Consider the following 72,089-nt stretch of genomic DNA (forward strand, 5'->3'; position numbering starts at 1 on the left):
AGTGAACAATTCAGTGGCATTTAGTACATCCACAATGTTGTGCAACCAACCCCCCATCTAGTTCCAAAACATTTCATCATCCCAAAAGGAAACCCTATATCCATTAAGCAGTTGCTCCCCATTCTCCTTCCCCCCAGCCCTGGCAACCACCAATTTATGTTCTGTCTCTAGGGATTTACCTATTCTGGATATTTTATGTAAATGGAATCATACAATGTGTGATCTTTTGTGTCTGGATTCTTTCATTTCATATAATGTTTTCAAGGTACATCCACGTTGTAGCATGAATCAGTTCTTAATTCCTTTGTATGGCTGAATAATGTTCCATTGTATATATGTGCCACAATTTTTTTATCCATTCATTCATTTATGGACACTTGGGTGTACTATAGTCTGAATGTTTGTGTCCCACCCAAAATTCATATGCTGAAATCCTAATGCCCAATATAATGGTGTTAGTAGGTCGTACCTTTAGAAGGTGCTTAAGTCATGAGGATGGAACAGTCATGAGTGGGATTAATGCCTTATAAAAGAGGCTCCAGTAGGGGCCAGCCCAGTGGCATAGTGGTTAAATTCACGCGTTCCACTTTGGTGGCCCGGGGTTTGCAGGTTCAGATCCCAGGTGCGGACTGATGCACCGCTCATCAAGCCATGCTGTGGCGGCGTCCCACATATAAAGCAGAAGAAGATGGGCACGGATGTTAGCTCAGGGCCAATCTTCCAAAGAGGAAGATTGGTAACAGATATTAGTTCAAGGCTAATCTTCCTCACCAAAAGAAAAAAAAGAGGCTCCAGTGAGATCCCTTGCTCCTTTCACCATATGACGACACAGGGAGAAGGCGCTGGCTATGAGCCGGGAAATGGGCCCTTGCCAAAACACGACCATGCTGGTGCCTTGATCTTGGACTTCCCAGCCTCCAGAACTGTGAGGAATAAATTTCTATTGTTTATTAGCTACCCAGTGTGTGGTGTTTTGTTATAGCAGCCTGAGTGGACTGAGGTTGCTTCCCCTCTTGGCCATTGTGAACAGTGCTGCTGTGAACATGCATGTACATGTACGTAAACCTTCTCTCGCTGAGTGAAACCAGTACGTTCTGGAGCACCACAGAGGGCTTCCACCTCTCAGCATGGTTGTTGACCTGCTGGGCACCTCCACCAGTGCCCTTGATGGCACCAAGGTTGTGTGGTTCTCATTTCATGTTTTTTGTTTGATTCTTTTATTTTTTTTTATTTTATTTTTTTAAATTTTTTGTTTATTGCAGTAACATTGGTTTATAACATTGTAAAAATTTCAGGTGTACATCATTGTACTTCTATTTCTGCATAGATTACATCATGTTCACCACCCAAATACTAATTACAACCCATCACCACACACATGTACCGAATTATCCCTTTCACCCTCCTCCCTCCCCCCTTCCCCTCTGGTAACCACCAATCCAATCTCTGTCCCTATGTGTTTGTTTATTGTTGTTGTTATCTACTACTTAATGAAGGAAATCATATACGGTATTTGACCTTCTCCCTCTGACTTACTTCACTTTGCATTATACCCTCAATGTCCATCCACGTTGTCACAAATGGCTGGATTTCATCGTTTCTTATGGCTGAGTAGTATTCCATTGTGTATATATACCACATCTTCTTTATCCATTCGTCCCTTGGTGGGCACTTAGGTTGCTTCCAAGTCTTGGCTATTGTGAATAACGCTGCAATGAACACAATTGGGAGAAGATATTTGCAAACCATACATCTGATAAGGGCTTAATCTCCAAAATATATAAAGAACTCATGCATCTCAACAACAACAAAACTACCAACCCAATTAAAAAATGGGCAAAAGACCTGAACAGACATTTCTCCAAAGAAAATATACAGATGGCCAACAGACACATGAAAAGATGTTCAAAATCACTAACTATCAGGGAAATGCAAATCAAAACTACAATGAGATATCACCTCACGCCCGTCAGAATGGCTATAATTAACAAGACAGGAAACAACATGTGTTGGAGAGGATGTGGAGAGAAGGGAACTCTCACACACTGCTGGTGGGAGTGCAAACTGGTGCAGCCACTATGGAAAACAGTATGGAGATTCCTCAAAAAATCAAGGATAGAACTACCATATGATCCAGCTATTCCACTGTTGGGTATTTATCCAAAGAACTTGAAAACACCAATTTGCAAAGGTACACGCACCCCTGTTTTCATTGTTTGATTCTTTTAGAATGCTGCTTGTTCCTCAATTTCTTACAGAATTTTCAAAGGAAGCAGCCCTTTCTTTGTTACCTTCTTCTCTCTGCTAGTCTTCAATGAGGCTGAGATTGCTAGAGATGAAACTAATACAATGTTTTACTTAGAATTGCTGCTCTTTTCTGAGGACCAAGACTTTCTTACAGTGTCATGGTCTTGCTCCCTAATTATTTCTTTCTTAGGATGAGTCATGTTCCAGAAAAACCTCAATTTTCATGTACTACCAGGTGCCAGTTTGCCAATGATTCTCAGGTAATTCTGAATGCCTCTTAGACTCAAGCTAGATCTCCTGTTATATGGAGATAAAAGGATTCATGGGTAAGCCTTCAATAATGAGTGCATATTGAAACGATAACTTGACTATAGCAAGTACATGTGTATTTGTGTATAGCAAATACATGTATTTGTATTTATTTATTCAGATATTTTTATTGGTTGTAGTGGTTTTAAACTATGTCCACAAATTCAACGCTTCCCTCTACAAAATGTGGAGCCTAATCCCTCCCGCACCACCACCATTGTCTGTGAGCTACACTTAGTGATTTGCTTCTAATGAGTAGAATACAGTAAAGGTGATGGTGTGACTTCTGAGGCTAGATTACAGAAGACATTGTGGCTTCTTCTTTGCTCTCCCTTTTATACTGCTTGCTCTGGGGGAAGCCAGAAACCTGAAAATACTCAATACATCATGAAAATACTCAAGCAGCCTGTGGAGAGGCCCACCTGAGGAGGAACTGAGGCCTACTACCAAGAACTAGAAGGAACTGAGGCCTCCTGCCAACAGCGTTAGGAGTGAGCCATCTTAGAAGCAGGTCCTCCAGCCCCAGTCAAGTCTTCAGAAGATGCCACCAGCGAACATCTTGACTGAAACCTTATGAAGAAACTTTGAGTCAGAACCTCCAAGCTAAATCATTCCCAAATTCCTGATCCACAGAAACTGGGAGGTAATAATTTTTTAAGCTGTTACATTTTAGAGTAATTTGTTACACAACAATATATAATTAGTATATTTGTTTATTGAATGAACTAGACTTTGTAAGATATAAAGTGAAAATAACATTATTCTTTCTCACCTCTTTCCCTGTAAACTTGCTTTCTCTTCTTGTTCTTTGCTGCCCCAGGAAGAAACAATAGCCATGTTGCTTAGCTTTTCTGGACACTTTTAGCTACTAACAAGTCCATTTTAGTCTAATAATCACAAAATTTCTAACTTTCATTCAATTTAAGATTCACTCTCTGCCAGCTCAGGGCTATTCCAGGCCTGAAAGCCTGTAGTTGGATGGGAAGCTTGGCTGGTTTCTTATTCTTCATCTTGCTCTACTTCCTCTCTCGCACTCACTAGGCTGAGTCTGATGCCTCCATGGGTAGGGGATAGGGTAGAGGAAGGAAGCGAAGTAAGGGACAGAAAAGGTCTTACTTGACGGTTTGGCTGTCATCTGACATTTGTGACTTCTGGGAACGGTGCAGTGGTGTGCTGGAGTTTGCCTGTACCAACTTGCAAAAGCTCTTTGTTCAATCATCAGGAATTTTGGGTGCTTGTTAAATCTAGCCATCATTAAAAGTTAAATTATATATAAACTTATTGGTAGTTTGAAGTTGGCTGTGGGAGTGGTAGGAGTCAGGAGCCATGGAATCATCTCATGGAAGTCAGAAATGCTACAAATCTGGGCTCTTTTCCTGGACATCTGGTTGTTAAACCTTTACCAGAGCACCACTGATATGGTATATTCCAAATGCAGATCTTCATTCTCGCGTAATGCTTCTGCTGGGAAATATGTTTCCTGTAGTTCCCTTGGCATGGGTCCTGTCTCATGTACCTGACCACTTACAATTTTCCCCTGAGTAGTTCTCTGCTAGGGATACTTCATCCCTCAAGGCAGCCCTAATGGATAGAGTTTCCCTTAAGAAACCGAATATGGCTCCTTCCTATGGGGCCTACTTCTGGCCCATGAGAAATTCATCTTCATTTGCCCTGCCTGGAAACATAGGTTATTCCCGTCAGAGTCCCTTTCGTTATCCTGAAATCAGAGCAGCAAGCCTCCTGTAGGCTCTAGCTGCATCTTCTTGCCCCCAGACTTGGGCACCAGTCCTTGTGTTCCTTAAACTCGAGAGAACATATGCAAAGACCGTTGAATGCCTGCCTCCCCTCTTGCTTGGCTTGAGGCAGGGAAGAACCTCACTTCCCAAATCTCTATGGGGATGCTGATGGGCATATTCAGGTCACATGGCAACTTTCTTCAAACAAATTCATACTTTTCCATCTTTCAACTCCTCTCATGGATTCTTAGTCTACATATACAGCCTGGATATGAGTTACCACTGATGATGCTGATGGTTAAACTGGATTAGGACACTCTCTGTATAAGTCCCACATAGATACCTTGTGTTCTAATACCTCATTTTAGAACATGACTGTCTTTGCTACCTGTTGTTTGTTCTGTGTTTTGGGGTCTCTGCTCAAAGCAGGAGACAACAGGAAGAGTCACATCTAACAACCTGTTACACATATCATAGCCTCAGTCTGTTTTTTTCAAATTTTCTCACTCAAGAGTCGAGGCAACCCAGGCTGTGCATGGGCCATATGGGCTGAGGAAGAGTTCCAGAGACTGTGAAGCTCTGGCTGGGTTGCTCACTTAGTGCCCAGCAGCAGATGGGAGCTCAGGTGTGGGTGCAAATGATAGGAGAGGGAAGATCCAAGGTTGCACTAGGTGAGTGGTATCAGGTTTCAAGTATCAGGAGCAGAACACAAGCCAAAGATGGGAGATGAGGGAGCAAGTTAGAAGCTGAAGAGGTCAAGATCACATTAGGAAGTGGGTGTGGCTGTCAACGAGCTCCTTATTACCATCCTCTAGCCTGTTGGCACAGGCCATTCAGCAGGCAGGGCGCTGGTCAGCTGGTTGAAGGCATAGGGTGCCATTTGAAACTCCTCAGGATCAATTAGATGGGCCTTATATTTTCTTTTCTAGTTCCTTGCCAATTATGGCTTCAACACTAAGATATAAAAGGAAGTAATACTCAAGTGAGACCATTTTCAAAATGAGCATCAATTTGGTGTCCAGCACAGCACAGCATGCTAAAAGGATACTAGAGGTGTACATTTAGATTCAGTACCTTCTAGCTTAGCAAATATCTGCCTTAAGCAGATAATCAGTAGTTATTTTGTCTATAACATGATATCCTTTAGGGCAGGTCCCACGTCTTATGCCCCCACAATACCACCACACTGGTAGATATCAAGCGGATGCTCAATAATTTCCGACTTACTAGAAGTGTTTCTCTCTTATTTTAAAGCTCTTAGGTTTTCCTCACATACAAACTAAAAGTCCAAACGCCCTGGCCTAGTTTTCAGAGCATGCTGCAACAACCTCCCTGGAACTCACCTGATCTTATTTCCCATGGCTTCTCTACATACATGGTGTGCTCTGCCAATCGGTTTTATAAGTTGCCTCTGTACACATCTTTTTCTCTTGCTAGGGGATGAGAATTTGCCACCCCAAAATACGCTGCTTTGGTATAGGATTATTTTGAGCTGGAGGCAAATAAGAATCAATATATGCAGAACGAAGCCTTCCTGGACCTTCCCCCATCTGACTAAAAGCAGAAACTTCTGAAAAATGAGGACAGCCATAAATCCCCTCTCCTTGGGAAGTTTCATGGCAATGAAGTACACAGAAAGCTAAGATGGACCTGTGCAAACAAATCTTATTCCATTAGTTCCCCCATATATTTACCTTCCCATGGTTTGCTGCTCTTGAAAGTCTAAAACTCTTTTCCTTTGTCACATCTCTACAGATTATCGTTGTTGTTAAGATGCTCTATTAGCCCAAGTTGTCACCACCCATTTGAGTTACACTTCATTGAGGTTTCTTCCGAATGATGTGCGCTGTACGTGGTAATAAACTATTTGCTTTTCTCTTATTAATCTGTCTTGCGTCAGTCTAACTTTACAGGACCCCAGCTGGAGAAACTAGGAGCGTAAAAGGAAAAATAATTTTTCCTCCCCTGTACTCATACTCTTTTACTCTCCTAGGAAAAAAAATCATTCCTCTCCCCCATCCCCATCAAAATCCTGCCCCTCATTAAAATAAAGCTCAGATCCACCTGTTTTCTAAAGCCTTCTCTAACTACATTTACTTGCAGAGATCATGTCCTCAGAACTCTGGTCCACGCCTTCAAGGGCATAATAGCAATGACTGACCACCAATTAAGCATTGTCTTGGGATGCCTATTCTATGGATGTTTGGGACTTTTATTCAAATCTCTGTTGATATTCTGCTCCTCCAACCTGCCTGTAAACCCTTTAAAATCTAGGACTTGATTGTACACAATGAACCTGTAGTACCTTAGATATCTCAGAACCTCCCAAGTTTATGACTTCCACTATTGCATATGATTTGCCCGATAAAATGCAGTAAGGGTCAAATTCAAAAGCAGTCTTTTATATACAATAATTAAAAAAAATTTTTTGAACCCCAATCCATTGTTAGAAGGAAATCAAATCAAATATTTATGGAGCTATGTGCCCAGCATTCTGGTAGGTACTGCAGAGAATATGATGGTACACAGTACGCCCTTGTGAGAGATAGTATATACAAAGGAACAATGACCAGAGTATACGCAAAAATAGAACTCTGATCCACTGTGATCCACAATCTCTGCAGCAATTATTCCAGAAAGGCAAGCACCATCTGTATGGCAATTGACCCAAAATGGCCAGGACTTGATCAGTAATTGCCAGCTTCCTTAGTTTTTGTCCTATTTCCAACTTAGGACCAACCAGAGAAAGGCAAACAGGCACCCCTAACCAACCACAGAGGATGCCTTGCATCTAGTTAGCCTTCCTCTAGCTTCCCCATGCCAGCAACCTCCAGTCAGGGCACATCTGAAGCCTTTCCTTTTTTCTGCTATAAAGCTTTTACACTCGCTGCCCGCCTTTGAGTCTCTGCCAAACGCAAGTGATGGTGGCTGACTGCCTTGCTATATATAGCAAGCTCTGAATAAATATCTTGTGCTTGTTATCATTTGGGTGTTCTTCATTTATTTTCACACTTGGAATTTACAGAATTATTATAGGTGGTTTCAACCGTTAACTAGAGGCCCCGAAGACTCACAACACAGTCATTTGTAATTTTACTAGGGCTTGAATTTGAAATGTAGTCTTTGACACTGGAGTACAGAAGAGTGAGTTAGCTAGTGACTGCTCTGTACACACACACAACCTTGCTTTTGTGTTCATATTGTGGCATATATACTTTACTGGGGAAATTATATTCTCTATATTTCGGGGGATTTTTTTTGAAGGTGTCAGACTTGATGCCTGATGAATCTTATGGGTCTACTGTCAAGAGATTTCAAAAAACTTAAAGAGTGATCACCTTTGAAGAGTAAAAAGGAAATTAATAAAAATGAAAGATCAACCTTTTAAGGCTGTAAGACTGGGAAAATGGTGGTACCAACTGACAGAAGCGAAGATGTGGAGAGGAACGAGGTTTAAAAAGGTCACAAGATTGCAGGATGTTCAAGTTCATTCAGCAAATATTGACTGTCAACTTTGTGCTAGGCACTATTCTAGATGCTGAGGATACAGGAGAACAATAGAGACAAAACTTGTTGCTCTTGTGGACTTATATTTGAAAATGTACAGTTGGGATTGGGTACGGAGGGAAAGGTAAAGAGACGTTTGTTAAGACTTACTCATGTAGAGATAAGAGCTGAAAGCAGTCAGATCAGAAAGCAGTTTTCTGAGACTTGGAAGTTCCTGAGGACTTAGCCTTGGGCAAGATACATGGAGACAAAAGAAAGGAGTGCCTGAGGTCTGGATGGTGCCACAGCACAGAAACCACAGCAGGGTCTGTTGTCACAGAGCAGTCTAGCGGCATTTCTCTCTGAGAGTGCTGGGAAAAATGTTAACCGAGATTAATCTAGGATTACAGACTACTTAAAGACAGTCTAGAATTACTGTATGCATCACAAGACTATCCCAGCATTCTCCTCTAGCCGATGCTCTGGAAACAGGTGGTAATAATGGTAATTTATATTCACAAAGTACTATCATTTGCATTATTTGAGAAACAGATAACAGTATCAGCATATTTACAGATGAAGAATTGAGACACAGCAGAGAGTAGAATAACCCTCAAGATTACATAACAAATCGTGGTCAGATTAAGAATTAAAAACAAAGTTTTCCTGATTCAGATCTTGGGAGGTATTCATACTGCTCTTATTTTTTCAGTCTATATATGAAAAATGTAGCATAAAAATCCTGAAGCATATTATGAGCCTGACATCCTAAAGAAAGTTAATAAAAGGAAGAAAAGAATAAAGCAGATGCTGCAATAATGTGATTAATGTCTGAAACTATATTTCCTCTAAGTAGTAATTTCAAGTAGATGGTTAAGATTTTTCTACACTGCATGACAGATCTCTGAATGATTTATTAAGTGCTTGATGCTGATAGTTTATTAGAAAATGATTGGATCAACACACAAAAAGTGTCCATTGGTATTGTTTTATTAGTCATGTGAATGTGTATTCAATTTCAGAGAAACAAGATGTAAAAGGTAAGAAATACACTACATTGTGACTCTAGAAGAAAATTTACTTTCTTCACAACATCCGATAAAGATGTTACAAATACACTGGTGGTAGACAACGCCAGTTAAATTACAGAACCTTTTAGTCTCGTTTCTGTTTTCTAAACAAATCAGGACGCAGGCCAAGCCTTTTTTCTTATAAAATATTCAAAAGATGGTTAAGAAACAAATCTATACAGTTAAATAATAACATTTGTGGAGTTCTTACTATATGCCACGACTTATCTAAGCCCTTCACACGTGTAAACTCATGTAACTCTGGCATATATACAAAAAACAGATGAGGCCGGTACTATCTACCATTACACCCATGTTCTAGATGAGGAAACTGAGGGCCAGGGAGGTGAAGCAGCTTGCCCTAGGGACACGGCTTCTAACTCCAGGAGCCGGGATCTAGTTTACATACAAAAGGTTTCAGAAAGCAAAAGGTCTCTCAAGCCACTTTGCTTTACGGTCGTCTCCTCGAGAAAGGGATATTGAGACTTTCGTGGCCGAACTTTGTAGGAAACGGAGTTGCTAGCTCTTCTTCTAGTGCGGGGCCATCCGGAGGTTCGGCCACCTCTCGCGTCCTTTGCTCCGCCCCAGCCACCCACACCCGCTTCCCTCTTCTTCCCCCGGGCTCGGCTCCACTTCTCCCCATCTCCGCTCCTCCCGGGCGTCACAGCCGCGTCTCCTCGCTCCGCGCCCTGCGCCTGGCACTACTCCCCTCGGCGCCGCAAAGCCACTCGGCAGACGCACCCTCCCGTGTCCCGCCGTCGCGCCGCCGTGACGTCACTCGCGCGCCGCCTCCGTCGGGCCGGGGGCGGGGCCGCGAGGCTGGCAGGCCGGCCGGGGGCGGGGTCCGGGGCTGGTCCCCGCGCCCCGGTTCCGCGGCCATCGCTGCCTGCGCGGCTGATTACCCTCGCCCGCTCCCCGCCCTCCCGGGCCGAGTGGAGTTGGGCGGCGTCGGCGGCGCAGCCTCGGGGGGCACCGCGGCTTCAGGGGCTGGGCCTCCAGCGCAGCGCAATGTCAGGCGCCGCGACAGAGCTGTGAGGCTGAGGCCGCGGCCGTGGCGCTGGGCGGCGGCGGGTCCGGGTCGGGTCCGCTCATGGTGCCGCCACGACGCCATCGCGGGGCAGGAAGGCCAGGTAGGCAGGCAGGGGAGGGCCCCGAAATCACCTGGAGCCGAACCGGGACGGAGCGCGCGCGAACGGCCCCACCTCCCGCCCTTGGTGGCAGCCGGGGTGCCCTGAGCGAAATGGTAACGGTCTCCAGGGCGGAGTGCGGGGGAGGCTGACAGGGGCGCGAGCCGGGTCCACACTCTGCAACTGGGGAAGCTTCTCCTGCGCCGCCGCCTGTATCTCACCCCCCGGGGAGGCGTCACTGCCTTGATTTTTTTTTTTCCTCCAAAAAAGGAGGAGGATTCCGCTTAACAGCTGTTTGCTCACCACCCTCGTGAATTACTATTTCGATCCAAGTTAACTAGATCTAGAGACGGGGTGTGGGGCGGGGAGCATGGAAGATCCTTTTCCTTTCCCACGGAGGTGGGATTGGAAACGTGTCCCTAAGACTCACAACAAATCGCTTCCTGTCAAATAACCAAACTCCACCCGAGGAGATGGGGGACAGAAAAGACACTTAGAAAGAGGCGCCTGTCTAGACACTGTCCCCGGAGGTGGATTCCTCGGGAGAGAGCGAAGGGAGAGGCGAGCGAGGCCAGCGGAGTTCTGTATTTGTGAAACTCAGGGAAGCTTTTTTCCAGTAGTTAACTCTTCTTAAATATGCCATCTGTTGAATATTGCTTTTTTTTTTTTTTTTTGTGAGGAAGATCAGCCCTGGGCTAACATCCATGCTAATCCTCCTTTTTTTGCTGGGGAAGACCGGCTCTGAGCTAACATCTATTGCCAATTCTCCTCCTTCCGCCCCCCCCAAAGCCCCAGTAGATAGTTGTGTCATAGCTGCACAGCCTTCTAGTTGCTGTATGTGGGATGCACCCTCAGCATGGCTGGAGAAGCCGTGCGTCCCTGTGTGCCGGGATCCGAACCCAGGGCTGCCAGTAGCGGAGCCTGCGTGCTTAACCACTAAGCCACCAGGCTGGCCCAATATTGCTTTTTTTGTGTGTGTGTGTGCTGTGAACTTCTCTGAATATAATTTGAAGTGTACCATGGATGACATGAAAGTCTAGAGAAAAAGTGAGAAGTATATATAACACGCCTGGGTATTTTTCTTTCCTTTGCGATCACTTTGAAGATGAAGAGTAAAAAAGATGTGATGAATCTTATTTTGAGTGGTTGATGTTTTCATTAGCGTCAGTTGTTGTTTTCAGGTGCGCTGAGTTCTTCACCTCCTTTTAGACTCAGATTTGCCAAGTTTTCAGGCATTGCTCTTGAAGATCTCAGAAAGGCCTTTCAAGTAAGGTAAATTCCACACCTTTTATTTACTGTGTGGCTTTAAAATTGAACATTAGCTAACAAATGTCGAATGTTGCTGTTATACTGATTTTCTCATTTTTATGTGGTTATTTTTCAAAAATCTTGTCTAATGTGATCTATCTTTTCTGAAAAACAGACTGCAGATGGTGTGTGTATTTATCATGAACCGAATGAATTCCCAGAGCAGTGGTTTCACTCAGCGCAGGCGAATGGTTCTTGGGATCGTTGTTCTCCTACTTGTTGATGTGATATGGGTGGCATCCTCAGAACTGACTTCGGTATGTAAGTCTTGTCTAGGAATGATGTTGCATGTAGTAATAATACTGTTTACCTGTAGTATCTGTAGTCATTACTCTCTCTCATGCTTACTTGAAGCAGTATTTTGAATATTGTGGAATTATTTATGTTTTCTTTGATATTGAATTAGTGTCAATTCAAGGTAAAACTAAAAGGATACTCTTTTTGTTGTTTCATACAGTTTGCTTGTATCTTTTAGGGAGAGTTATTTAGAAAGTGAGATATATGCACATTTTCTTAATATTTGAAGGTGTTTCTGTTTTTTTTTCTAAATTCAATTTCTTTCTCTATAAATACTGTTTTTTAGTGGAACAACCATCTAGGATACAAAAGCTGTTTGTCATCATTTAGTAGAAAGTAAGAATGCTTTTGAACGAATGAGTGAAAGTGATCGGAGTTTTTGTGTACAGGTTACTATTATGCACAGGCATGGGTGCATGCACATTTATCTGTTTGCTGATTCAAACGTTACTGTGAAGTACAGTAATTGCCTTTAGTTAAATTTTATTTTGTCTTTATTGATGACCTATTGGTAGTAATGTATTTTGAGTTCCCAAGCTAGTTTTTCTTTCTACTCGTATAGTTACTTTATCGCAGAGGCTAGAAAGTCCAAGCTCAAGGTGCCAGTAGATATGGTGTCTCGTGTGGACTGGCTTCCTGGTTCTTAGATGGTAGTCTTCTTACTGTGTTCTCACAAGGCAGAGGGGGTGAAAGAGTTCTCTGGGGTCTCTTTTATTTGGCATTAATCTCGTTCATGAGGGTTCCACCTGGATGACCTATCGCCTCCCACAGGCCCCACCTCCAATACCATCACATTGGGGGGTTAGGATTTTAACCTATGAAATTTGGGGAGACACAAACATTGTCTCTAACACACATATTCTGGATTTGGCTGATTGCTTCCTTAGGGTATCCTTTAATGTGCTCATCTTTCTTTTATTTCCTGTAAAATGGTAGTTAGGTGTAAAGTCTGGATTTGCTTCTGGTTCAGTTTTTAGGAAAAAATACCTTGGTGGTACTGGGTACATCCTTTGACATCACTACATGAGGCATATGATGGCTGCAAATCTTACTTTGTGTGATGCCAATTTGAGCACTATAAAGTTCCTTATCAACCTTTAGGTAATAGTTGAATATTCATCTGATGTTGCCCAGATAGAATATTTCATTAGGGGTTATAAAATGGTGATTTTTCTAAGGGTCATTCCTTCTATATTTTTTAGCTGGAATTCTGTAAGGAGAACTTTTCCACAACCACTATTTGGTTATCCTGAAACATGGTTCATATAGGAAGGATTGGATAAAGCTTGATTTTTTTCATTTATTCATTTTAGAGTAATGTTGCCTAGCAACTTCCGGTAGTAACCATTGAGGATTTTTTGAGTATCATTATATATTCATGGATTTTTGTGTATTTGATATGTTTCAAACAATTGTAGTTATTCCTTTTGATGCTTAAACTGTTCTATCTGTGACCAGTGGGAGCTCCTTTAAATTGGCTCTAGTGTCCTTTTAATATGACTCCATTAATCTTTAACATCCTATTTGCTTTCTGGCCCAAGATGCCCAGGCTCATCTGGTGCGTTTCCTTCCCCATACTTGGATGTGGCCATTTGTTCAAGAACCCATGGTTTCTTTTAGTACAAAATGATGCAGATCACCATCTGGATTCTAGAGGTGCTCATCCCTCCTGGGTTGTTGTTTTTTCTAGGCCTTTCAGTGCACGTAACTAGGAAATTTTTTTTAGGGGGAAGAAAGTCATGAGTTCATACTGATATTTCCAATTTAAATGAATATTACAGGTTTTTTTTATAACTTCCTAATAAAATTAAAACCATGCAATTTTGTTCATGTACCATTCTGTTTCATTGCCTTTCTTTATGCTATTTCCTTTGTTTGGGCTATTATTTAACCCTTCAGACACAACTCAAGAATAGTTTCTCTTGGGAAACTTCCATAACCTTCAAAATAGTCTGTCTCTCTTTGGTACTCCGTGGTACCCTGTAGACCCTTATCATGGTACTCAGTGTATTATGCTGTGTATTCTTCACACATATATTTTATATATATATATTTATATATATATCCTCTCAGGAAAGCCTGTGTTTTTTTTTCCTTAGCCCCTAGCACAAGTACTGTTGCATAGTAGGTTTTCAGTGAATGTAGAACAGAACTTTTTTAGCTTGTTGCTTTGTTTGGGAATATTATCTTTTGTATGCAAGGCAAATTCAATATTGAGAAATGAATCTAAAATATTTTTATAATCCTTTTTGATCTTTCCAGTCCAAATGAACTTCTAGAGTTAAAAATCATGTAATGGCCTTATTTTATTGGAGATGAGTAATCAGGTTTAAGGTCATCTCATAGTATATATAACTTTTTCCTCTACAGTATGTTTTTACTCAGTACAACAAACCATTCTTCAGCACCTTTGCAAAAACATCTATGTTTGTTCTGTACCTTTTGGGCTTTATTATTTGGAAGCCATGGAGACAACAGTGTACAAGAGGATTTCGAGGAAAGCATGCTACTTTTGTAAGTTTTAAATTTTAAGTATTTGTTGGAGAGGGGGTATATTTTTTCAGAGTTTAAAGATGTGTTAGTTTCTTGAAGGACAGCTAGATTTTAAGTTGTTCAGTTAAAGTGAAGATAGCATGATATAAAAAAAGCCTACTTTTGTCCAAAATTTTAAATTTATTCTTCTAATCACCTTGGTATCAGAATATCTTGTGAAAAATCAAAGGTCATAAACACTTTCTTTCCCTTACCTCGTGGCATCCTCTGAGTTGTTAAAAGTTATTGAACTAGCTCAAATCAATTAATATGGAGAAGACGATGAAAGTAAGGAATAAGGGGACTATCTGGAGTCTTTGGTCATTTGCAGACTGGATGAGAATCGTCTAATTAGTTGTAAAGTTGATTGTAGAAGCAAAATAATTCAAGGTTTTATATATTAAAATGAAAATAGCGTATTTCAGATGTTTGGCTAATCAAATTATATTCTTTTGTTGATGTAACATAACATGCTGATTCATAGTGTTGAAAGAAATGGCAGTTTATATAGTGATGTATCTTCCTTGTAGAAGTAGAAACTGAATTTTTGAGAATGAAGAGTATAAAAATGAATTTTTGAGAATGAAGCTTATAATCCTTTTTCTTTTTCTTTTTTATTCTTTCTCTCTTCCTTTTTTAAATTGTGGTAAAATATGCATAACATCAGATTTACCATTTTAACTGCTTTTTTCTTTTCCCGTCTTTTTTTATTGTAGTAAAATATGTATAACATAAAATTCACTATGTTGACCATTATTAAATGTATAGTTCACTCGCATTGAGTACATTCAGTTTGCTGTGCAGCCATCACCAACCTCCATCTCCAGAACTTTTTCATCTTTCCAAACAGAAACTCTGTACTCATTAACTGTGACTCCCATTCTCCCCTCCCCCCAGACCCTGATAACCACTGTTTTACTTTCTGTCTCTATTAATCCTTTTCTTTTATGTGTACTATTTTTTTTGTGGGCTAAGATAGCATTATTTCTTATCTTATGAGTACATTCTTGAGAAATGTACTCATTGGATTTTTGTCAGAGTCCTTTCAGTAACTGTTTTTGAGGTAATACCTAGAAATGTTCACTCACATGCACACAAAAATTTAACTTACTAAAAATATGAATATATATATTTTTTACTTTGCAAAAGCAATACATTATAGAAATGCATAGACACTATAGTATTACGTGTAGGAATATGTTGTATGTGTATAAATACATGTACGTTGTTGAAAATTTAGAAAATACTGAGGAATAAAAAGAAGAAAATAATAAATTCTACTACTCAAGGAATAACTGCTGACAGTATTTTGGCATATATCCTGCCATTCTTTTTCATGTGTGTATTTTTATTTTATTTTTTACAGAAATGAAATTGTACTGTTATGTCCTGTTTTGTAACTTACTTTCTATACTTAGTAGTATATCATGAACAACTTTCTATGTAATTTAGTATTACATAGAAACATTTTTAAATGTTAAGCATATTTTTTAATTGTCGTAGTGATAAATGTTCATTGTTGAAGACAAATTATAGTAACAAGAATAATAATAGTTTATCCATAATCTTACCATTCTAAGGCCACTATAAATATTTGCAACTATTTACAGCTATGTATTTATGTGTATATATTAAAAAATTATTTATAGCAGAAATAAGTTGAGTCTATATGTATCATTTTCTAACCTGATTTTATTCTTCACTTAACAATATATCATGAATGCTTTTCTAGGCTAATAAATAAACATTTGTTATCATATTTTGCTGTTTTATTTCACTAATCCTTGATAGATTGTTTTCACTTTTTCTTTTGATATAAGTAAATAGGAATATCTTTATACACATCTATAGTTATTTACTTAGGATAAATTCCTAAAAGCGTAATAAAACAGTAATGTCATTTTTAAAGCTTGTGCTTCCTATTGCTAAATTATCATCTACAATAGGTATATCTAATCCATATCTCTATTAGCAATATATAAGATTGAACCCTTACCAAAACCCCAGTATTTGCCAATTTGATAGATGAACAATGGTATCTTGTTTAGTCTGCATGTTTGTGGTTACTTTTTCGTGTATTTGTTGCACACTAGAATTCTTTTGTCAGTTGTCTGTGTCTTGTTCATTTTTCTACATTGACTTTTTCTTATTGATTTATTAGGGTTCTTTAACAGCATGGGCTCTGGTGTTTGAATCTTGTTCTGTCACTTGCTAATTGTGTGACCTTGGGCAAGTTATTTAACCTCTTCAAACTTGAAGCAGGGATAAAGATAGGGTAGCTGAGGATATGAATACAGGCATGCTTATACAGCACTAGCACAGTCATTCTTAAAGTGTGGTCCAGTCCCTGAAATCCATTTAAGGGTTCTTGAGGTTAATACTCTTATGATAATACTAAGATGTTATTTGTCTTTTTCACCAACCCCCTGCCCATCCTTTCCCTACTATTTTACCTACTAATCTGAAATGTTATAATAATATTGTGAAAAGGGCCTAAGTTTTGGAGTGAGACTAATAACTTGAGGTTTAATCTTGGCTCTGTTACTTAGATGAAATCACTCAGCCTCAATTTCTTCATCAGTAAAATGAAGTTGTTAATATCTACTTTGCATAGTTGAATACTTGGCGTTAGCTGCTATTATTGTTAATAATAGTTACACTCTTATAAGTCTACTCTAGATTTCTGGTTCTATTCCTTTGAGCTGTGACACTAGTTTTACTTTATAATTAATTGAATTTTATGTCCTGTTATCTGTAGTTTGCAGATACTGAAGGTTACTTTGCTACTTGCACAACAGATACAACTATGAATAGTTCTTTGGTAAGTGCTTCTTTTCTCATCAGGAGTGGAGCGGGTGGGGTTGAGCCATGGTGGGAAGGACTGAAATAGCTCTGAGAGCACCACAGCTGTGTTAGGTTATAGATATATCTCAGTACTGGGTGCTTTCCATGAGAATTGTAACATGCTCCTGTCTTTCCTTAGGGATAGCTGGGGCCTAGAAGTAAGTAATTCAGCTACCTCTGGTGGAAGAGGAAATTAGTTAAGGACTGAAAATAGTAAAGGACTGTCCTTTGTCCTTTGTTTCTTACCAGCTTTGTCAGTTCATGTTCATTATTATATTATTATCACTTAGAAACATATGTATTTGCTTGACACTGAGACTACATAAGCAGATTGTTCATTTATTCCACAAATTTTTAAGAGCACTTAATATGTGTTAAGTACTTATTCTAGGCCCTGGAAATATAGTTTATGTTCTAGTGTGTGAGAGTGTGTATTTGGGGAGGGGAAGAGAGAGAGAATAGCAAGCAAATAAGTAACATAGTCACTTATTTTAAGCATTTATGATCTAGTTGGAGAAATAGTATGTAAAAATCTATTCTTTTTAGACCATCATTAAAGCATCTCTTTAAATTGTACTGTTCCAAATGTGACATTCTATCTGAGAAAAATTTTAAATTTACTCTAAAATTTAAGACCAATTTATGAAGCACTAGCTTGGTGACCTTATTGACTGTACAGTTTTTTGTTTATCTGGCTTTTAGAACTACAGTTGCATGCAGGGTAGGTTACCAGGTGCTGTGAAGAGTTTATGAAGCTTAGAGAAAATATAATTTCTTTTCTCTGGGATCTTAAGCATCAATAAGATTAATATCAGTTGCCTCTATCAGTGTAGAAGGCAGAGTTGAGATGGTAGCGTATTCTTCTAACTACTCTTCGACTAATTTTTGCTATTATTGTAAAATGGATATGTCAGATTGTTCTAAGCCAAATGCTATCATGAAAAGTTCAATGTAACAAGGAGACTATGTCTATTTCCAGATCCTATTGTCTCTTCATTTACTGAATATTTTTCATTGGCAGAGTTCTATACCAGGAGTTAAAGAAGAAATTAAAGAAATAAAAAACATTTTCTGTTAATCTAAGAAATAGCCCATTTGGAGAATTGTGCCTTAAACACAGATCATCTGAAGAACATTTGTAAAAACAGTGGAGGAATTTAGAACCACTTAAAAATGTAGATCTTTAGAGCATGGTTAGACAGACCTGGCTTTAATTCATTTGTCTACCTCTTGATTATTTTATATCTCAGCTTCTAAAAAAGTCCCTTAAAAAGACCATTTTATGAATTGGTTGTAAGGACTAATGAGAAATGTATGTTTAACTGCACTGGACTTGGTACCTGGTACATGGGAAGAACTGATAAGTGGTAGCTATTTTTTTCTTACCTATTAGTCCTAGAAAGGTTTTCAGGAATTTTTGGTTTTAGTTGGATCTTAAGTAATAAGAGGAAATAATTTGGCAGATATACATACATATCATATATGTGATCATCTGTTCAGTGTCTGCCTTCCCCTTTAGACTACATGGTCATTGAGGACAGAGACTTTGTCTTTTTTCATCTTATTTCCCCAGGCCCTAGAACAGCTCCTGACGTAGTAGGAGCTCAATACGTATTTGTTAAAAGAATGAATGGAAAGCAATGGGAGGTAATCTGTTAGCCGAGGGACAGGTCTGTTTTTATGACATTTAAATGTTCAATATCGTAATGTGCCAATGCTGTTCTTTTACATTTCTAGACTTTAAACTGATTCTTTTCTGTCAGTGTACCTGTGTGGATCATTTGAGTTTCCTTTTTAAGCCTTGAAAATGTATTTTGGGAAAATTATGCTGTGTAAACATGGTGGTGAACAGGCGTGTTTCGGGTGGTATCTGTGTCTACATACCATCCACTTAAATTTTAGCCAATATACCAACTATTATACTTGCTGTTTATATTTGTTTCTGTTTCTGTTACATTCCAGAGTGAACCTCTGTATGTTCCTGTGAAATTTCATGATCTTCCAAGTGAAAAACCAGAGAACACAAACATGGATGCTGAAAAAAGTAAGCAAAACTGAGAATTTTATAACTTAGAAATGGGTGGAAATTTTAGCTTCATGCAAATCACCCCAAAACTTAGTGATTTTGCAGGTTGACTGGGATCACCTGACTGTTCTTCTGTTCCACTTAGTGTTGGCTCAGCCTATAGTCTTCCAGAAATTTGACTGAAAGTTTTTATGATTTCAACCAGAAATAGTTTCCAAATACCAGGAATCTCTATGGATTCCCTATATATATATATTTTAAAATGAATAATATCTTCTTCAACCATGATAGCAAAGACCTTGATAGCGAATTATAGGAGTTTTGCTGGTTCTGTGAATTGAGTAAAGAATGCCAGCTTCACCATAGGGCACAGTATTTATTCATAATATCCTCTTGTAAGGAACGGACTGATAGAGGAGTGTTCTACATGCTTGACCAGGAAAGTAATTCTTATAAATTGAGTATCTATGTGGAAAAAATCCAAGTAAAGTTTTACTATAAATGCTAAAATAATAATCATACTATAATCCCGAACCAGGCAGTTGTGTATGTACACAATTGCAGAAACCTTGATTGAATATTGGTCGCATTTAAAAACCTTTAAAACATTTTTATAGATGTTTTAAAAAACATCTATAAAAACAGAAAAACAGAGAATGTTTTTCTGTTAACTCGTTGAGTGAGCAGAGCTGCCCCAGGTAATAATATAATTCTAGTTTTCTTTGACTGTCCAAATCTGATCATAGATGGATTAAATAACATGCACTTATCAGTAAATTAAAACTTGTGACTTTTGTTGGATTCGAGGGGAAACATTTAATAATTTTGTACTATACTTTTCCTTTTAAGCTCCCAAAAAGTCTCGTGTAAGGTTCAGTAATATCATGGAGATTCGACAGCTTCCTTCAAGCCATGCATCGGAGGCTAAGTTGTCTCGCATGTCATATCCTACTCTGAAAGAACAAGACTCCTTACTAAGAACTGTGGGGAAACTTACTGCAACTCAAGTAGCAAAAATTAGCTTTTTTTTTTGCTTTGTGGTAGGTCTTCTCTTTATTGTATGTTTGGAACTTGAATTTTAAGACAGTAAATACCAACAATATACTACTGAAGTGTAAGTCTATTAGGTTGCTTAATCATGAGTTTAAACTATGCTATCTGGTATCATTGGGGAATTAAGAGTATAAAAGTTAATAAATGTCATACCTCAAAGAATTTAGTAAATACTGTAACACTACAACTACTCATATATTCAGAATTTGGCGTTGCCCTATGGTCAGAATAATGAATAGAGTTATTTTACACTATGATGTCTACAAGCACTAGTGAATATCAAGATAAGAATTTACTGTATGCATTGATTTCTTCAAATAAGTGCTTTTGCAGTTGTATATTGAATCCTGTAAATGTGGTCAAATATTTTAGCAAGTACTCATAGTAAACATTTCTGCAGAATTTCTAGTAATATTATTGATAGGTTCTCTATTATTTTAATATAGAAACTGAAAAATGTGCTTAAGATTTCACATGGAATAATCATATATCAAAATATTATTTTGGGCTAAGCTGAGATTAGAGACTTGTCTGAGTTAGTGAAAACTCTGAAGTTTCAAATTTAAAAAACAAATTTCAGTGTTCTTTTATATATATATCATTGGAAGTAGCCTAATCCAAAGTTGTTTAGTGAGCCTTTAAGATTTCAGTTTATACTGAGCGTTTTTAAACATTAGATAATGCAATGCTAATGTCAGTATTATTAGCTTGATTATAAGGTTTTTTTATTTTTTATTTTTTTATTTTTTTTTCAAGATCGGCCCTGAGCCAACATCTGCCAGTCCTCCTCTTTTTGCTGAGGAAGACTGGCCCTGGGCTAACATCCATGCCCATCTTCCTCCACTTTATATGGGACGCCGCCACAGCATGGCTTGACAAGCGGCGCGTCGTTGCGCGCCTGGGATCCGAACTGGTGAACCCCAGGCTGCCGCAGCGGAGTGCGTGCACTTAACAGCTTGTGCCACCGGGCCGGCCCCGATAAGATAGTTTACATTCTTTTGTTGTACTAAAATCTTCTAACATTTTAGTTTCATTTCAGTTTCTATTTCTGTTTCATTTCAGTTTCAGTTTTTATTTCAATTTCAGTTGCTAAACATTTTAATTCAGACTAGCCGTGTTTGAGTTGCTCAGTAGCCACCTGTGGCTGGTGGCTAATACACTGGACAGTGCAGGTCAAAAGGAGTTAATGATTACCGCATTTGGTAGTCCTCCTTGAATATCTTTTGTCTCTTTAGGGCTTATGATGTTTTAATTTTTTTCTGGAAAATATTTTTAGGTTATACAGGCTTTACCAAAAATACCTTTTATGATAATTTTAAAATGAATTACCACCCATGAAATATTATATAAATTATTTGCGATAGATTATTAGTAAGTGGTTGTCCTCAACTCTGGAATAATAAAAGGAAACATTGTAAGGATAATTTTTATTGGAGGGTAATTGAGATAGGTCTTCTTTTGTGATGAAGGTGGCTTAGGTTTGAGAGCCAGAGAATGGGGAGAGGTGGAGAATAGGGAGATCTTTATGGAAAGAGTTCATAGCTAATGATGAATTCTTAGATCTTTGAATGGCTGCCATTTAAGTGATCTATTTTTATTTCTTTATCTTGCATTAGCAGAGACCAGTGAGATTGTTTGGAAAATGAGCACAGTATTTAGGTATTAAAGTGGTAAGGAAAGTGTGTCAAGAAAGCTAATTATCACCCTGTAAGCATTGTCTGTTCTTGCAGAAATTCTCCAAAAGATAATTAAGGGCAGAATCTTCTGCCTCTTTTCTCACACTTCAACTACACGCAGATTGTGGCTTCCATTGTCCTATGTGTTTGATATTGCCCATCTTACCAACTGCTACCTCATTTGTTTAGAAAGTCAAGTGAAATTATCTAGGAAGTCAGAGGACTACAGATGGAATCAGAATCACTTTGCTGTAGTTTCACTCTGGCTTTAGCCTTGAGTACAGTGTAGACTGAATGGAGACTACTAGTCTCTCAGCTGTCTGCTACCTTCTAGCAGTGCTCTGAGATCATGTGTCTATGCTGCTTCTTTGAAATGTCAATAGTAATAATTATACTACTCACTTAACTACAAGTCCTGAGAGAGATCAAAAGATGTTCCTCTCTTAATAGAGACAAGTCATTCTTTAGTGGAATATGATTATCCAGTCAATGTGTTTAAGTAAGAGATGCCAAAAACAGTTAGACAAGCGATTTATTTACTTTGACCCAGCGATCTGCTTCTTAGTATGTATGTTAGTGACACTCACGCACATATGCACCAGGAGGAATGTACTAGAATGTTTGTAGTAGCATTGTTTGAAGTAGTCAAAAAGTGTCCATCAACAGAAAAATGGATGAGTTGTGGTAACATGCATTAGAATATTTGATAGCAGTGAAAATAAATGAACTTTGGACACACACACATGCACACACACACTAGGCTTCATCAGAAAGAGCTCTTATTTCTTATTCCTTAAATCAGTGTAGGCACAGGTTGAGAATGTAAGGATATCCTAGCCTAGATGAGGAAAAGAGAAGAGAGAAGAAAAAAAAATCCTCATAGCTAGAAAACTTCCTTTAATTATATCCAGAGTTACGAGAACCCTTTGTATAATGTCTCCAATCTGAAAATCAGAGAAACAATCACAATTAGCTAGTAAATTCACAATTTTCATTGGACATTTTTAAATTTCCAAAGTGAATATAGCCTTTTATCTGTTAGTCTCCCCACTAGCTACTTTCATCCATCCCCATAGGTGTCGTCTTGTTCAATAGATTTCTCATTATGCTGTGTTCACCTGTACATATTTTAATGTTTGAGAATTTCCCCAAATTTAAATTTGATTTAGATAAACTTAATAGAGTATTTGCAATACTTAGATGAAGCAAATTTTAAAGTTGATTTGATATTCAATTTTAGCCTCATTTTTTAAAAAACCTGAATGCTAATTTTTAACCAACTATTGCTAATTTCTTAAGAGAAATTGGATAGAAAAGATCTTAGGTCTGATTATAAATGTCCTCTTTGGGGCCTTTGATTTTTCAATACAAAGCAGCTTTTAAAACCTCTTCTGGGGGGCGGCCCAGTGCTGTAGCAGTTAAGTTCGCATGTGCCGCTTCGGTGGCCCAGGGTTCACTGGTTTGGATCCTGGGTGAGGATCTACCTGCAGCTCATCAAGCCATGCTGAGGCGACATCCCATATAGAAGAGCTACAACTCTACAACTATGATACGCAACTGTGTACTGGGGCTTTGGGGAGAAAAAAGAAAAAAAGAGGAAGATCGGCAATAGATGTTAGCGTAGGGTCAATCTTCCTCAAAAAAAAAAAACCTCTTATGATGAAATGTTTAGGGGGAGAAAAAAGGAGAGGACTGTAAATTGTAATAACAAATATAAACATGTCATTCATTAGGTTTCACTTTGTTTTCTTTTTTTTAGTGGTTTTTGGCAAATTTCTCATATCAAGAAGCACTTGCGGACACACAAGTTGCTATAGTTAATATTTTGTCCTCAACTTCTGGTAAGAAATTTGTCTTTGAAATCCACATTGTAAATGGAGACTTATTTCTCAGATAGATAGATATATATGCACACATTTTTATCTTGTTATAGATTATTACATTTGTTCTAATGTACATTAGTGTATTATAACTACTTAATCTTTATAGTTTCCTGCCTTGCCTTGTGCTACTTATATTCCTTCAAATACTTTACAGTATTTTTAAGACAGTGATATGTTAAAGTTTTATAGGCTGGCTCTTTGTGTTGTAGTTGTCCTTCCTTTCACATATTCTTGCTAAAGATTTTTTCTAGACCCTTTGGCTAAATGTAATTGCTTATTTCAGAACTATAATTTGCCCTATGAAAGGTATTTTATTTTTAAAATTGAATCACCTTCTAAATCTGGAAGATAAGAAAAGTATTTTTGAAGTTGTAAAAATAACTTCAGTACACAGGCTTGATTATGATGAAGTCAGAATGCTAACTCTGAATGTTCAGTTTAACTCTCTGATTCATTTAAAATAAATAGAACTATACTTGATCTGTATTGTTGAGATAAACATGATTTAGTTTAGAGGCTGTTTTTTGGATGACCTTTGAACATTTCATCCTAGGTATCTGCAGTCTTATTCTTAGTTATTTAAAAATGACAAAAATTAGTTTAAAAGTTAGGTGTATAATTTACTTATTTAAACAATCAAGTTGGTGGTAAATCATTTTGACAATATTTAAGCTAATATATCTTTTTTCATTCTTTTCTCTCCAAAGGACTTTTTACCTTAATCCTTGCTGCGTTGTTTCCAAGTAACAGTGGAGATAGATTTACTCTTTCTAAACTATTAGCTGTAATTTTAAGGTAAGAATATAGTATATTAGCTAGTTTGCTTAAAAATGCAATGTTTAAAAAAGTTCTGGTAGTAATAGAGGATAGTTTATATTCTAGTAAACTGTATAGGCAAAGAAAGATGAGGGTTAAAAAAAGTTTTAAATGGGCATTATGCTATTCAGCCCTGTGTCACATCCTTGACTGGTTTTCCAAACCTTCCTGGGGAGGATAACTGGAGAGAAGGACCCCAAGGCAGCTTTGGCTCCTGTTCTTGTGACAACAGACTTACTAAGTGTTGTACTAATGTTCACATTTAACTTAATGTGGCCACTTAATCCTTATAGCCCTCCAAGTTTCTATTTCCTTTTCCTAAAACAAGTTCCCTTTTGGTTTTGCTTTTTATTTCTCTCACTTCTAGAAATCTAACATGCAGTCTTCTCTGATTCTTAGCCTCAGTCTTTCAGTTATTTTCAGTATAATTCATTTGGTAATTTTGTATTATTGTGTAACATCAGTATTGTTGATGAGTATTTTTAAATCTTTTATTTTTATTTTAGCTTTGTGTATGTTTGTCTTGTTTTCTTTATGAGATTTTAAACCCTTGAAGGCCAAAGCCTTGTTTTATACTTTGTGTCACCAAAGTCATCGCATAGGGCTGAGCTCACAGAGAATACTCAAAAAGATGTGTTGGTTTGATAAAGCTGTTGTTTTTGTGAGAGAAAATCAGAAATCAGAGAAGGTAGCAGAATGATTTAATAGAAAGATTAACATTTCTTAGCTATCAGAGCTGGGTTTGAATCAGAGCTCTGCTCTTTGTCCCTGGCAGTTCCCTTAAACTCTCAGAGGATTTCATAGGTGGGGAAATAATGATAGTATCATCTACTTTGCAGGCTTGTTTTAAAGTTTGGAGAGAATATATATAAAAAGTGATTATCCTAGAGACTGGTACTTGGCAATAATATAACTGGTAGCTTATTATTATGTGTTTTTCTCTTTTAGATATAAGGGTTAATTACCCATGGTACTTTCCATGGGTAGTGGTTGACCCTACTAATTTACCATTTAGACTTTTGCCACTAGAAATTTATTCTTTTGCATGATTGGCTCATGTTTTAGCCAAACATATTTTTGTATTAGGGAAATACAATATATTTATATTGGGGAAGTAAATGAGGTTTTATTCAACTTTATTCAAAATTCGTGCAAATTTCTAACTTTTCTTTGCACTCTCTTAATAAAGAAAGGTTTGAAAAAGAAGGAAATGGATTTAAAATGTTGAACTTAAGAGTATTTCGACAAGATCCATTGCTCTTTCTCATTAAAGTAGATGTAGAACAGGGGTCAGCAGACTACGGTGAGCTGGCTTCTTGTTTTGTAAATACAGTTTTATTGGAACACAGCCACTCTCATTTGTTTGCAGATTGTCTATGGCTGCGTTAAGCTTACAATGGAAGAGTTCGCTTGCAACAGAGACCATATGGCCCGCAAGCCTAAAATATTTACTCTTTGTCTCTTTAAAAAAAAGTTTGCTTGACCTGTGGTCTAGAAAAATCATTATTCAGAATTTTTTTGTATATTTGTTATATGTTCTTAAGAGTACTGTATTAAACATTATTTAATACTTTGTTTTGAAATGCCTTATACAATGAGATTCAGTTTCTGAGGTTATAAAAAGAATTTGACATAGTAACAATCCTGAAGGAAATCTTCTGATAAGCTAAAATGTCTCATTCCATCAGTTGAGAGACAGAAAAGAGGGTGACCTCAAGCTAAACTACCTGGAATCCAGTCCCCCTGCCATCATTACTAGTTTTGAGATTTTGGGCAAGTTTCTTGCCTCTTTGTGTCATAGTTTCCTCATCTGTAAATTGGGAATCATAGTAGGATTTGTCTGAAAGGATTGTTAGAGAATCAAATGAATTAAAACTTCTAAAGTGCTTGAAACAATGTCTGATGCACAGTAGGTGCTCAATATATTTAGCCATTATTATTATTATTATTATCATCATCATCATCATCATCGTCTAAATGAAATTAAAACCTCTGGTTTCTAGCGTGTTGTGGGTGCTCAGTAAATAATAGCTGAATCTGAATTTGAGCAATGGTTATTTAACGGTGATGATTTAATTGAAAGATAGGAGTATTTGACTTGTGATGGTATAATTCCATAAGGGAAAAAATTTCTTTTTTGTATTCCTCTCCCACTGCCACCTGTGTTTTCTAATCAGTAGGTGAAAGAATTAGACTGATTTTTTTAAAAATTAGCAATATTTCATCTGCTTGAAAAATATATACAGTTTACAAGATGCATAGAAATAGAAAGACAATATAAGCTCCATGAGGACAGGAGTCACATCTGTCTTGTTGACTGCTGTACCCCAGTGCTTAGCTCAGTAAATAACAATTGAATGAATGAATGACCTCTGTTTTCTCAACATTGTTAATTGTCTTATTTTATGCATTAAAATAATGATTTTTAATTATTTAAATATTTAAGGATAGTTTTACTGTTACTTGAAGGTTTACCAGTAAGCAAGAATTAGTGCCATTGCTAGGTTTTTATGGGTTTAATATATGTATATCTCCAAAAGAAAGATTGGAAGAGAGATGACAAGTTGGTTAATTCTTCCCTAATTGAAAGGCAGGAGATAGCATAGCCAGTAAGAGCACTGGACTCTGGAAGCAGACTGCTTGCGTTTCAATCCCAGCTGTGTGATTTTGGTCAAGTTACTTCATCTCTTTGTGCATTAGTTTTCTCATATGTAAAAGGGGAATGGTAATAATAATAATAATAATACCTTTCTTATAATATTGAACATTTTGTGAGGATTCAACGAACTAATACAAGTATAGCACTCATACTATCCTGATAATATTGTCAGATATTATTAATTAAATCCCAAAATTTTTTGCCAGTCTTACCCAAATTTGAGATTAATCTTGATCATTTGTAAATAATTTTTATCTTTATCATTAGCCCTTTTAGGGAATTTATTATTTTGCTTATCAGTAATGACTTATTCTCACAGCATTGGAGGTGTTGTGCTGGTAAACCTGTCAGGGTCTGAAAAATCTTCTGGAAGAGATACAATAGGTAAGTGAGAACCTGACACTGTATTCTTTCTGTTAGAGTATACAAGAAAGTTTTATGCATATCATGATGTCTGTGTGCGTGTGTGTGTGCGCGTGTGCACACTCAGAAGGTGGGCACTAGCAGGGCCTTTTTTTTTTTTTTTTAACTTTTCCTTTGGAAATAATGTAAAAAAAATGCAGAAATAGTTCACAGAGTTCTCATATAGCCCTCACCCAGATTCTCTGTTAACTACGTATATAACTACAGTACAGTTAAAAAATCAGGAATTAACATTGATTACAATAATATTAATCTGTATATCCTTTTCAAATTTCACCATTTTTTCCACTAATGTTCTTTTTCTGGTCCAGGATCAGTTGTTGGATTTAGTTGTCATGTCTCCTTAGTTTCCTTTAATCTGGAGCTGTGCCTCTGTCTCTTTTTGTCTTTTATAACCTTAACACTTTTACAACAGGATACTGTCCAGTTATTTTGTAGATTGTTCCTCAGTTTGGGTTTGTCTGATACTTCCTTTTGGTTAAATTTATCTTGTGCATTTTTGGTAAGAATACCACGGAAGTGATACTATGTCCTGATCAGTATATCATATCAGAAGGCACATGGTGTTGATTTTAAGGTGATATCTGCCAGGTTGCTCCAGTGTAAAGTTACTAATTTTTCCCTTTGAAAGTAATAAGCATCTTATAGGGAGATACTTTGAGACTGTACAGATATCCTGTTTCTATCATACAGTCGTGCGCCACATAATGATGTTTTGGTCAACGACAGACCACATATAGGACAGTGGTCCCATAAGATTAGTACCATATAGCCTAGTGTGTGGTAGGCTATACCATCTAGATTTGTGTAAGCATACTTAACGATGTTTGCACAATGACGAAATCGCCTGGTGACCCGTTTCTCAGAACATATCCGGTCGTAAACACGCATGACTCCACTTGCACCCACTAATCTTGTCATTCACTTGTGATTCTTGCCTGAAACAGTTACTGTTATGGTGAACACTTAGTTTTTGATCCAGTCTTTAGATTTAACAAAAACAAAGGTAATCAGAACTTAGCTTAATGGCATCCCTCTGGGTACTTTCTTTAGGTATTTGAAGTTGATTGAATAGAGCAATGCTTTCTAAACTATTCCTGGTTACTGCCCAGTGCGCTGTGCCTTGAACTACCTCACCTCTTTCTCACCCAGAGCATCTTTGTCTGTGTAAAACAATGCATGTATTTGTTGTGTGTGTGAGAGATTTTGTTGACGGGCTTTCACTTTGCTTTAAAAAAAGGTTTTAAAATAATTTAAAAAATAGATTTAATAAATCATTAGACTTTTGGATAATTGATTAAAGTATTGAATGTGGTGACTTAGCAGACAGCACATTATTTAGCTGTTTTTAAAGGCTTACTTATATGTTTTTGAGACTGAGTTAATATATTAAAGAGAATCGGTACTTATTATGCATGTTCTATGAGCCCTGCATTGTGTTAAATATTTTGGAACATTAAAAAGTATAAATTATGTGTTTGCAGTTTTCAAAGAGTTCTTGATTTTAATCAGTATGTGAGATTTACAAAATAAAGGCACTAAAGAATAAAATAATACCATATTTAACTATAGTAAGTATTAAATTGTCTAAAATAGAAGACAAGTAGGATGGAAATTCAGTGCAGTAGAAAGAGGACGCTTTGTAGCAGAGGTAGGACTTTAATACGGCCTTGAAGATGGTAATGGAATATGTATTAAAAATGATATATGGCAGTGGGGAGAACAATATAAGCAACAGCTTAGAGAGGGAAAGAAGCATTGTTAAGTTGAGCTGTGTCAGGTGTCAAAATTGTTTAGGGGAAAATAGGAAGTATACATTTCAAAATTAGCAAAGTGTTAATTATATGAGTTTTAGTATTATATTGCATATAAGTGTTTGGTTAGATCATTGAGTGAATGTTTTGCATTTTTTTGTTTACACTTTAAACTCCTTCCTATACTCCTGGAGGACATGGATGGGGGTGGGATATACTTTATCTTTTCATATTTGTATTCTCATTTCTTGAAATAGGAGCTAGCACATTGTTAGATTTTAAGTAAATGTGCGTTGAATGAGTTAATGAACAAATGCTTTAAATCATTATCTTTGTTTTTACAGGTTCCATTTGGTCTCTTGTTGGAGCCATGCTCTATGCTGTCTATATTGTTATGATTAAGAGAAAAGTAGACAGAGAAGATAAGTTGGATATTCCGATGTTCTTTGGTAAGCATATGTTTAACTTGTGAGGCTATTTACTCTGAATGATTAACTTAGGGTTTTGTTTTTTGGAGCGAATACGGAAACCTTTTCCTCTCACCCCTCCATATGATTCTTTAAAACCATTAAATTTTAAAGATTATGAAGTCCAATCTCAATGTATTTCTCTTACCTTGTCTTGCGTAGTTGTGTACATATGAGGGAACGCCCATTCCCTCAATGTGAGATAAAGAAAGAAATTCCTCCTAACACCTTTTTTGTATTACTGTCTTAAGATCAGATATTTTCCTCATTGAAGTGACAGATTTTGCTATTATAAGTATGTGAGAGTATACCTGTTGTATTATACATTTTGCCATTTTTGAATTGTTGGAAGCGTAGGATTGGGGAAACTTCCCCAAAATAATATGCATAATACTATTCCAGTCTATGTACTTATTTTCAGTAAAAATTGTGGGCCATTTAAAGCTTTTCATTTACAGTTTGTCTTTAAGACTCAGATTCTTTTATGACATAGATTTTCACATTACCCAATTATAGTTTCTGGCATCAGTTCTTAATCTTGGTAAATAAAATAGCTAATATGATTTATAAACTCTTTTGCCTAAAAGCAGCTCAGTAAAGAACCTGTGATATCTGTAGGATTGCAAAAGAAGAGCACATTGACAAGATATCTTCCAAAAGATATCCGGATATCAATAGATAAAGAAGCCTGGTAATGAGAGTTCAAAGTACAGCTTATAGGGCCACTCAGGAGACTTGGGATCTAGCTGTTATAACTTCATTTATCTCATACTCATCTGAAAAATGAGGTGATTGGACTAGATGAGTAGCTTCCAAAATGGTTTACAGAGGATCCTGGGAAGGTGGGGAGAAGATGGTGTTGCATGCATGGGTCTGGTTCTTGGACTCCTTTGCTGCTTCAGCTGGAACATCTCTGCTTTGTTAGGCTTTTTGCATTATAATTTGTAGAAAAGATTTTTCTGCTAAAAATAGTTTGAATATCTGCACCTAAAGATTAATAAAAATAAAACTTTTGACAAGACACCAGACTGGGTGATCACTCAAGTCCCTTTTAGGTATAGAATTCAATAAATACACCTTAAGTATGAAGATAATTTTAATGATGTCTTATTTTAGAGTCATAGAACATTCCATCTGGAATGGAATGAAATGTTAATATTTTTTGAGTGTTCTTTTTTAAGATTGGCAACTTTCAAGAAAAGTTGCTTAATTTACTCTTATTGGTGAGAGTACACATAGACATGTAGCTTGATTGTTCTTCATATGTCATGTGATAGGTAAAGCACTGTTGATTTGACTTGGGTTAAGGATAGACAGGATTGGAGAGGAAGAAGTTTGGATTGGGATGTGGAGGGTTCTCTGGGCATGGGGATGTGAGCAAAGCACAGCAGGGAACAGCGAATAGATCTGTGTGATTGCGCTGGAGTGTTCACTTTAGGGAAGAACAGGAATGTATGTGGACCACATTCTGGAAGGTCTGGAGAATAGGTGAAGCGATTTGGACCTTTGTCTCTAGGTCCAAAGGTTGTTAATTTATGTGGGATTTTATAGACTTGATAGTTCAGGGACCAGAAAATAGATTTGATTCTTGATAATGCCAAATTTTGGTGTTTAATTAGAATACCTTTTTAATGGGATGCAAGCCTTTTAGGTCATGAGTTCTTCCTGTGTGTGTGTCATTTTGTTTGTTTTTGTTTTAATCATTATATGTCTTAAGTTGGATTTCCTAGAAGCAGGATGTGAGACAGGGATTTGGTGCGGGTGACTTATTGAGGAAGTGCTCTGCAGGAAAGACCGGCGAGGAAGTGAGAGAAGCAGGATACAGAAGGTGAAAGAACCACGTGGTCTCAGTAGAGGTTTGGCCCAATTCCTGGCAGGGGTGGGGGCAAGGGGCAGAGGGGGAGCAAGAGTGGGTAATATGTCTAGGCCCTCCTCAGAGTTGTCCTGGCCTTGAGCCATGAGGGCCAACCTTGTGAGTCTCCCATCAGTCAGTTGTTGGGGGGCGGGGAGGAGTGGGAACTTCCTGGGAAAGGCAGACTTGTTTGCTCTCCAGGACGGTCTTCAGAGAAGGCAATGGTTGTGAATCTTTAGCAGCAGATAGAGAGAGGGTGCTCCAGCCCTGTTAAGAAGATTTGACTAGGCATCGTATATACTAGTTTATTATTTAGCAGCAAGTGTAAAATATAAATCTGCTGTAATTTAACTTTCTTTTAAGAAAGCTCTATAGTTACCTCATGGATCTCATAGTGGATCTGTGATGTTTAACTATATAGCAAGTGCAATAAAAATTACCACAAACTTGTAGTATTTTTTTGTTTATAATCTTCACATTTCCAGGTATATAGCCATATATAAACTTACATTCCTATGATAATAGCTAGCCTTTATTAACTGTTTACTGTGTGCCATGTACTGAGCTATATTTTATGTGTTTTGTCTAATCTTCCCAGTAGCCTAATTAAATATTATTTTACACTTATAGATTGGAAAACTGAGGCCTAAAAGAGGTTCTTGCTTCTGCATCTGCACCTTATACTACTAGTGAATGGTAGAGCTGGGATTGGAACCCAGGGCGGTCAGACTGCAGAGCATGCACTTTTAACCACTAAACCTTATAGCCTTCCTTTTCAAGTAGTCTGTGCTTAGTTCATACGTTGAATCGCTATTTGTGTATGTATGTTGTCTCACCAACTAGTGTATGAGCTCGGCGAAGGCAGGAACCAAGAATTTTATCTTTCTTGGCACCTTTTGACATTCCTAGCATAGCACAGGTGCTTTAAGTATATGAGTTGAATCAGAAACAAACCATCCAGTTCCTCATAATTAATTTAGGCTGAATACTCATATACACACACCCTAGTTATTTCTTTAAGTTCTAGGACACTGTATTATTAGTAGCTAAGGTTAACAACCCTTCTGTTGGAATTGTTTTAAGTGGTTTATTCGGCAGTAGTTGCTCCGTGCAGCGTGGATAGTTGAACCTTGAAGACTCAGTGATCACCAGTTGCTTGATAGAGTTTTTCTGGTGTTGAGCTATCCACAGGACTGACTTAACAAAGAAACAGAAGTTCCAGTCGAGGAAACCTGTTGGAGCCCTTTGTGCAAAATCTAATGTTTTTTGATTATAGAGTTATAAGTTTGGAAAATTTAAATAAATCACAATTACTAACTTTTGTCTTTTTTATACATATTTAGGTTTTGTAGGTCTGTTTAATCTACTGCTCTTATGGCCAGGTTTCTTTTTACTTCATTATACTGGATTTGAGGACTTTGAGTTTCCCAATAAAGTAGTATTAATGTGCATTATCGTTAACGGCCTTATTGGAACAGTTCTGTCAGAGTTCCTGTGGTTGTGGTATGTACTGTTTATTACCCTATGATTTATTAGTTATCAGTTTATTGACTTTTGGATAAGTTAAGCATTTGTATTTCTTCTGTCTTCTGATGGCCCCTCCTCTGCACCTTCCCACCCCACACCACATTTACAATTTAATACAGTAACTCTGTTAGAGCGGAACTTTGTTTTTATTTTTTAACTTCTGTGTACCCATTGCATAGTGTAGTGCCTTGTACACAGAAGGAGCTCAGTAAATATTTGTTGAATGAATATGAATGACCTAAATTTATAAAAGTGTTTTAGAAAGTAGAGTGTTACCCAAATGAAAGGTGTCATTATCTAACGGAAATCCAAACTTACAAGATGTGTATATACCAAGTATGAATAACATGAGTTCTAAGTGAGAATCTAGGGGACTTTGCTTATTTAAGGGACTTTGGAATGTCTGGTTATTCATAGGCTTTTTTATTTTGTTTATTCTCAGGATTTTTCATGTGGGTGAGCCAGATATGTAAACCCTAAACTCTGATTAATTTGAGATGTTAGATACTTTGATATGTTATAAAATCAAATATATTGATATGTGATAATAATCCTGAAATAATTTGAAGACAATGTCATGTGTAGAGTTTAAGAAACCTTTCAAATATAGAGCTTGATACTTAGTCCAGTTTCCTTCTAATAGGAACTTAAAAAGAAAGAACAAATTGTACTTAAATCCTAAATGAATTTTATTATATGCCAGTTAAGACTGACTAGTTTTCCCTTGCAAAAGATTGCAACAAAATGGCCTTTTCCATGAAGTCTTCCTTGATGCTCTGCCTACACTTCTGCCCCTCCCCAATTAAGGAAATACTCTATTTTCTTCATATCCCCTGCACTCACTTCCCTTCATGTAGTACTTAAAGATACTTTATATTGTAGTAATTTATGTACTTACTGTTATCTAAAACTCTTTGGTATCAGAATTGGTTTACCTATTCATTTTTCTATGTTTCATTATGTGCCTTTTTGGTGCTAAATTTTTTTAACCAAAAAGAGTTACATATTTTATTTTATATATTAATATATATCATATGTCCTCTTGTTCTCTTGTCCTATCACCTCTATTGTTCTGTCCTTTCTCTTGCCTGTCTCCGCTCTTGTTCTGGTCAGGTAGAACTACTTACTGGTAGTGTTTTGATTGAACTTAGTTGAACCGTAAGGAATTGTTGATCTTCAACCATTTTTCACTGCAGTTTCATATGATTCGCCCCAATGAACCATATGCTTTAAATAATTATATATTCATTGTATTTTAATACAAGTTCATATTCTCTAGCTTTCTAAGTTTAGTTTAAATTAGAAAATTTCAAAGCAAGGAGTTTTTACATATTTGAAAGAAATAACTAAATTATTCTCTGGAATGTAGACTAGAGAAGGGTTTAGTATGGTTCTTATTACATTGAGACTCATAGTAAACATGGATTGTGCCACCTACAAATATTAAAATGCTCATTCTTTATTGAGAGCTTTATTTATTTATTTTACTTTTTTTTATTGATGTCATAATAGTTTATAACATTGTGAGATTCCAGTTGTACATTATTATTTGTCAGTCACCATATAAATGTGCCCCTTCACCGCTTGTGCTCACCCCCCTACTCCCTTCCCCCTGGTAACCACCAAACTGTTCTGTCTGTCTGTGTGTTAGTTTATCTTTCACATATGAGTGAAGTGTCTTTCTCTGTCTGGCTTATTTCACTTAACATAATACCCTCCATGTCCATCCATGTTGTTGCAAATGGGATGATTTTGTCTTTTTTTATGGCTGAGTAGTATTCCATTGCATATATACACCACATCTTCTTTATCCGGTCATCTGTTGATGGGCACTTGGGTTGCTTCCACGTCTTGGCTGTAGTGAGTAATGCTGCAATGAACATAGGGGTGCATAAGCCTCTTTGGATTGTTGATTTCAAGTTCTTTGGATAAATACCCAGAAGTGGGATAGCTGGATCATAAGGTAGTTCTATTTTTAATTTTTTGAGGTATCGCCATACTGTTTTCCATAGAGGCTGCACCAGTTTGCATTTCCACCAGCAATGAATAAGGGTTCCCTTTTCTCCACATCCTGAGAGCTTTATTTTGAATAAACGTATGTAATAGAGTTTCATTATGTGCAGCAGAATTCAATGTAGGCTTTGGAGATGATCAAATATGAGTTGTGACATATAATCTCTCTATTTTTGAGTTTGCTCCCAAGGAAAATTTCACATTTAAATAAATAACGTTTTGGAATATTTCGTTCTCTTTTTGTTTGACTTTTGTAAAATTCAAAGAGTAAAACATACAAAAGTGTGCAAAAGACTACAATGAAAAGGAAATCTCCCTTCTACCCCAATTTTCCATTCGTTTTCCCCAAAGGGAACCACTTTTAACTTCTAAGCGTTCTACAAAATTTTCTATACATACGGAAGTGTGTATCAGTCTCTTAATTCCCCCCCCAAATTGTTTTATATTTAACACACAAATGGGAGAATACTATGGATATTGTTCTGTACTTTGCTTTTTTTCCCCACAAATTGTTGTCTTGTAAATCTTTACATATCAGCACTTAGATTCAATTCATTTTTTCAAAGCCTGTGTAGTATTCTAATCTATTATGTTCCAATCCATTATCTAACATAATGGATAGAACGTAATGTGTTTTACCAGTTCCTTATTGAGAGACATTTTAAGTTCCCAGTCTTTTGCTTTGTAAATAATATGGCATTGAACATCCTCATATATGTCTTTACATATATATATATATATATATATATATATAAGCATTGTATAGGATAAATGCCAGTAATTAGAAAAGACTGAGTCAAACATGTGGACTTTGATTTTGATAGAGAATTCGAAAATCATTTTCCACAGAGGGAACACAATTTTATATTACCGTGTATATGAGTGTTTATTGTTAAATAGTTAAATTGGACACTCAAAGTCATATATTATGATCAAAGCTATGTTTGTCCTTACCTAGGGTGGATTTTTCAGGACCTCAAGAAAGTTTATTTTTCAGCTATACTTCTACACTCAAGCGTTTAAGAGTACTTATGGTAACAACTCAGTAGCAGTAAGTTAATCAGTAATGAAACAAACATTATATCCCTTAAATTCTAGGTGGTGTCGGTACTCAAAACAGCTATAAGAAGCATGTCTCTATATATTTTGTATCTTTTTAAATCATAAAAAATAAAAATTTAAATCAGAAGACATAATCTTTGCATGTATGATGATTCCCTTCTTTTGGGGAAGGCAAGGTTATTGTGTATTTAACTATAAATAGAACAAAAAATTTCAGCATATATACAGTGCTGAGTAGTAAACTCCAGATTTAAAAGTGCAGTTGTGAATTTTTTTTGTGAATTAAAGATGTGTACTTGTCACTCATTGTTTATTTAAAAAAACTTCAAGTGTACTGATAAGTCCATATGCTGTGCCACTAGTCCATGTACTGTACCATATACTGTACCACTAGTCCATATACTGTACTATATACTGTACCATGAGTCCATATACTGTACCATCTAGCATAGATGTTAGGTGATAGGATCTAGTCCTCTGTCTCAGCATTTCCCAAAGTGTGTCCTCAAATGGTAATAGATGACAAAAGGATTCAACCATTAGCTAAATTGGGAAAGGCTGGTATAAATCAAACAGATTTTTTTTTAATACTTTGTCTCAAACTCTGTAGGATTGTACTTTGCATTATAAATCTCTAAGAACATATGCTGCATTGAAAAGAGAAAACATATTTGACCCCTGAACCTTCTTTTCACAGAGCAGCTCATGAGTAGTGGGAACTGCTAGTACTTGAGTTCTCTTTACCTCATCAATAAGAAGTGTCCAGCCTCTTTTGAATACTTTGAGTGACCCTTTATCAAGAGATAGCCTCTTTTATTGCAGGACAGCATTATTAATTCTAATATATACTGAGCTAGAATTTACTTGCCTATAATTTTTATGGGTCTGTAGTCTTAATTATATACATTATGGTTTTATCTTGCCTATAATTCATTTTCTTCTTATACACGTAAATTATTAGTCTTTCTAAATGGCTTATCTATTTGGTATAATGCTTTCCTTCATTTTTTCCTTCAACTAAAAATTATATGCAGATTGATATTTCCAAATTTGATACCAGTATTGATAGCTCAAGGTGAAAATAAAATGAAGAGCTTAGCTTTGGGTTAGGACAATTGGTAGAAAAATGGAAAACAAAAGGGAAGTATCCTTTAAAAACGTTTAGTTTTTTCGATGCTAAGCCAAACCAAAAGAGCAACACACATCTAAAGACTATTTTAGTTTTTGTGAGAGTGAGACATTTTTTCACGCTTTGGTGACAGAGTAAAATGTTGGCTTATCACTTTCTTAAAGTCTGTGTTGTGAGGTATTGTCCTGCAGTTTTAATAAAGCTATTTCCTTTGTTAGCGAAGTGTCTTTATCACAAAACTATAAGAACTCTTTTGACAGTTTTGTAAAAAATGTTAGTGAAGTATAAGCTATACATCCAAAGCTGAATAATATCTAGAAGCAGATCTTGAAAATAGCATAAAATACTTGGAAATTTTTATACTTATATATTTGGATTTTTAATATTAGAAGATAAACTTTAAGAATCATCTTAGTAACTTTATTATTTGTTATGCCTCAGTCCATCCTAAGCTTTTATTTTTGCTCCTGATCTCTCACATGTATATTTTAGGATAGATAGTCTTTGATTGGTGTTTTTCTTTGGTTCTTATACTTTTTAAATATGGAGATGTATATTTTCATTTTTTCCTTTTTAGGGGCTGCTTTCTTACCTCATCGTTGATAGGCACACTTGCACTAAGCCTTACAATACCTCTGTCTATAATAGCTGACATGTGTATGAAAAAGGTAAGACTAACTATTTATTGGATATTTTAGGTATATTATTAAAACAGAGCTAATGAAAGTTGAGATGTGACTAAATTATAAGGGATACAACCATGAAATAATACTTGATGCCTTCGCTCCCAAGGTGCTTTACCACATAAAGTTATAAAAAGGACCAAATAAATGGGTAATCTCTTGCATTTTTAGCTTTTTGATTTTTATTTTCTCAATTTCTAAGCTAAGGGCAATATCTTTATATGTAGTTCTACAGTTTTGGATCTGATTATGTTCCACTTGTTCTTTGATAAGTCAGTGGTATAGAGTAGGGGATGTATTTTATCATATAAGAAGTAGTGTTTTGGGGCCAGCCTGGTGGCTTAGCAATTAAGTATTCGCGCTCTGCTTCGGCTGCCTGGGGTTCGTGAGTTCGGATCCCCCGGCGCAGACTCCCGCACCGCTTATCAAGCCATGCTGTGGCAGCGTCCCATATAAAGTAGAGAAAGATGGGCACGGATGTTAGCCCGGGGCCTATCTTCCTCAGCAAAAAAGTGGAGTATTGGCAGCAGATGTTAGCTCAGGGCTAATCTTCCTCAAAAAAAATAAATAAATAAATAATGTTTTGATTTCTAAGGTAAACTCCAAAGATTCCTTAACACTATGCTAAGACTACTATAGATATGAGCAATGCATGAATAATGTTGTTTCTCGACGAATGCTCATTTCTATCTGGACTCAGCAGGGTAGGTGCTCTTTGCGTCCTTCTTTGAAGTCCTGGTCTGGATTCCAGGATTCTTGTGATAAATATTGGCAGTGATAATATTGCAGAAAAGAGAATTGGGGTGTCCCTCCCAGCAGCCTAAAGGGAGGAGTTTCCTTAGTGCTCCTAGGGTAACAGGGAGAAAAGAGGTGTGCCATTGGCTAAAGCTAAAAGATGTAGTGTAGCCATTTATCACTCAGTTCAATATTTGTAAGCTTTTAACTCCAAGTATTAAGTAACAAAATGGTATGTGTGTGTGTTTTTTAATATAATTGGAAAAGGAAATACTTGAAAGCCCAGGGGCTTATAATGTGTAGAGGTTATAATCAGATTCTTTTTTTATTATTTTATTGAGGTCATATTGGCTTATAACGTTGTGTAAATTTCAGCTGTATGGTATTATGTATCAGTTTCTGTAGAGACTGCATTGTGTTCACTACCAATAGTCTTGTTTTTATCCGTCACCATACATATGTGCCCCTTTTATCCCTTTCCCCCTCCCCCCACCCTCTTCCCTTCTGGTAACCACTAATATGTTTTCCTTATCCTTGTGTTTATCTTCCACATATGAGTGAAATCGTATGGTGTTTGTCTTTCTCTGTCTGGCTTATTTCACTTAGCCAGAATAATACCCTCAAGGTCCATCCGTGTTGTCACAAATGGCACGATTTTGTCTTTTTTATGGCTGAGCAGTATTCCATTGTATATGTGTACCATATCTTGTTTATCCATTCATCTGTTGATGGGCACTTGGGTTGCTTCCATATCTTGGCTATTGTGAATAATGCGGCAGTGAACATAGGGATGCATAAATCTCTTTGAATTGATTTCATGATTTATTCATTGAATAAATACTGAATATTTATTCAAAGATAGCTGGATCATATAGTATTTCTGTTTTTAATTTTTTGAGGTATCTCCATACTGTTTTCCATAGTGGCTGCCCCAGTTTGCATTCCCACCAGCAGTGTATGAGGGTTCCGTTTTCTCCATATCCTCTCTGACATTTATTTCTTGTCTTGTTAGTTATAGCCATTCTGACTGGTGTAAGGTGATATCTCATTGTAGTTTTGATTTGCATTTCCCTGATAATTAGTGATGTTGAACATCTTTTCATGTGCGTGTTGGCCATTTGTATATCTTCTTTGGAAAAATGTCTGTTCATATCCTCTGCCCATTTTTTGATCGGGTTGTTTGGTTTTTTGTTGTTGAGTTGTATGAGTTCCTTATATATATTTTTAAATTAATCACTTGTTGAATAGATGATTTGCAAATATTTTCTCCCAGTTGGTGAGTTATTTTTTCATTTTGTTCATGGTTTCCTTTGCCTTGCGGAAGCTCTCTAGTCTGATGTAGTCCCATTTGTTTATTTTTTCTTTTGTTTCCCTTGCCTGAGTAGACATTGTATTCGAAAAGATACTGTTAAGACCCATGTCAAAGAATGTACTGGCTATATTTTCTTCTAGGAGTTTTATGGTTTCAGGTGTTACATTCAAGTCTTTAATCCATTTTGAGTTAATTTTTGTGTATGGTGTAAGACAATGGTCTACTTTCATTCTTCAGCATGTGGCTGTCCAGTTTTCCTAACACTATTCGTTGAAGAGACTTTCCTTTCTCTGTTGTATGTTCTTGGCTCTTATGTTTAAAATTAGCTGTCCATAGATGTAAGGTTTTATTTCTGGGCTTTCATTTCTGTTCCATTGATTTGTGTGTCTGTTTTTGTACCAGTACCATGCTGTTTTGATTCCTATAGCTTTGTAGTATATGTGTGTGTGTGTGTGTGTGTGAGAGAGAGAGAGAGAGAGAGAGAGAGGAAGATTAGCCCTGAGCTAACATCCGTTGCCAGTCTTCCTCTTTTTGCTGAGGAAGAGTGGCCCAGGGCTAACATGCATGCCCATCTTCCTCTACTTTATATGGGACACTGCCACAGCATGGCTTGACAAGCAGTGCGTTTGTCCGTGCCTGGGATCCGAACCTGCAAACCCCGGGTTGCTGAAGTGGAGCGCGCAAACTCAACTGCTATGCCACCGGGCTGGCCCCAACTTTGTCATATATTTTGAAGTCAGGGATTGTGATACCTCCAGCTTTGTTCTTTTTTCTCAGGATTGCTTTGGCTATAATCAGATTTTTACAGCTATTTTTCTTTATATCTTTCTACAGTTTTCAGGATAAAGGCAAAATACTCTCAGTGATATGTATCTTCTTTATTTAAAAAACAGTTCTGTGCTCATATTTAACTTTGTTTTATGGTTCAGTAAATTCTTACTTATTTATCATGGTTAAAAATGGGGATCTTCTCCTTAATTGAGAATTAATTATCTTACATACCATGCATTTTCAAAGAATGTGGATATTATAAAATATACATAAAACTAAAGTTACAAATATTAGATTCTTTTATAGATTTAAATAATATCCAGGTCCTTCCACATTTCAGGGTCATAATCTTGAATATTAACCGAAATTGTTCTAGTGAAACAATTTATTATTTCTGTTTATTAGAGGATTTTGGTAGACTGCTGTGTAAATGAACTTTATTGATATTATGAAAATGTCAGCTTTTGTAGATTTGAAAAATAAAAATTGAAAGTTAATTTTAGGGATTTTTTTTTTTTCCTTTTCTTTTTTTTGGTGAGGAAGATTCACCCTGAGCTAACATCTGTGCCAATCTTCCTCCACTTTGTATATGGGATGCCACCACAGCCTGGCTTGATGAGCAGTGTGTAGGTCGGTGCCCGGAATTCCAACACACAAACCCGGGCCACTGAAGGGGAATGCACGAACATAACCACTACACCACGGGCTGGCCCCAATTATAGGGATTTTTTAAAAGAACTGTCACAGGGGACCTAATTTTATTAAATGATTGTGTAATTTGTTTAATCAAATATTTTAAGATGAAGGCAAAACACAAGAAAAGGGAAAATGTATGTATATGTAATTGATTGGAAAAACATAGCCAAACAGTCTTTTCTTGATTGTCTTCATATCTAGAATTAGACAACCAGTTAAATGAGTAGATTGGGCCTTTAGTGGGAATTAAGGGTAGGAAGAGTACCTTCTGGAAAAAGTAGCAGAGTGTGCCCCAGAACTGTAATAGAAACAAAAGTTGACAGGAGAAATCAACTTGCATGGGGTTTTTTGATTCTAATAGCCGACCATGGTTATGTATAGTTTCTGAAATTTTAGGCTTCATTAACATTATTTATTGTTCTTAAAGCGAATTGGTTATTTTAACCTATTTATAATTGATATTTTATATAATAGGAAGCATCGCTAATCATATTCAGATTCATATTCAGATATATCCAGGAATTAGACTTTTTTTTGTTTATATAGGCAGTTTTCTTTGTTAATAAATGTCTTCATTTTTAAAAATTGTCTTCATAGCTTGTTGGAAATCCAGTTGGAATTTTTTTATGATGTGGTAACACATAAATAAATAAAGTGAACTTTGCCTTTAAAAGTCATCTAGGGTTTTACCTACCTTTATAAGGCTTGCTTTTATTCAGTTATGAAATAGAGTTTTAGTTGAATATTCATGAAATCATTCTATCAACTATATCTACATTTTTAACTCTCATTAGTCATAACTTTTTCATAATTTTTCTGATCTTGGGTCATTTAAGTGCATCATGATGTTTCTAGAATATTCAGTATTCTGACAAATTTTCCAAGAATGTGTTATACCAATAATTTGGTAACAATGTAAAGGCCTTTTAGTTTCTCTTACTGACTGCTGTTTCCTGGGTGTTCTTAGGCTGACTCAGCCAGAGTGTGTGTGTACCGTACAAGCAGGCTGTGCATGTTAAAAGTTGTTGGTGATTATCCTTGTGTTACGCGTTGTGAGTCCGTCATAAAAAATATTGTTCTCACAAAACCCCTTACCTCTGACTAACGGTGCTCCAAAATGGACTAGTGTATGTTTCCCACCAGAGGGAGTCTTGCCTATGATTCTAAACCTCGTTGTTTTTTAACGCTTAAAGAAGGCACGCACAGTTTTCCTTCCCTGTCTTGAAAGATCGGAGTTACTGTTTTCGTCTTTATTTTGAGAGCAAACAACTAGTGTGTTGCAGCTGAGTCTCAGTATTAATTGGTGCAGGCTTCTTCTTTGACAATTGTTTTTGATCCTTAGTTGAATCGAGATGATAAAGGGTAAACTAGTGAAAGGAAGGGTGATTTTTGTTGGTAACTTTATGGCATCTCATTATTTTTAATTTTCTTGACAACCCTGATACATGATGGATGGGAAGGTCAGACCTGGTGGTCGGCGGGTTCTTCCCCGCTGAGGCTCGGCTTGCTGCTTCTCTTCTCTGGCTCGCGCTTCTTAGTACAAGCATTCCTGTGTCTAGTCTTTATTTTACTCACTCATGATTTTCTCTCGAATTTTTTTTTTTGTTACTAGATAATCAAACACGTTTTAAGTATCAGGATTAGAATTTGTTGCAAATTGTTAATAAAAAGTTTGCAAAAGTTGCACTTAAAGAGTTTTATCTGTTTTTAGTACTGTCTTAAAAGAACTGTAACATACCACAGCATATCACAACTATAGCATAACAGTTTTTAAAAATGTGAGTTTTTGAAGATGACTTCTGAAACTGAAGGGGAGGGATCAACTTGAGAATAGGCAGAAACCAATAAAGAAGAAATGGGCAACGTGAGGCGTCAGACAAAAGCTTGAAGTTTCATAATTCTGCTCTCGGATGTACTGTGCCTACCTAATAAATGAAAAGCATCCTTCCTGCCTTTCCTTTACGCTATTTTCCAAGCGAGAAGCGTTTTTGTTGGTAAATTAAGCAAGTGGAATCGTACATTGGAGTCTTAAATCCTTATATTTAATAATAATGTACTTAATATGCTGTCAATGCTTAGTATTATATTCTTGATGTTTTAACTTATTCCATGTTAAAGGGGAAAATTGTCTTAATTATAATTGTAGAGTTTCTTTCTTTATCTTTTATTTTTAGGTGCAGTTTTCTTGGTTATTTTTTGCAGGCGCTATCCCTGTATTTTTTTCATTTTTTATTGCAACTCTTCTATGCCATTATAATAATTGGGATCCTGTGATGGTGGGAATCAGAAGAATTTTTGCCTTTATATGCAGAAAACATCGAACTCAGAGGTAGGCTTAGTTCCAATATAAATTTTTAAAAAATAGCGTTTTCTAAATAAACGGGGAATCATATTATGCTGGCCTATCTTTTAGCTATTTTTTGAAGAATTATTGAAACATTATAATCTATACATGTACTATGCCAGATAAAATTAATTTGTTCGGATCTTTTGGGTGATCAGGTAGTTTCTTCACAACTATTTGTTTTAAAAAAATGTTTTGAGGAGCAGGCCTGCTGGTGTAGTGGTTACATTTGTGCACTCTGCTTTGGTGGCCCAGTGTTTGCAGGTTCGGATCCCGGGTGCGGCCCTACACATCAATCATCAAGCCATGCTGTGGTGGCATCCCACAAAGAAAATAGAGGAAGATTGGCACAGATGTCAGCTCAGGGCCAATCTTCTTCACAAAAATAAATAAATTAATTAATTAAAATAAATAAAGTTTTTGATTCATAGGTAAAAGCAGATTGCTTACTGTTTTGCTATAACAAATTTAAATGTGGAAAACTTTTATTGGTTTGAACAAAATTCATGATAAAATATGATAACATTGCCTTAAATTTTCTGTTTCAATTTCTTTATTATTTTTTTTGTGTGTGAGGAAGATTAGCCCTGAGCTAACATCAGTTGCCAATCCTCCTCTTTTTGCTGAGGAAGATTGGCCCTGAACTAACATCTGTGCCCATCTTCCTCTAATTTATATGGGACGCCGCCACAGCATGGCTTGGCAAGTGGTGCATTGGTCAGTGCCCGGGATCCGAACCTGCGAACCCCGGGCCACTGAAGCAGAGCGCGCACACTTAACTGCTGCGCCACTGGGTCGGCCCCTCAATTTCTTTATTCTTAAGAGAGAAAGCTTTTGACATTCTCCTGTAAAAAGAACTTGGGACAAGTTGTTGGGAAATCTTGCCCTAGTCTTAGTTCTGACCTCACACCTTCAGCCAGTAGAATAGATCATTTTTAAGGATTCCTTTCAACTCTAAAGCTTTCCTTGACTTTAGCCTTTGTTTTTTTTTAAGGGTTCCGGAAGACAGCGAACAGTGTGAGAGTCTCATTCCTATGCACGGTGTTTCTCAGGAGGATGGAGCTAGTTAGCTGTTGTCTGTAGCCCAGGTTTGTATGTTAGCTGGCATTAATGTTGAATAAGGTTCTTATTCTTGTATTGCTTAATTACACAATTGATTTTCCATAATTAGTTGTTTGAGAGGCAGTACAGCCTAGAGGCTAAGGGAGTGAAACTCTAGAGTCAAACTGCATGGGATCCAATTCCAGCTTCTCCATGTACTAGCTGTGTGACCTTATGCAAAGTTCTTAACCTCTCTGTGCCTCAGTTTTCCTATTTGTGAAATGAGGTTACAATAGAACCTCCCTTGAAGGTTGTTGAGGTATTAAATACTTGGTAAGTTTAAAGTATGTACATTAATGCCTGACTCAAATGATCCCAAGTTTTAACTTTTACTTTTATTAATGCTAAGGGTCATTATTTTATTTAATGATATACTTTAGAAAAAATATTTTTTCTCTGAGTATAAAAGAAAAAAATGTAATACTTTGCTGTATATCCAGTCTTTTCTCTATGTGTATGTGTTTTCCGTAACTGGCAGCGTATATGTCCTGATTCTCTGACTGTGCTTTTTCAGTTAACATTGTTTCAAGAGCACTTCCCCATTTTTAAAAAATTTTTTTAAAATTTTAAGAAAGATTATCTTTTATATTTCTTACGTGACAGAAAGAGTATATGATATTTTGTTTCACTAAATGAATGCTTGAAATACACCCAACATATGTCTTCAGCAGGCACAGAAATGATTATGTATTTACTTAGAATGACAGACTGCAATAAATTACTGAAATTCTGGAGATTCTGGTCACTTTCTTCAGAGATGACTTTAGGCAGTTTATATTGAAATGTTTCCCGAGGCGGCCGGGCTTCCCCTCCTCACTGGAGCACTGAACAACTCCTGTCACCTCCTTGAACCTGCATTGGCCTTGAAGCCTGTGCTTCATTATCTTCATGGTAAATTCACCTCTGCCCTAAGGCTAATTGTCTTGGTTTTGTGTTTTTCTTTGATCGGTCATTTTTTTTTTTTTTTGTGAGGAGATCAGCCCTGAGCTAACATCCACCAATCCTCCTCTTTTTTTGCTGAGGAAGACAGCCCTGGGCTAACACCTGTGCCCATCTTCCTCCACTTTATATGGGACGCCGCCACAGCATGGCTTACCAAGCAGTGCGTCGGTGCGCGCCCGGGATCCGAACCAGCGAACCCCGGGCCGCCGCAGCGGAGCGCGCGCACTTAACCGCTTGCGCCACCAGGCCGGCCCTGATCGGTCATTTTTTATTTTAGTTTTCACTGATAGGAGGGTTACACGTGCACGTGGTGGAGTTCGGTTAGAGTTCTATAGGACTTCTTGTACAGAGCAGCGAGCTGTCCTCTGCCCTGCACTCCCTCTCCTGCTTTCTTTCCCCTTTCTCAGGAATCACTTCAAACTCTTAGTCGATTCTGATATTTTCCCTCCTGTCTCTCTAGGTACCATACTTATCTTCGCTTTCTTGATTTCTCAGTTTTAGGTGTCTTCAGTTGCTTTCCCCACTGCGGGAGGTGAGGACAGACTACTCTGACGTTCCGCCTCCTCTGCTTTCACCCCCTTGTCTGCCTTCCAGCCCTGTGTCATTCCTGCCTCCTCCTCATCCCAGATAGAGCCATAACCAGTGTTTACACTGCTATAACTCTGTAAATGTTACTTTTACCTGAGCCGTGTAGGGTTGTGCCTGGCATTTCCCCAGTCCAGAGACCCTCTGTTACCACCCTTTTTAGAGAATAAACCTCAGATCTTCTCCTGGGATGGAGAAGGGGCACTTGACTAGCTGTGAAAAGTAAAGGGGGGGGGCATCTGTGTGTCTGACAGCTTTTTCTATAAACTTTGTACCAATCTTCCTGTTTTTAGTTGTTTCTTCACCCCTCCCTACCGAGATATCTTGTCATATTTCCCCAGTGCTAGCTAAGAGTTAGCTGCTGTTTTCTTGTCTCTGCTCTACTCTTTGTCCATGTGGTTTAGTCCTTTAAAAAAAAATCCCTTTATTGTCTTTTTACTAAGGTTTTGGGGACAGAGTAGAACTAAATATGTGTTTATCTGCCATCTTTAAATTTGAAAAAATACGCATAGTTATTCTTTAAAGATTTTTAATGCTACAATTTATGCGTTTTCCCTCTCTGGTATGCTGTACATCATTTCCATACTCACACTCATACCCTACCCCCACCCAGGCAAGGTTTCAGTATTTTTGGAAGTGAGAGCTGGATGAAGGGGAGATAGTGCAGACTAAAGAAGATGGACCACAATGAAGTAAAGTAGGGCAGGCTGGGCAGGGGTCTTTGTCTCTGCAGGGGACTGGTGGGATATACCGGGAATAAAATGGTTGTCATGTGATCTTCAGGTAGTAGTAGTGGATGTCAGCCTTTGACGTTGCTGCAGACCTCACTTTCCTTCATTCTTAGTACTCACCTCAAGTATCCAGTTAGGAAGTACATATACTTTGTTTGATACATGTTTCAATGTTAAGATAATTTTCTTTTTAAAATATAAAGTATAGAAAATTAAAGCTATGACAGTTATAATCTAATGATGATTTTGTATGTGTTTGTTTTTATTTTTAGCTTGATAATGGAACATTATACAGCGAAGAGACAATCTCTGGCAAGTTTTTGTAGAAAAATATTTCAGTGCCTAGTCTGAAAAATAACAGTTTCAGTTCTTTGGAACTCTAAAATATATTTTCCTCATATCTGTTTTCTTCATTTTCATAATGAAGTACTTTCCTCTGTAGCTGTGTACGTGTCATTACAGTTATAGGAATTTCCAGTCCACAGTCCATCTGAAGGACCGACCTGCCTTACACATCTCAAGGAATTCAGCTGATGAAATAATTTGAACTAATCAAGGAATAAAATCTTAATGTTCTGGAGACTTTATTTTCACATGTTATTTGTTGAATGCTGGACTATATTATGAAAATGTTTTCTAGAAATCATTTAAGTATATAGATCAGTATTTCTTACAGGTAAAATGCTACAATAAGCTGCCTATAATAGGTACAGATTATAATTTTGAGTTTTGTAGAACATTGCAAATTAACAACAAAAAATGTTTAATTTATGCAACAAGTATGTTCACACAAATTTGGTGGGACTTTACAAAAGAATATTTGAGAAAAGATCTGGTTCACTTACACTACATATACTGTATTACCCTTTCATAGCATTAGGTGCCTTATATTTTAAATCCGTGACAAACCATGACAGATTTTTAAAGGGGAAGTATTATTGTAAAATGAAGAATTATGTATTTCTAAAGGCTGTAATGCTGTACATTTAATTGATAAAGCTCTGATTAGAGTTTTGAAGAAATATTCTCTCTTCAATTAAGACGTTTTCATAATGGGATGATTTAAATTGAAATGATAAAGAGTATTATTAAAATAAAATGCTTATATATGTATTTGTGTATTACAGATCTATCAATTGGTTTCTGATTTTTTTCACATGTAAATGTGCCAAATTACTCTAGAACTGGATGCCGCTTCTGTAAATAATTCTAGTTTTCCTAAATAAATTTTTAATGGTTAAAATGCCAAAGAAGGAAGGCAAGAAGAAATTCTACTTTAAAAGTTACATTTGAATTTTTTCTCTACCAAGCTGAAATTAAGTATAAAATAGCCCTAATTGCAAATCTTAAACTGAGGTCTTATGTGTAGTTATTGTGCAATTGCTCCTGGACCCTGCTCACTGTCGATATCCGTGAGTGGACATGTCTCAGGATTCTTCCAGGCTTTGGATTCATCCAGAACCCATTTCTTTTTCAAGTGTTGTGAGAATAGTTCATTTCTTAACAAGTCTGATTTTTTAAAATTCCCTTTGCAGTGTTGGCTTCAGTTTGTCTTATTTACATTTTTTAAATTGCTTTGGTGTTACCATGAGTCTAAAATGAAGTTTAGCCATCTTTCTGCCTGTCCTGAGAACTTTTATATTACATTAGTTTAAAAAATTATTTGTTTATGATATTAAATTTAAAAAACAGACAGCTGGTCCCCAATTTGGTGCCACCAGTAATTCTTGTTAAGCTAAACATAATACTGATTTTGTTGGCTTGACACGGGGTAAAGGCATGTGAAGAGAGTGGACTTCTAAAGATTATTCTCTTCAAAAGAACTTAATGAAGTAACATTTCAATTACTCAAAGACTAATTTTGGTTGAAGTTCATTATCTAGATCCCACTACTGTTTGTTTTTGGTCTTTGACAGTTCACCAATACTTTCAGAAATTTACTGGATAAAATAGTTAAAACAGTGGAGATGAAATTCCATAATTTTAAATTATCCCCTGTGGTAGGGAAGGAGGTTGAACTTCGAATGTTTCGGTTGTTCATGTGCTCTGTGTTCACATGTCCTACAGGATCATGTGTTGTCACTGAGGATTCTGAAAGTAGGAAGCCTTAGTTAACATGCTGGATAAATCTTGAGGAGGTCTTCTTCCTCTAGGCTGCTTTTTTTCCCCCAAAGAACAACCTCTTCAGAAGAGCACCATTAAATTGGTTAACTGAAGTATGAATTACGTGGCTTTGCTCACCCACCTGTTGTCTTTTCTCTCAGGTTTTATTTATCTAAATGGTTTTTGTATTTGAATACTGTAGCCATGGTGTGGGAGCAGTTGAGGACTTCCTTTCTGCACCTTTGTAGTTAAGAGTTCATCTTCTCAAGAAATGAAGTTGTGGTGGATTACTTCCCATTTTGTTGTTACCCAGAAATCTAGGTATCAAGGCCCTAGGATCACAGCAACCACGTTGTAGGCCTTTGGAAATGTTGGGAAGAGATTACATTCAAGTAACTGCTAATGACCTTCCTCTCTGTTAGAGCAGTGCTGGCCCGGGATTATATTTTTCTGAATCTAAAGGCAAATTAGAATTTCTAATACCTTGTTTCAGTCTTCTACTTTTCTTCCCATACATAATTTAAATCTCATTATTGTATAATGTTTCAAATTATGACCTTGATTGAAGGAAGTCTGCTGTTTTGTAGGAAAGACTTTCTGTTAGATGAACATCAGAATCTCTACTAAAACAAAACTGAAAAATGAGGCAGCCTTAAAAGTGCTTAGGTGAATGCCTTTTGGGGCATAGAAAAACCATTAGGTATATGTAATGCACCTATAGTTATTCCTTTAAATAAATTTTGATTTTTAAAAAAATTGATTTATTGGCTTCTGTCAGCCTGACTTAATTAATTCCTTACATTGAACTGATCTTCCCCCTGGCAGCTGACGGTTAAAGTTTATTGTTTCAAGAGAAGTGAACTCACAAGGTTAAATGTGAATGTTCCCAAAGGTATACAGCCTTGTTTCAGGAAGAATGCTAATGCCTGTTTTACGATCAGTCATGCAGAGCCAATTTGGGGTTGCAAGGTATGACTTCTCTGGAAGCCAAGGTTTTTCATAAGGCGCTATGGTAAGGTCTGTAGCACTAATCCTCAGTGTGTTGTTGAGGAAACAAAATATCTTTAAAGAAGGATAAAGTAGGAATTAATCAGAAAATATTTTTTCCGGAATCATATTAGCAAATAAATATTATTTTTCTTTAAAGCAATTCTAATTGTTATAATCTTGCTACATTTCTCCCTACTTTCGTTTTGAAATATTCTTTATTACTAAGTAATATTTTAGGAAGAATTCACAGAAATAAGAGAAATAAAAGATGAATATTATCTGTGACATCTGCAGATTTAACTTAGCTAACATTGTGTGCTGATTTCTTTTAATGGTGAAATGGCATATTTAAGATTTTCAGTTTACAGAATTTGAAGTTAGGGTTCTATTTTACTGTGTTTGTTATTTACCAAAAATTCCATCTAGATAAATTGAGGTACACTTTTTACATAGAATTGTAATTTTTAGACCCCCACATTTCCTTTTTTTGTAGTATCAGCCTAATCCATCTGTACAAAAATTAATAGTAGCATGTTTCACAGTTTGTGCACTGTATGTACACAGGAAATTTCCCTTTAAATCTTAAGAGCCTTTAATAAGCTGAGGACAGAGAGGAGTTCATTATAAATTAGAAGCAAATAATGACTCAGGAATTTACTGTTATATTAACATGAAGCTTTTTTGTTTTGCCATCAGGCGTGAAGAAATCTTTATTGAAATCTTTATTTTAACTTTAACTCTTATTACATTACCTTATTTTCATTCTGATTTTTTGGTTATCTAAAAAAATTGTGGTTTATATATCTTAACAACTAAGCATCATTTTAATGTCTGCATTTAAAAAAAAGGCTTTCCTATAAAATTTCCTATATGAAGTATACATTAACTATTAGAATGCAAATAATGAAATCATTGGCATGTATTTAAGGAAAAATTACATACGGAACGTAATTAGTACTCTCTAGTTAGGCATATTTGCTGAAATGGCTGCTGTGAAATGGCAAAATCGCCAATGAGAACGGTGAATTTTTGGGAACATGAATGTGATTTTATTTTTGAGTTGGGGGTTTGGGGTAGAGAAGCACTCAGATGAAGACAACATTTCCTTCATGATATTTTAAAGTTGGAAAAGAAAAACTTCCAAATTGGAACTTTTAACAAGGCACTTTATGAAAATGTTAATTTTATATGTGATTTATTTCTTAAGAGCTACTTTTGTTAACTTTAACTTATATCCTTGTATGCTAAGCCTTCAATATTTCTCTACTTGGTTGTTCTATACCCACCTAGTTTTAATTACAGCAAGTAATACAGAGTCAGTCGCATGAGGGTATCCATTAATTTCAGCGGCCCTTATAAGGCAGGCAGAAGATTTCTGTTCCAAGAGTCTTATTTTTGACACATGGTGAAAACAGTTCTTTAGAATCTTATTACCAGTATTTGCTTATTTGGAATAGCTTTCACATTTTTTTTCTTATGAAAAAATCCAATGTCAATCAGTTAAACCATGTAACATCCAAAGCAAAATTTTGTTGAAGGCTCTCCTTGTCTGAATTATTCTGGTGTGAAGTGTAGTGTACTAAGTTCTTCTGACCTTTGTAGTAGCTTAGTGTAAAGTTGTATGTATTTTAATATACATGCTCCGAGTAAAGTTTCAGAGAGACAACGTGCTCAAGAGAGGTGGCTCAGACCTGAGCGAGCATAAGCCTCACCTGGAGGGCTCGTGGGCCAGCCCAGCTTCTGATTCAGTAGGTCTGCGGGAAGGCCTGGGAATCTGCGTTTCTAGTGAGTCTCCAGGGCGTGCCCCTGCTGCTGGTCCCAGGACCTCACTTTGTGAGTCTTGACTCTGAGGAAAGAGCATTGACTTTGAAGTTGGGTTCCCCCTGTTCCCCATTAGTGGATTTATGTGGGGGGCATTATTTAATGCAGGTAGGCCTCCATCTCCTTAGCTATAAAATGGACATTGGTGCTGCCTACCTGGGACTGGGAGAAATGAGACAGTGAAGTTGGAAGTGCCCAGCCCCACATGCGTGGGTGCATGATAAATGCTGATTCCCTGTCAGTCCTCTCACTCTTCTCGAGTGGACAGTGACGAGCTGAACCCAGTGTCTCCTATGTTCCCCTCAGCTCAAATTCTGTTACTCTAAAACTTCTCCAGTTCAAGAGACGATGCCAGACACCATATGTCTGCTGGGTGCTTTACGGAGAGAGCAGTGATAACAGTGACACTGCGTAGACCATGGTTTTGGTTTTGCTTTTGTTAGGGCTTAGCATCTTGACTCTAAAGTTTTCAGTCAGGTTTATAAAGCAGCATTGAAGACATTATATTCAAGCACGGTTTGAATCCATGACGGTTTTATGGAGGCTGAGTGTATCAGATAAATGGGCTACTTTTTTCTAAGTGACTGGCCTTAAAGGAGTCTCCACTGCATTGCCTCCTACAATACATGTTCAAAATATGTAGTTTTCATTACCTTCTTGATTTTAAGACAGCATTAAACAATCTACAAAACAAATCCAAGCTAAAATTGTGAGCATGATTTAATATAGCAGCGAATTATTCAGTGTTTTATTTAAAAATAGTCACTAGGGTATTCACTGTTGTGAATTTTATAATCTTAAAAATTGACCAGGCTAAAAGTACGAGGCTAAAATACTAGTAGATTTTCTCATCCTTTAATTCCATCTTGGTAAAGAAAATAATCACAACTAGGGTGCTTTTGCCTTCCCCCCACCATCTAGATTTGCCTTACCATAAATATGGGGAAGAGTACATTCAATAAAAAGCACATGTAACTAATTGGCTGAGTTCGGAGGCATGTGGAACTCGAACAAAGTATCTACATCGAACAAAGTATCTACATCCGTCCAGTGTGCTCCCATTACACTGCTGACTGCTGGGTGCCCACAGGAGGAGCCCTGGGGCATGGGTGGGAGAGCTTTCCCCACACGATGGATGTTGCAACTGCATTTGTAATATCTATTTTAAAAACCAGAACAGAAAGAAGCTAGAAAGAAAGCAGACAGGACATTGAAAATGCTAATTCCCTCTATTAGTATAACATGAAATATCTGATAATGGCAAAAAACCCAAAAACTAAATGCTGAGGTACAATGTAGGGTAAAGTTCAACTAGTGTAATCTAAAGTGGATCCTAATAATCAAATTCGTGTTAGAGGTTAAGCAGCAATTCCTGTGTGGGACCACGTGGTTCTATTTAGTTTTCATCTGTAGTCAACCTGGTAAGTCCTTGTGAAGGTTTGTTTTGCCTCTAAGATATTTCCTAAACTAAAATTTTATAGTAAAATTTCAGTCCTCTTTGGCTAGTAAATTAAAGCTGAAGTTATCAGGTGTTAGCACACTGTGATGTGTTTTTACATAAGGCAAGTGTGCGTCATTCTCGTCAAGTTGCAACATTTTAATTTTATCTGATAGGTCTGTATTGAGTAATCAGCTATGTGCAAATACTCCCAGGGAAGTAGTAGTTAGTATTGAATTATTTTATATAAAAGCTCAATTACCAGACCCAGGAGGCCAGAGGTAATGAAAGAGTACTTTAGAAAGATGAAATGTTTATGATAAATTAAGGAAACAGTCTTTTAAATGTGTTTTCCTTGGTGTGGATAATTTAATGCAGATTTTTACCTCAAATTTGTTATTAAACTTGATAATTTTATTCCTCTATCTATTTAATAAAATGAGTATTTTCAGATCCTGGTGTGTTTAAAATTTAAAAATAATTGTAAAATTAATTCTAATTTCTACTTAATGTTACTAATTCTGTTATGATTTAGGGCCAAAACTATACCAGTTTTGGAGGCAATTTGCAACATTGCTTACTTTTATACTATATAATTTGGGAAAGATTATTTTATGGACAATGAATAACCTAATGTAAAATATGTATGATTTATTTTAATGCGTTATTTGTGTAAAATCATTTGTACATTCTACTTATAGCATGTATTTTCTATTTCAGTAAAAATACGTAAAAAGTTCAGATCTATCCTTGTACAAACAAGTATTTGATTGCTAAAGTTTCCTTTTATTAAAACATTTCCACTCGTTCATTCTTTCATGCCTAAATCTCTTAAGATGTGTTTCAGGTATTTGATAAAATAGATCTTCCTGTGGAACAATATGGTTCAGCTTTGAGAGACCAAACATTAAGCACAGTGAACTGCATCTTATGCATGTTGAGGTCTAAAGCCAACATAAAAGGTGAAATCTTCAAATAATCTAATCACTCTTGGGAAAGTTTCATGTAGGAAACTACATTCCATCTCATAATAAGGCCCTTCCCGTGAGTTTTTCCTCCACAGTTAGAACAGCTCACTATTTTATTGAGTATTATAGCAGTCAGAGTTCCACCAAGAAAACAAAAACTACTCAAGAATTTTAAACAGAGAAAATTTAAAACAGAATTGATTGCTCAGGTATTACAAGAGCTGGGATGACAAGCAGAAGACTGAGGTGACTCAGAAATTAGCAACAACAGGAAGCCAATACTAGGTGCAAAGGGAGGAAGTGGGGCCAAGCCCAAGGCCAGGGTCATGCAGCCGAAGCCAAACCACAGCTGAGAAGAGTAGGAGGCTTAGCAGGTGCTGCACCTGGAGGTGAAGAAGGTAAAGAAATAGGCTTTTCTTTTCTTTCTGCCATTGACTCCCACTGGCGGGACCTGACTGGAAGCCAGTGGCCACAGGAACTTGGGAAATGTAACCTTTGGGTGTCAACTCCTCCGAGTTAAAGAACAGAGGTCCAGCAGGCCCAGAGTTGGCACAGGCACTAAGTAGCTGGCTTGCATTTGGAGGCCAGATTGTATGGAAAACGTGTTTAAACAACAGAATTACAGCATGTGAAGATGTCCCAGTATAAGAAAAGAAGTACTCGGAAACCAAGATTGGTTTTGTCCATCTCGGGTCCACTCCAGAAAGAAGAATTGGGGGAAAATGCCTTCCCTGGACTCCTATTTCTCATCCTCATCCCTCCTCATCTACTTCCCACTGCCCCCCTTTCTTTTTTCCTCCTTCCCTCAAACTGGGCTAAAGGGAAATATGAGCAGCAGTAGTGCTTATTTAAAACCAAATATGAAAATAAGACATGAAACGTATATTTTAGTGACAGGAAAAAAGCTAAAGCATTCAGGATAATGTATTCATAGAAGTGTTGAGAAAGAGGAATTAAGAAAAATAATTTCTTAATTTCTTGAAAGACTCATAATCCTTAGGCTATCTTCACTATTTTTCATTCTTTTTTCTTTTTGCTCCCCTGAATGACTTCCACTGCCCTGTCTTCAAGTTTACTGATTCTTTTTTCCACTTGATCTAGTCTAGTGTTGAACCCCTCTTGAATTTTTCAGCGTGGTTATTGTATTTTTCAGCTCTATGATTTCTGTTTGTTACTTTTTAATGTTTTCTTTTTGTTGCAATTCTCACTTTATTCATGCATTTCTCTCCCAACCTTGGTGAGCATCTTTATGATGGTTATTTTAAGATCTCTGTGAGGTAAATCACATCTCCATTTCATTAAAGTCAGTTTCTGGATATTTATCTTGTTCTTTTTTTTTTGGAACATATTCCCCTGTTTCTTTACTTTCCTTGTCTCTCTGTGTGGGTTTCTGCATTAGATAAAACAGCCACCTCTCCTACTCTTGGCAGACTGGTCTTCTGTAGGAGATGAACCTCGTCAATCAGCCTGGTCTGAGCTCCTTGTTGCCTCTCAAACCTTTGTGATTGTCCAAGACACCATTTTTGTTCTTAGTGGCTCCCAGTAGATTAGGGTATGCCAAGACCCATCATTTTCCCAAAGGCATGAGAAATGCCTACATGCTCATTCAGGCTCCAGAGAACTAGTCATTGCCTGCCCCATCAGCTCCTTGATGCAGGCTAATTGGAAACGTGACCTTCAAGCAGCAGCTGGGAGAGTCAGGATGTTAAATATGCTGTCTAGCCCTGTCGAGGAGAAACTGGGAGCTGGGTGTTTTTGCTTACTCGTCCTGTGCTGAGCCAGAGGGAACAGTCATTAGGAGTGCTGGTGTACCCATATAGTACACTCGTTTGTTTTGTGTGCTCCCAGGGGACTGGTGAATGCTGAGCCCCATCAGCTCCCAGAGCTAGGTGATTTGAGAGCAAGTCGCTCAGATGGCAGCCATGATAGTTTGGGTGCTAGATGTGTGGACAAGCTCCTTCCAGGGATAAGCTGGAGACTTGGTTTTTGTGTTGGTGCAAGCTCAGGGGGAAATAATAGGGGATGTGCCTGCCAGCAGTTTCAGGCTCCCTAGAGGATTCCAGTCAGCTTCCTCATGGAGGCTGATTAGGAGCCGGACCCTCAGACAGCCTCTGAGTAAGTATGGAGTCAAATCCCTTCCAGGGAGAAATTGGGAGATGGGCGTTTTTGCCTGCCCCTCTGTGCTGAGCCTGGGGGGATAGCTGTGGGAAGTGCTGCATGCCCATTTGAAAACTGCCTTTTCTTTTTAATATGGTCCTGTAGGACTTGTGAACGCCAAGCTCTGTTGGCTATGAGAGAGAGGTGATTTGAGGGCCTGTCCCTCAGATGGCAGCCATAAAAGTTTGGCCACTAGATTTGGGGACAAGCTCCTTCCAGGGAGAAGCTGGTGACTTGGTTTTAGTGTTTGAGTGAGCCAGAGGGAGAAAGTGCCCACTGACTCAGGCTCCTGGGAGGATCCCAGTCAGCACTCAGACGCAGGCTGATTAGAAGCCAGACCCTCGGGCAGCAGCTGGGATAGTATGCAGTCAAATCCCTTCCAGGGAGAAACTGAGACCTGGGCATTTTCGCCTGCTCCCCCTGTGCTGAGACTGGAGGTGTAGCTGTGGGAAGCGCTGCGTGCCTGTTTAAAAACCGCTGCTTTGTTTTATGTGGGACTGTGAATGCTGAGCCTGTTGGCTATCAGAAGTAGGCAATTTGTGGGCCTGTCCCTGGTGTAGCAGCCATAAAAATTGGGACACTAGATGTGTGGTCCAAACTCCTTGCTCTTCAGGGAGAAGCTGGAAGTTGGGGTTCCCTCCTGACTGTAAAGCGCTGTGCCAGTGTGGGGTTTATGGCAACAATGTATTTCAGCTTTTCCTACCCATTTCGATGTAGATATTTTCTCAGTTGCCCAGTGTGTAGGGTGCGTTGAGTGTAGGAGTCTCTCAACTATTTTCTGGATTTCTCTCAGAGGGAATTAATCTGTGTGTAGTTGTATATTTGGTGCATCCATGGGAGGAGGGAAAGTCAGGAGCTTCCCATCTAACCGTCTTGGTGATGTCTTCTATATGACATTCTGAAGGGGCAATTATGTCCTCCTTTGGGCGGTGTAGGCCTTCCTCTTGTCTGAGCACCTCCATTTGAATCTTGCTGAACACCACCAATATTTGGTTTTAAATTGGCATTGAGGAGAAACACCTAGAATCAAATCTAGCCACATAGACGCAACCCACTGGCTAAGGGAATCTAAAATACACAACAGGTACTGCTTTCATAAAGATTAAGGAAAAACTCTTAACAGGTAAGTCCCTATACTTTCAAACAAATAGCAGATAGTCATGCTTTTGTTAAAAGACCAACCACTGTACCATCTGTACATGTCTTGCATTATTCCAGGAGGACCTGAGACCTAAGCAAGATGACAAGTCCTAAAAAAAATAATATGACTTTGGTGAGTGCATTTTAAAGTCATTTTAATGAGGGATCAGTTTCCACCTCCTGGGCCAGAAAACATTTCTGGTATATACACAAAAAGAAATCAAATAGTTAGGCCTATGTAGGGAATGATAAATTACATGAGCTTGGCAAAGAGCCTTACAAGGAATGCACTCAGCAGGGGTGGAGGATGGGATCAGGTGCTTTAAGAAACAGCCATTATGAAAGTTCCATAAATGGAATGGAGAGAAAAAAAAGACTAGCCTTGAGCGACAGCATCAGTCTGAGCTGCGCTAAACCCAATCTGAAAAAACCCCAGGAGTTCAATTAATTGTCCAATGAGGCACTTCAACATTCAAAATAAGGGCATAACTTGGAGACTGTTTTCTTTTGGGCGCATTTAATTCAGAACTATTATCCCTACTTGCTTGAATAGTGTTGAGAAACCACTCAGTCTTGGATGTACTTGTGTGAATCTGAATTTTCAACTCAGATAATTTTTCTCTTGACATTTATTTTAGATGGATTATTTAAAACTATAACCCTGCATGAAACTATTTCTCAGTTCAAGTCTTGCTGAATACTAGCGTCCCACGAGATTAACTGAGCGGATGTTCCAAAACAAAACAAAACACAACACATAAAAACAAAAGCTGATTCCGTGGTCGAATAAATTGGGCAACATGTTCACACGCTCCTGTTTTACTGCAGCATCATGTGAAATCTGTAATATCCAATAGAAACAATGACTCCCTAAAGGGAAGGAAGTCCAATTTGCAGTTTTCTTCAAACTTATTTGATTGCTGATCCCCACATAAGCCCTCGCTTTTTAGCTGCACATCTATCCATATATCTAGAGATGCGTCCGTTCCACAAGATATAGTTTAGAAAATGCTGATATTGAAGATGGCAAATGGCTGACAAAAGGTCGGGAATCTTTATGTACTTTTGTGTCATTTTGAGTTTTTCGTAGAAGAAATGTTTCCCCTCCTGAGATAATGAAGAGGCTAAATGGATGACATGTTTTCTAGCATAGATGGCCGATTTGAGGTGCTCTGGCAAGCAACTTTGTGTCCCTAATAAGTACAAAGTACTTTTACCTTCAGCTTGTAGTAAAACATTACACAGCATGAGATTGATAAGCAGTTCAAAAATAATATCTCCTATCCTTTTAAAATTAGATTCGGAAAAACCTGAACGAGCTTTGCAATTACTGCCAAAATGTTTCAGAGGGTGTTAGGTTAATAGAAGCTGGAGAGGGTGGCAAAGGAGCAGGTGCCTGTCACCAAGAATAAGGACTCTATTTGCTATGAGGATTTTAGGGGCAGCACTTTGTTATTGGGGTTTGGTAAGTGTATTTGTCTTGAAATTGGAATTATATTTTGTTGAAGTTTAATCATAAGCAGGGAAGCCTGTTTTCCTGAATATGAGAACGTACATTAGCTGATTTGGGCCATAATTGAAAATCATTGCCTTTAGCATATGGAATGTAATAATGGAAATGTTAACTTTATGATACATTGTTTTTCTTTGGTGAAGTTTTGCTTCAAGACCTGTTGGGCTTAGGGAGGGAGAGAAAGGGATGAAAGTCAAAACCTGGTTATTGTTGGAGATGACTACAAGACATACACACACACACACACACACACACACAGAGGTTCATTAAACTGTGAACCTCTGAGCTATATTTCATTCAGCAGGAACCTTTGCTATTAGAAATAATTCTAGTTGCATCTTAATTTTGCTTCTTCAATGAATATGTTAAGCATTCTTTAAAATCTACCTTTAAAAACATCATAAATATATTAAACAGCAGTTCTCTAGTTGAGAGTGCTAATTTAATTCAACAAACACTTGTGTGGATACCTACTATTTGCAAAGCTTCAGTGAATACACTGATGAATAAGATTGTCTTTAATCTCAAGGAGTTTATGATCTTTTGCGGGGAGATGATAAGAAAAGTATTAAAAAAAAAACAAAAATAAACAGGTTACAGTAGTTGCCATTATAGAAAGTTGAAAGGAAGGGATGTTCCTAGCCCATCAAGGGGTGAGGAAGGCTTTACACAGTTAGCGGCATTTGAGATGGACTTTGAAGGCTGAGGTCAAATTTTGAGAGGTGTGGTTGGTAGGGAGGAGATAGCAAACAACCGCACAGAGTTGGAAAAATTTGTGAGTGTTTGAGGAAAAGGAAGTCATCCAGTTTGGCATGAGTTGGAATAAGTGTTGGGGAGTAATGGGAAATAGACTTGGTAAAGCAAATTGTGAAGTACTTGGTATCAGTCAGCTTAGGCAAAGATGGCAGTAACAAAGGACTCTCCCGATCACAGTAAGAGAACAAGCTTATTGCTCACATTACGTTCCCACTATGGGTTGGCTGTAGCTCTGCTGCACAGCCTCTTTGTTCTGGGCCCAGGCTGAAGAAGCAGACCTCTCTGGGATATCATCAGTTCTGGCTGAGGGAAAGAGAATATGGCAGAACTCCGCGATGGCTCTCATAGTGGCATGTCTTACTTCTGCTCACATTTCATTTGCCAAAGCAAGTCATATGGCCAAGCCTGCCATGAATGGAGTAGGGATATATAATCCTCATACAGGAAGGGACAGCAGATATTTTGAACAATTTGCCAAAAGCTTTGAAAGCCAGCATGAGTCTTTTGCACTTAATCCTTTAGATGGTTAGGAGCTATGGCAAGTTTCTGGACAAGAGCATATGGTTTGGTAAAAAAAAAAAAAAAAAAAAAAGTATATATATATATATATATAATATATAAAATCTCGTGTGTGTGTGCATACATAAAAATTCTTGAGAGTACTTGTTATAAATGTAGGTTCCAGGATTCCAGAAGGTCTAATTCAGGGGGCCCAGGAATCTGCATTTTTAGCAAGCTGCCAGGTGAGTAGTATGTAGATGATCCACAGACCTCATTTTAAGAAGCCATGGATTAAGGAGGGAATGGGGAGTGAGCAAGTGCGGGTGAGATGGGGCAGTGAGACAGGGAGTGGCAGGTGGTCTGTAGGTGTGAGGCCAAGGTGCAGTGTGGGCACATAGTAAGTGGTCAGTACAGAGGCAGATAGATAGACTGAAAGAGGAGAACAGGTAGAACTAGATTACTGAAGAAGGGAGCAAGGATTTGGCAGAAACAGCCAGGAAACAGAAAGGTGAAGGTGCAAATCCCCTTTGGAAGTGAGATTTAGAATATCAAGAGATCTTGATCTTCACTGAGAAGTAGGAGGCAAGCCTATCTGATGCAAGGAAGAGTTGTGAGCTTGAGGAGAGCAGAGGTAATAATCAGGAAGTCACAGGAAATACAGTGCTTTTAGAGCAGTCTTGAAGAAAGTGTTGACTAAAATCTACCACGCAAGTTTGTTTTCGCGTTTGGCCAGCAGGGGGCGCTATGGTAGCACGTATGCTGATAACTGGGCTCAGCTTCCTAGAGCCAGTAATGCCAGCTCTTGTTGAATAGGATTATTAACCCGACCTACAGTGCAGTATTTTGGGAGCTTCATTTATTACTTTTATAGCTGTGAACCTTCATAGAAGGAACTTTTAAGTTTCTCTTTAATTATTAAGGCATCTAGCTTTTTTTGAACTGCCAATTTCTATAGTCAAAAAGAAATTAATTCTGTAGAGTTTAAGGGAATTATTACCCGTTTATTGACTTCACTTGAGGCATAGAGTGGAGATTAGAAGAGAGAGGAGAAAAGACAGAGGAAAGAGAAAAGTGCATCTGCAGCATGACTCCTAGAAGGGGAATCGCTGGTCACAGGATATGGGCATTGCGCATTTTGTTAGATGCTGTCCCATTGCCTTCCAGAGAGACTGTGCCAATTTACTTTTACACTAATAATGCATGAGGGTCTTTCTTCTTAACACCTCTGAAAACCCACTGTATAAGTAAGCTTTTTAATATTTGCCACTCTGATGGGGGAAATATGGAATTTGGGGGTAGTTTTAACTTGCAGTTTTCTCTTGTGGGAGGATGGGCACCTTTTCACATCTAAATCTTATTTTTACATTTTTTTTCTATGAACTGTATTTTCATGTCTTTTCCCCAATGGGCTACTGGTCTTTCACTTACTGATTTTCAGGAACTCTTTTTATGAGGTCAATCAAAAATTTAGTTTAACAATAGAATAAATAAGTTGTGCTTTTCTGTAGATGAATGATGAATGACCTTCAGAGCATTCCCCCCTCTCCCACCTGCTCACTTGAGCCACTAATCACATAACTTGCTGGCATGTGTCTCTAACTACTGTTTTAAATCACCTTTGGGTAGTCTGCTGTGTAGAATTGTTTGCCTCAAGAGTGCCACATTTCTCTCATTTTATAGTTCATTTCAATATGGGAAAAGCAGAGTTAAATGGTGACGAATCAGGTGAATGTGGTGGTTGGCAAATTTTCCTGGTCTCAAATTACCAAATGGCAGCTGGTGCTCCTGGATTCCCAGGGCTTCAAATGGAGCATTTTCAGAGGATGTCCTGGATGTGCTGGACTGTGATAATGGTGAGGATTCAATAGGCTCTTAAGTCATGAAACTCGACCACTGATACCACCCCCCATCACCAGCATCTACTCCTTAGTAATTAGATGATATTTGTTTTGTAACATCTTGAGATAGAATTCATATACCACACAATTTACCCATTTAAAGTGTACAATTCTGCCATTTGGAGAGTTGTCATTTGTGGAGTTGTCAACCATCACCACAGTCAATTTTAGAACATTTTTTATCACTCCCAACTGTCACCCACCCCTTCACTGTTACCCTCACCACTCTGTTCCCCCCATCCTCCCCAGCCCTCAGCAACCACTAATCTATTTTCTGTCTCTCTATGTTTGCCTATTCAGGACGTTTCATATAAGTGGAATCATATAATATGTGGTAGTTTGTGACTGGCTTTTCTCACTTAGCATAATGTTTTCAAGGTTCATCCATGTTGTAGTGTGTATCTGTACTCCATTCCTTTCTATGGCGAAATAATATTCCATTGTATAGATATGCCACATTTTGTTTATCCGTTAATCCGTTGACGGACATTTGGGTTGTTTCTGCTTTTTGGCTATGATGAATAATACTGCTATGATTATTATGTACAAGTTTTTGTGTGGATATATGTTTTCATTTCTCTTGGGTATATACCTGGAAGTGGAAAGGTTGGACCAAATGGTAACTCCATGTTTAATGTTTTGAGGAACTGCTCGACAGTTTTCTGCAGTGGCTGTACTGTTTTACATTTTGACCTGCAATCTACGAGTGTTCCAATTTTTCCACATCCTCACCAACACTTGTTTTATTCCATTTTTTAAAAATTATAGCCATCCTACTAGGTTGAAGTGGTATCTCATTGTGGTTTTTTGTTTTTGTTTTTAGGGTTGATGCTTCACATTTTTTTTATTGTGGTAAAATAACATAAAATTTCCCATTGTAACCATTTTTAAGTGTACAGTTCAGGGGCATTAAGTACAATCACATTGTTGTGCATCATTGTGGCTTTGATTTGCATTTCCTCGATGACTAATGATGTTGAGCATCTTTCCCTGTGCTTGTTGGCCATTTGTATATCTTCTTTGAAGAAATGTCTATATGAATTCTTCACTCATTTTTTAATTAGGTTATTTATCTTTTTATTGTTGAATTGCAACAATTCTTTATATTCTAGATAATGGGTCCTTATCAGATATATGGCTAGCAAATATTTTCTCCCATTCTGTGGGTTGTCTTTTCACTTTTTTGATAGTTTTCTCTGATGCACAGAAGTTTTAAATTTTGATGAAGTTCAATTTACCTATTTTTTCTTTTATTGCTTTTGTTTTTGGTATCATATCTAGGAATCCACTGCCAAATCTAAGATCATGAAGATTTACTCTATGTGTTCTTATAAGAGTTTTATAGTTTGGCTCTTACGTTTAGGTCTTTGTTCCATTTTGAATTAATTTTTTATGTGATGTGAGGTGAGGGTACATCCTTTTTCAAAATTCCATGTTATATGTTAAAGAAATAAGGCAACTCCTATGAAAAGCATTTAGGTGATACCTGTTACAAAAGCATATCCCTCCTAATTCCACTTTTAGGAATTTATCCTACAGGAACATGCCATGGATGTATGTATAAGGTTATTCACTGCACCTTTTTTTAAAATGCAAAGCATTGTGAATAATGCAAATGTCTACCAACAGATACTGTTAAATAAATTGTGGAACAAATGGAATACCATGAGGCCATCAAAAAGAATTAAGCTCTCTCTATGCCAATTTGGAAGGCTCTCCAAAAAATATTGTTCAATGAAAAAAAGCAAAGTTTAGAACAGAATATATTTTGTGTGTAAAACAGTTGGGACAATAAGTATCTATATGCATGTTTCTTATCTACATATGAAGAAGCTCTGCAAGGATTCATAAGAAATCAAGAATAGTAGATTCCTGCAGGGTGAGTGGACACTGGGTGTGTAAGACAAGTGAGGAAGACTTATTCCTGTCTACATTTGATATTTGTTGTTAGTGCCATGGCATCGATTCCGATTCCTAGCGACCCTGTGTCCAGCAGAGCGGAACCCTGCCCAGTCTTTTTGTGCCATCCTCTCACCTTCTGGCGCTGTATCAGACAATGTTCCATTGCTATTCATAGGGTTTTCATGGCCAATTTTTTTGGAAGCAGGTGGCCAGGTCATTCTCCCAGTCTGTCTTATTCTGGAAGCTCCACTGAAACCTGTCCACCAGGGGTGACCCTGCCGGTATTTGAAATACTGGTGGCACAGCTTTCAGCATCACAGCAACACACAGTTGCAACAGTATGACAACTGACAGATGAGGGGTGTGGTTCCTTGACCAGGAAACAAACCTGGGCTGCGGCGGTGAGAGCGCTGCCTCTTAACCACTAGGCCACCAGGGCTGGCTACATTTGATTTACTGTTGTTAAAAGATGGAAACATATTACCAAACAATTGGGTAAATATATGTTAAAATTTTAAAAGTGCCTTCTGAAGGGAAAGACGGGGGATCAGGGTAAGAAAGCCACATTGTCATGAGTATTGCACATATTTTTTCCTAGTTGAAACACAAGTATTTTCTTACCTGGTTTTCTCGTGACTACTAACATACTAAATACAGTCACACCATTGCTGATTGAGGTTGTAGTTGTGGTCTGTGGCCATGGGACAGAGCAGCAAACTGGTCCCCAAGATGCTGAACTAATGGTCCTAACCTCGTTCACACAGGAATGAGCCAGCATCAGGTGGGAAGGTCTACACATCCAGGATTCTAAAGGAAAAGTCTGTTCTAGAACCTCTCTCACTGAAATAACACAAACCTGTATGAATACGCAGTTTCACTGTTTTACCAGGAAGGATCCTGATAATGTTCCTATCCCTGGGCAGTGGGTTGTAGTGTCCTTAAAAAGAACCCCCCCCCCCCCCAGCACATTCATATCTGTCCTTTAGCCTGGAGAAATCAGACAGAGATGAAAACCTCGCCACTGATGTTCCACCCAGGCTGACTCTAATGGCTATTTTGAAGAGCTTGCTCTTGTCTTTAAACATTTCTAAGGTTGTGTCTTGGCAATTTTTTCTCAACCCTTTGGAAAACACTTGTGGTTGTGGCCTGTTTTTGCTGAAAGAGTGCTTTCCTCGTCAACGTGAAATTCTCCATTGAAAATAGATTTCCCCTTTCTGACTCCTGTGGTTAGCACTGCAACAGGAGCAAAACTGGGCTCAGACACGTGAACTTGAGGCAGGAAACGTAAAAACACACAATGGTCTGACTAGACCGGATACCTGTGCTCACAGGCCATTCTGATTGATACTGCAACCGGGATTGGCATTCTGGGAACAAATGTCATATATTCAAAGATGGAGGCACACAGCGTGAAGAAGGAGGTGAGCCAAATTCCTTCTGTTTTTATCCTCCTTTAAGTGTGAACCAAAAATATCAACTCTGTAAGTGGGAAATCATGAAGAAACACAGGACTCAGAGAAGTGGTTGGGGAAGGGTGATGGGATGGGGAGAAGAAAATATCAGTATAATCAAATAAGTAAATCGACCTTGAGAAAGCAGAAGGTCTCCAGCAAAAAAAAGAAAGTGATCTTAGAAATAGAATAAAAATAAGTATATTATATATATAATAAAATGCCATGCAGTCCTTTTCTAACTCCGGATAAAGATACGTCTTCAAAAAGACAAACTCCAGAACAAAACTGAGTCACCAGAAAATCTCCCAATGAATTAATAGATTCTTTAAAAGACCTGGGATGAGTCCAGGTGTAATCAGAAGCTGAAGAATGTCTAGGTAAGCACAAAGATGCTGACTTTCTCCTGGCAGAAGCACTGGACACCCTCCATTTCCCCTCATGCGGCAGTGACGGCAAAGAGACCGGTAGGAGACTTTGAAGTCTTGGCTTGCTGCTGCTAGGAATCCCTTTTCTCCTCTAATAGTGCAGGGGCTATGAAGGGAAAGAGCCACTGCGAGCCAGCTGGCGGTGGGAAGCTCCATTTTGAAAATTGGGAGTGAGCTTTGGATGGAAGTGAGGCATACGATCCTACCGTGCTGCTCCTGTCTTGTGGCTGGTGCAGGACACCACACGCATCATTTCCATTTCAACTGGAAGTGAAGTCAGACCTTCACTGTCTAAAAAAGGGCCGATCATTAAACTTTCACAATGGGGTCAATTTTACCACCTGTATTCCATCCTCTGGGTTTGAAAACTTGGAGGCATTGAAAACGTTTCTTCACCTCGTATCTCCAAAAGTCACTAAAATGTAGCCAGTTCTTTCTTGGCAGAGTTAAGATTTCCTTTTCATTTTTGCAGAAAGCTTAAAAGGCAGATTAAAGGAACTCTAGTTTAACCTTCTACTCGTTGCTGGCTTCCTCTTATCTTTAATAAAAAACCACAAGCCTCTTTTAAAAAAGTCTCTAGGTATGTGAGCTCACCTCTGCCAAAGAGAAGTCCAATTCATTGTTGGATAGCTCTCTGGTTTAATGTGTTTCCTTGTATTTCACTGATATTTGCTTCCTTAATTGCTTGCTGTGGCCCCACTGAGCAAGGCTGATTCCTCTTTCTCAACGGCCCCTCAGATAGGAAGATGGCTCTCATCTTATGTCCACCCTGTGAGCGATTTGCTGTCTGGGCATGTCCTGCCTTTCCCCAGGATTGTGGCCCCATCTGCCATGCTGGTCTTCAAGCTGTTGATCTCACCTGCAATCAGTGTTGTACGTTGCTGCTAGATTCATCCAAAAGCAGCTTTACCTTTGTCAATCACTTGTTGAAAAATCACCACAGGGTCCCTGTTTTATTAAAACCAATTTCAAGTCAAAGCTTTTTTTCCAACCAGCCCTAACTGTTCTATGAAACCTTGTGTCTCTATTTCCCAACAAAGCCATTCTGCTCTGGTTGGACCAACCTTAGCAATGGTTCCCCAACTCACTTTGCCCATCGGTGCTTCTAACCTTAGGCTTCCTGGTATTTCCTTAACTGGCAAGCTTTAAGTTGGCATCTCCAAAATCATAATTCTGTGTGGCCTTAAAGTCTCACCTTCTCCATAAAGCCTACCCTGGGCAGTGTAGGCTTACAACAATGTGACATGTATTTTGAATTCTTTGTCATAAGTGAATGTCTCAGGTCAGGTGCCCCAGGAAACAACTTTGAAATGGACATTTGTGTACAGGAGGTTTATGGGGAGTATTCTCAGACACAACACCTGGGAGGGAATAAGGGAAGTGAGATTGGATAGAGGGAAAATTTGAACTGTGATGTAGTTTCAAGAGAGGCTCCAGCCAAATCATAGGGCACCCTGGAGCTGGGGTGGGCCAGCTCTGAAGAGTTGTCCCCCATTGATGCGGGGCCAGCCTTTGTATCTCTCTATGGACCCGTCATTGGATGTGGGCTGCCCTGGAAGGAGCATCACCTTGAGCAGGCAGCTTCATTCTGCTGAGAACAATTACTGGGGAGGGACTCGCTTGAGTCCTCAACAGGCAACACTCGCAGCAGCTGGGAAAATGAATGCCTTAGCTCTGAGGCAGAATCTAGGTGGCAATCCATAGCATCTCGACAACGTGCAATTAATAACAACCTAGCTTGCATGTGCCTAGAGGCATGTGAGTTTAGGTGATTCCCATGTATCCCCTGATAAGAACCACAGTTCTAGCCCTTTGGGGTGGCTCTAGGGGCCAAAGATTGGGAGGTTCTTCCTTACTTAACATGGCAGTGCATATTGAGAGACGACAGGGGGATATGGGTCAAAATAACTGAAGAGGGTTAAAAATGGAAATGCCATTAATATTGTATGCAGTTTGGATATAGTTTTTCCTTAAAAATAGGAAAATTCCTACAATTTGTGGGAAAAAAAATGTCTGAATATAATCCAATTGATTCCAGGCTTTGGAGACTTGACCAGTATAATGTTAGTAGTAGTACTACTGTGCGCAGTATATTTATTGGCATACTACATACAGAAAAATACACAGATCCTAAGAGCACAGCTTGATAAACTTTCATTTAGTGAATGCACTCTAATATCCAGCACCCCGATCAAGAAAGAGAAGTTTATCATACCCCAGAGGTCCCCATGTGCCCCCTGCAGTCCCTATCCCCTGGGAAGTATCACCTGATCTCACCGTGTAAGCTTGCAATTGACATTTCTATAAATGGATTGCGCAGTGTGTAATCTTCTGTGGACTCTCACATTATGTTTGTGAGAGTCATCCATGTTGTTATGTATAGTTGTGATCCATTCATTCTCATTAGTGTGTAATATTCCATTATAGATGTACCAGTTTATTTATCCATTGTACTATACGTGGACATTTGGTTGTTCCCAGTTGGGGGCTGTTATGAATAATAAGGCTATGGATATTCTTGTACCTATGTTTCAGTGAAAACGTATATGGATTTCTGTTGGCTATGTATCTAGAAATAGAACTGCTGAACTCTATGTATACTTTTGTTTAGTTTTAATAGATATTGCCAAATAGTTTTTTAAAGTGGTTGATCCATTTCACAACCCACCAGTGGTGTATGAGTTCTAATTGCTTCACATCCTTGCCTCCATGTGCTTCTATCTGTCTCTTTCATTTTAGCTCTTCTGGTGAGTGGTCATGGTTTTAATTTGAATTTTCCTGATGACTAATCAAGCTGAGCATTCTTTTAATGCTTATTGGGCATTGTCCCCAAAAGGCTGCTAACATCTTCAGCCCATTTTTCTATTGGGTTGTCTGGGCAAAGGCTTCTTTGTGGTATGATGTACTGAATTTATATTTATTAACATGTAAAGATGCCCACGATAGAGTAAGGGAGAAATAAAGAATATAATGGTTATAATGCAGCTAGTTTAATATAATCATATTTTTATTTATAATTATATAAACTTGAAGGGTAATACACTAAAATATGAACCACAGCTCTCTCTGGTTGGGAAGATTATGGATAATTTTAACTTTCTACTTTATAGCTACCCTATTTGTTTTTGTCTAAATTTGTTTTAATAACAAGCATGGATTACTTTTATAATCTGGAAAAACAATGAAGCTGTTTTCATTTGGAAACAAACAATCGAAACCCAAAATGAAACAAAAGCTTGTCAGCATGTGCTGGTTTGGCTCAGCCATTAGCCGCTTTCCATCTGGCACACTGACAGGCGCTGAGGAAAAGTGTCCTCCCTGGGCATGCTTTGAAAGTTTGTGTTAAAAAAAAGAGAGCGTAAAAATGAAGAATAGCTTTTATTGCATACCAGCCATGTGCTCCCTCGCCCCCCGCTGAGCCCGGGCAATGGTCCTTCCATAAAGACTGGCTAATTACTTAAATTGCCTATCTTTGCCGGAGCAAACCCTCCCAGTGCCGTTGTCTGGGCTAATTTGGTCTGATTACTGGAGTCCTGCTGTGAGCGGGGATGAGGAGAGCAGTTATTACCCTGTGCAAGTGTAATGCCTTTGTTTACATTTTGCAAGGCAAATGGGGTTACTTCCAGTCTCACTAACAGGAGTTCTACAGAAACCAGGATGGGAAACACGGGACACCTGCCTTCCTCCCTCCCTCCTGCCTGTTACCCATAAACCAAAAACATAGCATCATACCAACCTACCCACTAACAGACAGCTTTTTAAAATTTTTGAATCAATTTGAAAATTCCGTGTGGTACTCTGTCCCCCACCCCCTCGAACCATTTGAGCGTAAGTTGTCCAACGTGATTTGCCATCACTGCAAACATTTTAGTAGTTCCTACAAAGAAGGCCATTCTCCTACATAACCACAGTACAACCGTTAAAATTGGGAAATCAATACTGACACATTACCACCATCCAAATTCAGGTTTCTTTGATTGTCCCAATAACATCCTTTATAGCAAAAAGATCTGGTTAGAAGTACACATTGCATTTACTAGCTGAGTTTTTGATGCTGTTTTGAAAACCCACACCTCTTCAAAATCAGAGCAGCTGTTAGCCAGGCATTCTCATCCTGCCCACAGGGAGGGAGGCCACAGGCAGAGAGAGTGGGTTGCTCTTGAGGGGCACAGATACAGGAAGAAAGCTGACGTCACTGTCCCAGCAAACAGGGTCTGGCTGTGCCCAGGGAAGCAGGGTGGAGACAGGGCTGCGGGCCAGAGAATCCCCTTGGGACAGGGATAAGACCCAGAGAATGTCAACTAAGGCCCACATAAAATTCCCCGTCTCCACCTTATAGTCTCCATGTGCTACTTCTCCCATGGTCTCCCTTCTCCTGTCCCTTCCACCGTCTTCTGCACTCCCCTCTTTTTATTTTCACAAACTTTTCCATCATTTTACTAAATTCCTCTGTTCTTTTAAAATTTCTCCCTTAAGAAAACCAGGAAACTATTAAAAGTTGTTATCTATTGGGAGATGGGGAGGTGAGGAATAAGCCCTATATGGCTTTTTTATATTGTCTTCATTTTAAAAAATCGTGTTAATGTACTACCTACTTAAAAAGACAATACGTAATAACAACAAAACCAAACCAAAACCAAAATGTTCCTCGGTGCATCCTATCTCTAAGTAAATCTTTTTTAAGGGGTAAGGGAAGAGGGCAAAAGCTATCGTGTTTTCTGTCTTTATGATCTAGAAAATACTACAGTTTTGGCTGGTTTGTGGCCTCGTGCTTGCCTGCGTTTCTATGTGACTTTGCCATCACTGCGTCTTTTCTGGAAAGTGAGTCTCATGAAGGCATAGGAGACGTTTTCTCTCTTAAATTCCATAGCTATCTCTATTCTAACTCTTCCTCCTCAGGTCCCTGGGTATAAGTGTTCTACAAGGTTCTGTCCTGTCCTGCTTGTTCTTAATACCCTCTCTCATGATCTCATTCCTCCCATGATTTCAACTCTGTGCATGATTTCCAAATCTGCATCCTCCAGATTGACACTTGTCTCCACAATTGCATTTCCAGTTGCCTACCAAACTCAACCAAACTTATCAGTGATATTTTACACCCTTAGAGCAGCTCAGCCTACTAACTTCTGGTGTGAAAATTTATACTTTTGATTCCTTCCTCTCCTTCACCCTCCCTTTCAAAGCTTTGTCAGTTATTCCTTTAAAATTGTCAGTTATTCCTTTAAAATGTTATTTTTATCTTTCTATATCCATTCCCACATCACTTGTTTCTGCAGTATTTAATAAACATACATTAAATTTTCTATTTCTATTCTAGTACTTTTTCATTTTTAGTTAGTTTAAAGGCTTTATTGAAATATAATTTACACGCAAAAAAAATTCACCCAAGATAAGTGTACTGTTCAATTCGTTTTGCAACTGTAGAGACGTGCAACCATCCAGTTTTAAGACATTTTCATCAACTCAAAAAGTTCCTTTGTATCCATTTGCAGTTATTTCTCACTCTCACCCTCAGACTTAGGCAACCACTGAACTGCTTTTTTTTTTTTGTGAGGAAGACTGGCCCTGAGCTATCGTGCATGCCCATCTTCCTCTAATTTATATGGGACACTGCCACAGCATGGCTTGAGAAGTGGTGCGTCAGTCCACGCCCAGGATCCGAACCTGTGAACCCCGGGCCGCTGTGAACTGGACGGCTTGCGCCACCGGGCCCGCCCCCTGATCTGCTTTTTATTACTGTAGATTTGCCTTTTCTAGAAATTTCATATAAATGGAACCATGTAGTATGTAATTTTTTGTGTCTGACTTCTTTCACTTTGCGTAATGA

General features: G+C 37.9%; 1 protein-coding gene across 1 annotated transcript; it reads left to right on the plus strand.

Moving 5' to 3' along the window:
- The first annotated feature begins 9,735 nt into the window (after positions 1–9,735).
- SLC35F5 (solute carrier family 35 member F5) lies at positions 9,736–48,322 on the plus strand. Its single transcript, XM_058548845.1, has 16 exons — positions 9,736–9,978; positions 11,157–11,247; positions 11,399–11,540; positions 13,951–14,094; positions 16,871–16,933; positions 18,919–19,000; positions 19,832–20,022; positions 23,471–23,552; positions 24,302–24,389; positions 27,389–27,453; positions 29,591–29,695; positions 32,909–33,068; positions 37,874–37,964; positions 43,668–43,822; positions 44,832–44,925; positions 47,469–48,322. The coding sequence occupies exons 1-15, from the start codon at positions 9,939–9,941 to the stop codon at positions 44,905–44,907; spliced, it is 1,575 nt and encodes a 524-aa protein (XP_058404828.1). The 5' UTR covers positions 9,736–9,938; the 3' UTR covers positions 44,908–44,925; positions 47,469–48,322.
- The last annotated feature ends 23,767 nt before the right edge of the window (positions 48,323–72,089 follow it).

Source organism: Diceros bicornis, chromosome 10 (assembly GCF_020826845.1).
Source record: "Diceros bicornis minor isolate mBicDic1 chromosome 10, mDicBic1.mat.cur, whole genome shotgun sequence".
Classification (NCBI taxonomy): domain Eukaryota; kingdom Metazoa; phylum Chordata; class Mammalia; order Perissodactyla; family Rhinocerotidae; genus Diceros; species Diceros bicornis.

Bases quoted from the DNA above. Each gene is read 5' to 3' on its own strand.
- SLC35F5 (XM_058548845.1), top strand. From the start codon at position 9,939: ATGGTGCCGCCACGACGCCATCGCGGGGCAGGAAGGCCAG. The intron at 33,069-37,873 runs GTATGTACTGTT...TTTCCTTTTTAG, and splicing joins TCAGAGTTCCTGTGGTTGTG to GGGCTGCTTTCTTACCTCAT. The intron at 37,965-43,667 runs GTAAGACTAACT...TTTTATTTTTAG, and splicing joins CTGACATGTGTATGAAAAAG to GTGCAGTTTTCTTGGTTATT.